The sequence below is a fragment of the Trachemys scripta genome, chromosome 2 (genome assembly GCF_013100865.1).
Source record: "Trachemys scripta elegans isolate TJP31775 chromosome 2, CAS_Tse_1.0, whole genome shotgun sequence".
Classification (NCBI taxonomy): Eukaryota; Metazoa; Chordata; order Testudines; family Emydidae; genus Trachemys; species Trachemys scripta.
Genome location: NC_048299.1, coordinates 154,786,926 through 154,857,849, shown reverse-complemented (window position 1 = coordinate 154,857,849; position 70,924 = coordinate 154,786,926). Strand labels below are relative to the sequence as shown.

Sequence of the window (70,924 nt, the reverse complement as noted above, 5' to 3'; positions counted from 1 at the left end):
TGCAGCAGTCTGTTATATCTACCTGAGGTTGGAGTAGGAGGAACTACAAAAAGGGAGAATGTAATGCAAAAGTCTATTTACAGTGCAGGGTCTCTATGTCCCTTTCTGCTCTGGGGGAAAATGGCCCCATGCAGAGGTCCAAAACAAGCCTTATGTACCCACGGGGCTTTAAGTGGTACATAACCCTTGCACTGGTCCTCTGCACATAGGCCATTTTCACCCTTTTTGTAGGTAGAGTCTGACCAACTCCCACCGACTTCAGTGAACACTGCATCAGGCTCATACTGAGCATAAGGGAATTTCCCTCTCCTGCCTAGATTCTCCTCTGGGAGGTTCCTGAAAGTGTCATCATCAGTCTTGTGCTAGCAACATCACAGGCTGTTTCCCTGGAAAAGATTGTGATGTCCCAAATGCAGCATTTTCTGACCAATTTGGTGGGAAAACACTAATGTAAGCAGACAAATGCAAAAATACCTGCACAGATTTGTAGGAGGTTATAAAGGGGAGCATAAGGTGGAAGCCAGGTCCACTGGTGGAAGTCAGCAATGCGCCACCTCTGCAGGAGAAGAAACAAAGAAGAATGGTACACAGTTTATTCCCAAGTATCCGCAGACACTTTGACTATAGGAAGGCACGGAAGCATTAAAGATTAGATGCACTGTCAGTTTATTTATCTTTTCAATCTTGTCACTTCCAAACACAGACAAATATCTGCAAATATATGTGTATTTGTCATCTGTGCTTGGACACTTTTCTCCTTTAATTTAAGTCCTTGATACAGTTTGTGTACCCTGAATTCACAACATACTGAAGACATTTTAGATAATGAGCAAATATTAGGTTTACGCCACAGCTCAAAGAGCCGAGAAGCGCTAAAACCATACAAGCTCTTCCTGTCTTTTATAAGAAAGGAAAAGTTGTTCTCTGTGGTTGTGGGGGGTTGGTTTTGCTCTGTCACAAGTCACATTCAATTGCCAGTTAGGATATGAAAAGTCACCAGCTAGCGAAGAGTCAGACACACAGCATTATGATTCTGGATTTCAAAACCTTTTCAAAGTTATGATCAAAACATGAGAAAAGCACCATAGCAATTAACAAACCCTAATGACACAAATAACCCAAAGCAGCTGGAGAGCCTGCTAGTCTCAGAAAACAAATGGAGACGGACTAAATATATTTTAAGACTAAACAGTTGAAAATCAGTGCCATGGGATTTGGACCTTTCACCTCCAGGTCACCAGTTCAAATCCAGCCTAGGTTGATAGTAATCAAAAGTTGTTACCATCCAACAGCTGTTCAGTAGCCTATGTGGAATGGGTTGGTGGGAGGTCCCTCAATCCAGTCCCCAATGGACCGGTGTCCACATCACAAAAACATGCCAGTACATTTGTCACTAATCGGCCCCCTTGTTGGCAGGTTCAGCAGTGGTGCAAAGGGTTGAATAAGCCATGGTGGCTGAATTACTTTTTGTCACATATAGAGATGGTCCCTTTAGGTCAGGGCACGTCTATTAGCAGGGAAGTTGGCGCTGCCAATGCTGTATCTTATCTGAGGATGAACAGAGGACTTAAATCCTCATGGCTGTCAGGTCTGCACCTTTCACCAACATCACTCACTCCATAGTCAGTCCCTCCTTCACCTGCCAGCCAGCCAAGACCATAACTTGAACTTCTGTTTCTCTCCTAACACAGCTGATATCATCACAAGCACCTGAAGCAGAGCAGAGAGCTGCAATCCTTATTTCAATATCTGGGTTATGGGGTGTCATCAACTCTTCTGGGGAAAACACAGAAGCTCTAACTCAGACTTTACATCCAGGTGAAGGAGGATGAGTCACAAGATATTTCGTACTAAAGTGGAATTACTGATAATTTTTAAGACTGCCTCAGTGTCTTCTGTTATCAATCTGGGACCACAAACTACGTCTTTCCCCAACTCCACCCCCCTTTGACAGAATATTGGCATCTGATGGGGAAGCCATTGGATAGTGGTTTCAAAATACTGTGAACCCAAACAATATTCCAGATGCATGTCTTACCTATAATAAACGCCAATATGTCCTTCTTCAATTTTGTGTACTGCAGAGAAGAGAGTTGCAGCCAGAAAACTAACAGACAGCGCTGCTATCGCACCTAGTTGGGCCATCCCTGAGAGCTCAGCCTGGGGAAAGGGAACGTAGAGCACATGAGATCAGAGACTGAGGCAAACTGAGAAATATTTAATTAAATGTACTTAGCCTAATACTAACACTGGATCTAATAATAACTATCCTTCCAGCAGAGGATCTCAAAGTGCGTCACAAAAATTAAGCCCCTCAGGTATTCCCGGGAGGTTGGTTTTACTACCATTTTATAAATAGGGAAACTGAGGCAGCGAACTCACATACCTGTTGTCACAGAGTGAATCTGTAGTAGAGCTGGGAACTGAACTCAGAAGTCCTGACTCCAACTCTCCTGCTCTAGCCACTGGACAACATCTCAGCTCTCTCTCTCTTTTTGTTTAGATTTACTAAAATATTAGTTTTAAGATATCCCCTACCAGTGCACTTGGGGTATAGTTAAAGGAACCAGAAAGCCAAGAGTCTAGTACAACCTCCACCTCACATTATTAGTGTAGGTATCTGATTCTCCAGTCTCCACAGAGTTTACAGCTGTTTTGCTATAGTAACAACATGCACAAGTGGACTAGAAGATTCTTGGTGCACACAGTTTGTTTGATGTGAGCACATTAACTCCAGGAGTTACACATGCCCCTCAACAGGAGAGGTGGCCTCTTGCCTCAAATTACACAGGCTGCCGAATGAAGCAGCGAGTGCAGCTCTGCCACTATCATTGTGACCTGCACCCACAGAATGGTAATTGCATGTTATTTCCCAACAAACCATTCTTTACTATTTGTAAATGTCAGGAAGAGCACACATGGAAGTGCATATGATCTTAAGGAAAGGTTCTTTAGACAGAACCGTAAATCCTTAGATGTCATACAAAAAGCACCACGACTCTTTCCTTTCCTGGGGAAGGCTTTGAGCCATGCTATAGACATGGGGCATAATTCATAACCACAAACACAAGGACAAAGGTATTGGCCTATTAAGTAGCTCATACCCTCAGGCATTAAAAGGAACCCTAATACCCAATCCAAGCTGCTGTCACCTCCTTCCCTCCCCTCCCAGCCGCACTGTTCCCTACCTACTCAGTCTTTGGTCTTGGGCTAGATTATAAATTACACTGGGGAAGGGACCTTCCCTTCTCTGCCTTTTCACCTGTGCGGTGCCTGCCTGACAGGGGGCTGTACAATTTCTAAGACTGCCTGAGTGTCTTCTGTTACCAATCTGGGACCACAAACCACTGCCTGCCCCTGGGGATGGAGCAGCCACAAGGGAAACCTCAGACAGCGAACTCCAGGAGGAGCTGTGCTCACATGAGCCTTCCCCCGTGGGGGCTGAGACCCCGGGGGCAGTGAGCCCTGAGGAGAAAGTGGGCACCGGTCCCAGCCTTGGGGGCAGCGGCGGGGGGCTGGAGAGAGAGAGTCCAGCCAGGTGTGGAGGGGCGCTGCAAAGGGAGGGGGTCCGTGGGGCCGGAGGGGTCCCCTAAGAATGAGTGGGAGCCGGGCTGGGTTGGCGGGTGGCGCTGTGGGACAGGGAGCCGGGATCCCAAGGGTGGGTGGGGGCCGGGGTAGGCCCTGGGGCGGGAGGGGGACGGGACAGCCCCTCGGGGAGCAAGGGGGGGTTGGCCCGGCGGGGCGGGGGCCGGAACCTCGCCCGGAGGAGGTGGGAGGGAGGGAGGGAGGGTTCCCGCACTCACCGCCTGCTGCAGCAACTTCCAGGTGTCGCCGCGGTGACACTGCTACATACCATCATCACTGCGCGCCGCCCCCGGCCCCGCGAGCCTGCAGTTCCAGCGGCGGCTCCGCCAGGGGGAGCCAGAGACTCACTCCCGCCTGCGTGGAGTCCGTGCCTGCCTGCCAATGCTGGGGAGGGCGCCTGGGTCCTGTTCCTGGCTCCCACACCGACCCTCCGTGCAGCCCCCGGACTCCTGGGTCCTATTCCTGGCTCCCACACCGACCCACCGTGCAGCTCTGGACTCCTGGGTCCTTTTCCTGGCTCCCACACTGACCCACCGTGTAGCCCAGACTCCTGGGCCCTATTCTGTGCTCCCACACCGATTCACTATGTAGCCCCAGACTCCTGTGTCCTTTTCCTGGCTCTGATGCTTACTTGCTGTGTGGCCATCAGTTTGCCATGATCTAGGGTTACCAGACAGCAACTGTGAAAAATCGGGACATGGGTGTGTGTGGGGGTGGTGGTAATAGGAGCCTATATAAGAAAAAGACCTCAAAATCGGGACTGTCCCTATAAAATCGGGACATCTGGTCACTCTTCCATGGTCCTATGCCAGGGGGTTCAAAATGTCAGGGAGGGAGGGATGGGCAGGAGCAGACTAAAGAGACCTTTGCCCTGCAAAGGGGCTAGCAGCAATGGGGGGGAGTTAGATAGTTGGACAGGGGGCAGTGCCGGAGAAGCCTTTATCCCACAGTGAGGCTGAGACGGATACATTTCTATTCTACCTGCCTTAATTTTCCCTCTGCATGGGAAAGATTTCAGCAAGTTTCTTTGGAAATCAAAAACTCCTGAACTCCACCTGACTGACACTAATCCAATGTCAATCTCAAGCTGCGAAGTGGCTGTTAGATCATGTCACAAATTCTTTGCCTCTCTGATTCCTGGTTTGACAAATCTGTAGGTGATTTAAAAAATCTGTTCCCTATTCAGATGCACGTTTGGCCAGACTGAGGCGTAATAATAAGAAAAGTGACAGACCATGCAAAAATATATTAAGTCTTCAGCATCCATAATTGTTGAAGGGGATTTAAGAAATATAGAAAAGACATATAAAATGTCAATAAAGGAGAATAATTTGATCTTTACACTTGATAGATCTCCCAGGATATATATAACAAACCTGTCAGAAGAATTCAGCACCATTTAGAAATAAGGAATGAAATATCTGCAATATTTGTCAATTCACATTTTACAGCTCTTAAATAAGTGCAAAGGGGCACCTGGGATGAAATATGCCCTGGATTAGATTTTTTAAACGCTTGCGCAGATTTAAGGCCTTGATAAAATGTATTAAATCTTTAAAGGTTTTAATGAATCTAGTATGTGTTTCATAAATCAAGAACTGCTGTCTAGCCGCCTCTTGGTTTAATAAGAGTAAACTAGGAAATTGCTCTGAGCTGAAACAAAATACATATAATATTTAGAAGTAATAGATTTTTAAACGCAGGGTGTTTTTTGGCTCACCAATGGGGTTTTGCTTCATAACGCTCAAGCTATATGGTTACTCTAAATGGGAAACCATCTGTGGCCACGTGTTTAACAGTATCAAGATGTGAACTAGCACAAAGGTAAATATTACTTGTAATAATCCTGGGGGGAAAAAAAGCCAAGAAATCATTATTTTTAGACCCGGGGCCAGGAACATGAGGTGCTGTCTGTGCTGCCGCTCTCTCTGGTTTTTAACAGCAGAGGCTTTTTTATATTAACAAATGGTTTACTACATCCACTTCTCTCTAGTGCTTGAAAACCTTTTTTTCCTCTCCTCCTCCACCCATCTTCCCTGGCCTGGTGAAGGGGAGCCCATATACAAATATTTTGCAGGTTTTACTGCAAAGTTAATTGAGACATGTTTGAAAGTCTTTGAAATATTCTTGTTAACGCCATTGTCTCCAGCCTGTCTGCAGTAGGAAGACCAGGAAAGTCTCTCCCCTTTTAATAAAGGTGCAATATTTTATTTCATTACCTTCCTCCTGGCCCTTTACAAGCCCTGGCTACAAAAGCATAAAAGGGAAAGACTGATAATGGATTAGAACAGGTGGACAAACATCGTGTTAAAAGTGAGCTGGCTCTTTGTCCATTGTCTTCAAGGAAACCAAACATTCTTTGCTCTTTGTGTACAAAAGCTTGTGGTGTTGTTAAGCTCTGCAGGAGACAAATCTGTGGCCCCCATAAAGTGCTGTGTAAAAGTCTGTCTAACCTCATTAACTGTCACAAGTAACAATACTGAGCTGGCAATAAAGGCAATTTCGGGCTTGTTGGTCATTAATCACTGCTTGACAGTTGTGAATAGAGGTGGAAAAACTATGTCCCCATGGCTCCTGCTTTGCAGTTTAAGGTTAGCCCAGTGTGTACCACATTCCTGGGAGATGTGGGGCTTTGGGTTAATAATAACACCAGAGTCACGGGGCAGGAATCTCGCACTATCAAGTGGGCCCTTAACGGGGTTTGTATGTTACCTCTCAGTTGTCATGTTTGTGCTGAAAGGATGTAGCCCAGATATGACTGACATGGTGCCCATCACTGCACCCTGTCCCACGGAATACACTCTACCTTTGCAAGGAAGGGCTGCAGCCAATGGGTGTTCCAGGGGCCATAGCATACCTGGTAACAAGGGGGAGCTGGAGGACCCTCTTTTGGGGCTCGGAGGTGAGTGGCACAACTCCCATTGACTTCAGTGTGAGAGCGTCACAATATGTAAGCTATATAACTGGCTGGAGAGTTTTCTGTCTCTTGATGAAGGGAATTGGGACAGGTGATGTAGCTGTTGCGTGACTGCAGGTGCTGACTAGCTAGATCCAATAGAAATGCAGGATCCTGGGGACTGGATGATGTCAGGGACTGTTAATGGGATGAGGAAGGCTTTAGCTCCATTTCACCTGTTTAAATCCAATGATGAGTACTCATCGAGAGTTCTTAGGATCCGACACCAGTTGTTCCATGGCTGGTGTAAAGGTCTCATCCAAGTTCCCGGTGGAGAAGCGTCCCTGTTAAAAAGCAAAGAGGAGACCACCTCCAAAGCTGGTCCTGACTCCCTTGCTGATAGTCCCAGGAGGGAGGGCCGGGATTGCAGGGAGCATGGAGACTGAGCTGCCCTCTCTCATCTACAGGTGGTCTGCACTGAACTGGAAAGGGAGCTTGAGGGAAGTTTGGGTTGTACCTCTTCTGTGCAGAAGAGACTTCAGACTCCAGAAGCCCCTGGTCCCATTATAGGGAACTACTGCTGTGTTTCTCTGCTGCACACAGTGGCACGGAGCAAGGCACTACTGATACATGGCCGTCTAGCCCTATGTCTGAATCCTTGACTGTCTCCACTAATGATGATTCCACAGCTTACCTTATCACTGCTTGCTGCATTGCCTCAGGTCGCCTTAGAAGAGTTATGAGGCTTGTTTGCAGCCTTATCCCCCCCTCAGACTGTGATCTCATCATCAACTGAACAGGGCTGGCCCTGGTCAGGATTTGCATGAGAGACCTCAGAAAAGCTTCAGAAAGGGCTGTTAATGTCTGCGTAGATGGTGCTCTCCTCTGGTCTGGACTCAACCCATACCCCACCATGATGTGAAGGGGGTGCTGGGCTGATGGGGGAGTCATCCTTAAGATGGGCCATAAAACTCAGGCCTTAATTGTTCATGATCTTTAATGATCCCCTGGCATTTTTATTATTTGTACTATGGCAGCACCTGAAATGAACTAGACACTGTACACCGCTATCGAGAGACCCTGCCTCAATAGCCCTCTAGTGCGAACCCCGCTGCCCTAGCCAAATTCCACATGAGTTCTGTCTCCTTAAATTCTACATCCCTCTATTTCTCCCTGCCCATGCACTGCCCACTGCAGCTACTCCTGCCTGCAGGACCTTTCCCCATGTCTTATGCTACGCTGTTGGGAAGTGTTGCCAATACCATTACAATGATTGCCAAACTCCCTACAAAAGACATTGGTTATTTTCGGAGTGGTACTGAGTCGGTGCCCTCAGCTCCCTGCGGCGACACACACGCTGGGGCCTGGATGTAAAACCGAACTGTCTGCTGGAGGTCAGACCAATTAATGTACCCTCTCCTCTATTGCTCTGGAGGAGGAGATGGGGCCAGAACGCAGCCAGACCGCCAAGGAAAGTGCATTGCTTAGTTCTGGGGAACGGGAACACCTTGAGAGCCCTGGAGACTAATGTCCTCTACCCCTAGATAAGTACAGCAAAGGCAAGGGCAGTGCCCCTTTCTCCCACACTTCTCCACCCGCCATTGTGTGGGCCAGTCAGAACCAACCTCTGAGTGTAAGAAGGGAGTTCAGTCTCCCTGGCCCAGCCATTCCTTGGCCCTTCTGCTGACACTGCCAATATGGCTGGGTATTAACAGCCCCCAGCTCCAGCTCCTGCTTTCTTGCCAGGCCGTTCTTCGGTTCCAACTTGTTTGGGCAAAATTGCTGGGGAAAAGAAACGAGGCATTTCTCTAATAATGATGCCTAATAATTATTTAATAAGTTGTTTGTAAGGCGCCTTGAAGATGAAAAGCACCATGTAAGCACTATTATTATTTACAGACGGCTCCGCTAGCACTTTTACCCTGGAGACGTGATCAACCGGAGTTGAAAGGTGGCTCTTTTCACATAAGTAGTTTGCTTAGATCTGAACATCTTTTATTGTAATAATAATTACTATTATTATTGCTATTATTATTGTCATGGCTTCCCTAGAGCTCAATCCTGCAACACAGGAGCAGTCTTGCAATTGAACTACTGGCTTCACATGCGTTAGGGATGCAGGATCAGAGCACCAGACTGCAAGCAATTTGGGGCAAAGACCATGTCTATTCATTCTGGGTGAAATTCACGCATATGCGGAGGGCTAGCACAGGGCTACACGTCAGTCAAATCCTAGGATTTAAGAGTGCACTGGCCTTAGGGTGAATTTCAGTGCTGAGGACCCTTTTGGCATTATACACAAAGGCTAAATCCAATAATAACCATGCAGTGCCATAGATGCAAGAAAAGGCAAATTAACACTTAGAAGGATGAGGTACCGCTGGCTACACTGAGCCGGATTTTCAATGGGGAGAGGATTCATGAGAAGATAAATGGTTCATTGTTAAAATGAGGCTAGAGAAAGTAGTCTCTTCTATTCAGGAGGCTGTTCCTGTGATACCAGGCCAAGGGAAACAAAGTCAGTGGAAGTAAGGGGTGCTGGAACTACGGGTACGGGCGGGTGCTGCCACATTCCCTGGCTGGAAGTGGTTCCCATCACATACAGGGTTTATAGTTTGGTTCAATGGTTCTCAGCACCCCCACTATACAAACTGTTCCCGCAGCCCTGGCGGAAGGAGATGGCAGGAAAAGGAGCTTTCTGCAAGGAATGTGTGAACCCTCACCGACAGCATTACAGTAACAGCCCATGTCCAGAAATGCAAAAAGGAAATGTACCCCTTCATTATTCCTTCCCAGAGCTGTCACCCGCACAGCTGCAAAAGGCTAAACTTGGTAAGCAGGACAGCCTGGTATTTCAGGGCTTGGAGGTAATTACAAAACAGCTCTGTAATATGTTACAGCCCCCGAGACACAGAGTCGTGAGCAGACCTGCCATTGGAAACAAAGAATGACCATCTCGTTGTGTTTGGGTCAGATGAATGTGTGCATGGCCATCTATTGTGTTATTTTGATTGTATTCATGTGTGTGTAAGGTTTCTGTCACCCGGAGTTCACATGCGTGTGTGTATGACCATTATGCCATGGTCATATGCCTAGTCATGATTTTGGGAAGGAGTGAAGTGAATTGGAAACATTTCCAGATGTCGAGAAATCACTTAGCTGAGTTGAGACTGGCTAAGACAGAGCAACTCTGGAGGGACCTGAGAAAGCTTAGCTGGGCAGGGTGATGACAGATGAAATTCAGAGTTGACAAGAGCAAGGTAATTCACATTGGAAGGAACAGTTTGAACTACTCATTCCCATTACTGGGTTCTAAATTGCCTGTAATCACGTGCACCCTTAACTCTGACCATAAATATACACCAGTACTCACAGATTGTAATTGTAAAGATACTGATTTGGCGTGGCAGTTCCCACCAGATGTTCTTAGATCACATATATATGTGTAAGACCATCTCATCACACTTAGGTTATATGTATGTGTATGTCTGCTGCTATTTAAAGCAAGTAACCACACCAACAAAATCCCCCTTCATTGAAGGGCTTGTTTCATAAACTGGATCCAGGAGGCTTGCATGATTTTGCAGCCTGCCTGTAGCTTCAGGAGCTGGCAGAGATAAAAAAAACACCTGGTTTAAAAAGCAAAGTTTTGCAACGAAGAATTGCATACGGCTGGGGCTTGCAAACAGCTATGTAAAAATAGTCCTATTCAATTGTAGAGTAGGTAAAATACTTTCATTTCCCAGATTATATGATAGCTTCTGAGCCTGAGCCTGCATTCCCAGTACAGCCAAAATGCCCACTGAAGCCAATGGGAGCAGTATACATAGAGTCCTCTGCTACATGAAAGCTGGCTAAGGCTTCTGCATTTTGCACCAACCTGCTTCCTCAGCAGAAGCCAAGGACTTTGCAATACAAAGATCAAGTTTATGGGCAGCTGGTACCACTGGGACAACAGAACACTATGCAAAACAGCACAGGCATGAATACAGCAATCAATGGGTCTTGCTTCACAACACTTTAAATCAGTTCTGCATAACAACATTAACTGGTTTGCTATCTGGGTACATATATGTTCCCCATCACCATGGTATCTGAGTGCCTTGCAGTCATTATTCATCCTTGCAGCAGTTCTATGAAACAGTGCTATTATCCCAATTGTACAGATGGGAGCCAAGGTACAGAGAGACTAAGTGACTTGGCCAGGATCACACAGGGAATCTGTAGCAGAGCAAGGAACTGACTGCTGGTCTCCCGGGTTGCAGGCCAGTGCCTAAACCTGTAGACCATCATCTTGGCCAAAGATGGCTAGGCAATTGTGTTGACTGGCCCCTGGAGGAGGCAAGCTCTCTTCTGCTGTCCCCTCCAACCGACTGTTAACCGGCCAGTGAAGGATCATTATCCCGCATGACAATACAGTGCCTCTTAGCTCGGTCCCTGGCAATTTTGTGACACAATTTTGAAAAACAAGGTGGGAGGGAGGGGGAGAAAAAAATACATAACAAATTGAGTCTATTGAACATTATTTGCAGATTATGGTGCAGAATTGTGTTAAAGTATGTCTGAGCTCATTAAATGTCAGCATTAACAATACAGCACTTGGCAATCAAGGCAGTTCTCTGGCTGTTAGTCATTAATCACTCTCTGACAATCCTGAATTGGAAACTAGGAAACTGTTCTCATGTGTTTGATGTACCTATTTTCCTTCCCTGCAATCACGGCATGAAAAGTTTTCTTTGACTTTCTGCCTGCCAGAGCCTCAGTCATGGTGATAAGGAGAAAGGGTCCTTATTTCATTTAATAAGTATTTATTGGGAGCTTAGGGCATGTAAAGAACAGGGTTTATATGTAAACTTTTCTAGCCATCATTATAAAATATTTTACAACACAGACAAATTTTACAAACCCAAGAAAACTTTCAAGGGGGCATCACAACTGTGTAGATGTTTTCAACACAAAAGGATTTAAAAAAGAATTAAAATATTTTACATTTCAAGAGCACCTTTTATATCTGTCTATTGCTGCCCCCATTTGTTTTTAAGTGTATTTATCCTTACAGACTCTTGTGGCAGTGGGATTATCTGCACTTTACAGATGAGGAACTGAGGCACAGGTCACATAGAAAATTGATAGAAAAGAACTAAGTTAGCACCCAAAGCACCAGGACATCCATCCTACTACTAGAGAAAGACTGAAAGAAGATTGAAAAAAATGGGTTTGTTTAGTCTGGAGAAGAGAAGACTGAGGGGGGACACGATAACAGTTTTCAAGTACATAAAAGGTTGTTACAAGGAGAAGGAAGAAAAATTGTTCTTCTTAACCTCTGAGGATAGGACAAGAAGCAATGGGCTTAAATTGCAGCAAGGGAGGTTTAGGTTGGACATTAGAAAAACTTCCTGTCAGGGTGGTTAAGCACTGGAATAAATTTCCTAGGGAGATTATGGAATCTCCATCATTGGAGATTTTTAAGAGTACCTGTCAGGGATGGTCTAGACAATATTTAGCCCTGCTCTGAGTGCAGGAGACTGGACTAGATGATCTCTAGAGGTCTCTTCCAGTCCTACGGTTCTATGATATCACATCCAGTACTACTGAAATGCAGCCATCTCTGAGATGGGAGGATGCTGCCAAAGATGGTCCGGAACAATAGGGTAAATGATATTTTGGCTGGCACATTAAGACAAGTCACCCCCAAAGGTCGTTGTGAACTGTGTGGAACAGTGTTCATCTTCCTGGGAAGTTCACTCAGATATTATGGTGTGGGTAAGAACCTGAACAGCAAGATAGCTAGACGTATGAAAGACTGCGTTGACTCCACTGGGATTGGAGGCAGTGGTTGCATGGGCCTATCTACAAAGACAAGTTGCCTTTGTATCTAGTCTTATAACACAATAGTCCCCCATAGGCTTATACCTAGAGGACAAGGAGAGGGCATGTTAATAAATGCTGAATTACCATAGAAAACATCCCCTGCTCATTGCAAAGGGATGCAAAAGGATCCGTAACCTGATTGGATCTGATGCATTTTCACATCAAACATTCCTGTTTTCCATAAGCAAAAAAGCTCTCTCCCGGCACCCAGTCTTTCATGGCGTGTTTGCAGTTACAACAGCATTGCTGGCTATCCAGCACGGCTAGTGGCCTCTGATGTCAGCCTTCTTGCCACAGGCCATCTCGCAAAGTGAGCAAGCCTCTGAGCGCAGACCTTGGGCTGTTCCAGACCAGAAGGAAGTCCTCATCGAGAGACGTGCCAAAGCCCCTCAGAGGCAGCCTGTGAGAGTGAGAGCCAGGTGGCAGGGAACGGGCTAGGAGAGCGTGGTCCCTGGGAATGGGAATGTGGATGTGGCATGTGATCCTGGAGGAACCTGGATGTGATTTAATTGATGTCTGCTCATTGTCAGACACCCCTGACTTCCTATTTGTTTTTGCCCCTTGCAGCCTGATCTCATTTTGCACTGTTTGCATTCCCCTCACCTCTGACAGCCAGTTCGCAGCTGCCAGAATGGGGAGGGAAGCTGCTTTCAATGCAATGAGACATACCGTCACTACTGGGGCTGGGATGTCATAGATCCCGGCCTCAAGTCATGGGCTCCTTCGGGAAGGGACGGAGCTCTATTGCTTAACCTCACCTCCCACCTTGAGAAGCACCAGGGGACACCTGGAGCAGCACTGGAGGTGAGCACTGGCAGGTCTATGGAATTGTCCCAGCCCTGGAATTGCAGCATTTGGGGAGCTTGCTGACACTCCCTGTTCTGGTGGAAGCCATCACGGCTCAGCCCAGTAGTTCGAGAGGGAGGGGAAATGCAGAGAGCTCGACCCTTACTATGGGGAACTTGCCCAGAGGCTTTTCCTTCACTTAATCTTCCAGACGCCAACCCAGAGCCAGCTGCCAGGATGCCAGGTCATCTTCTCAGTAAATAAAGGAGCAATGTTCCCAGCCCCCGCTCCCGTTTTTAAGAGAAAATGATTAATGGCTCCTAGAAACCACAATTCATCCAGGGGCAGAAAGTAGATTTACCCAGAACATGCATGAGAATTAGTGCTCAGATCAGCTCCTAGGGGCGGGCGAGGGGAAGCTAATGGCAAACAGAACCCATCTGTGCAAAGAGCGAGAGAGAGAAATGCCCTTGCTAAAAATACTTGCTAGAGAAGTTCAGATAAAACAGGCATGGGGGAAACTTCCACAAATCTGGAGCCGCTTCGGGCGAAAGTCTCCTGGCAACAGGCTGCCTAGTGAGATTCCAGTCATCAATCACGCTAGCTATCTAGACTGTTAAGATGGCTGTCATGAGACAAGAGGGATTGTTTTTAAGGCACTGGTTTAGGACTCAGGATTTCTATGTTTAGTTCCCAGCATTGCCACAGACTCCATGTGTCATCTTTGGCAATTCACTTCATCTCTCTGTGCCTCAGTTTCCCACCTGTAAAATGGGGATATCAATCCTTCCTTTGTCTGTCTTGTCTATGTAGACTGTGAGCTCTCTGTTGCAGGGAATGTCTCACTCTGTGTCTGTAGAATGCCTGACACAACGGGGCCCTCATCTCAGTTGGGGCCCCTCACTATCAAGCAAAGGGATGGAGTCAAACTAGTTCCTTTCAGGGGAAAGGCACAGTGGCCTACAGTTTATTTACAGTGGTGAAAATATCTCACCTTCCACCATAATGGCAGGATGAAAAACTAACACTTAATCTGCTCACCTTCCTCCAAAGCCTTGCTGTGCTCAGCAAACCTCACCGACACCGCTGTATACAAAGTGCAGCTGTCAGCATGTTTGAAGACTCTTCATTTCAATGCACTGTATGGAAAATTAAGACGTGGAAAGGGCTTTAACAAGCTCCGAGGCGAGACATGGTATAGTGAGTGACGGGACAATGTAATTTGGACAGAGTAAGAACTGGCCCAAACCTGCAACAGAAACTTGAATCAACCCTTTTTGGAGAAAGTTTGTAGTGCTTGGTGCAAAATTATTTTTAATTTTTGCTGCTGCCTCTGCATTTCTAGGACTACAAAGGGGAATCTCCAGAATGCCATGGGATGTCCACCCGGGCTGGGAACAGAAGATCCTAGGGATCCCACCTGAAAGCTTTTTCTTGAGAGATTTGTTATCTGGAGAGGTTCCAAGACAGTTCCTTTATCCAAAGTGAATGCTTTAACATAAGCTCCCTCCAGTGCTAGCTTGGGTAACATTGATCAACTCCAACTTAGATTCATAGACCTTAAGGTCAGAAGGGACCATTGTGATCATCTAGTCTGACCTCCAGCCCATTTCAGGCCACAGAACCTCACCCACCCACTCCTGAAATAGACCCCTAACCTCTGCTGAGTTACAAAGTCCTCGAGTCATGGTTTAAAGACTTTAAGTTACAGAAAATTCACCATTTACGCTAGTTTAAAAAACTTGTTTGCTTCTACCCCAGTTAGTTAAAGAACAGTCTATGGCATCAGCATACTCCTGCCCTCTACTGGATAGAATCCGAACTGCTTAACTGTGTATCTTTTGCCCGATATTGCTAACAACTAATAGAGAGTTTTCTGTAGCTCAGGTGGCTTTTGGAGCAGACGGATCTGAGTTCTAAGCCCCAGGCTGCTGGAAAGTTCCAGACCTCCATGGCATGCAGCATAGTGACAACTGTGAAGTTGCTAGGCAAGCTTTGGATCTATGACACTATGTCACTCTGCTGGAACTGAAATAGTCCCTGGTTCCTCTTGTCCAGGAAGCACTGGCTGTGCTGCAGGAACACTGTCGTTTATGAGCTCTCGTCCATGCTGCTATCTCAGTTTAATGTGTGTTGGCCATTGCTTTACCAGGGAAACGACCTTTCCGAGCAAAGGGAGGCTGCCCTGCTTCAGTCATTTCAGCCCAGCAGAGCTTGGAGGATTAGAGAAGCTGGCCGTATCAGTGACAAAAATGAATTTCACTTCTGATCAGATGCGAATAAAGGAATGATTCAGCGCCAGCCGCAATAAGAGCCACCCCGCCCGATCAGTGCTTTGTTATACGACACTTGCATTCATGTTGCCGTCATTCCGATTGACGAGCTCAATCACATAATCCTCTCTTGTCAGAGGGTTAGGCTGGGGAACTGGAACAGGCAATGGACTGGTTAGTTTGGAAATGCATGGAAAAAAGGTTTTGAGCATGAACCCTGACTTTAATCCAAGCAGCCGTACTCTCTCTCCTGTGCGGCTGTGTAAATGCAGGGCTGGGAGGGAGCTTCCTGGAAAGGAAAGGACGACTGGTGGCATGGATTTAAACCCAGGTCTCTGCTCTTAATCAAGCCCCCAAGTGACACAAAGCGACTTAACACAATTCTGTGCAGCGCGGTCAGGAAAGGAAGTAGTGCTGGTAACTGATGTAGAGATGAAGACCACAGCCAAGGGCGCATGCAGTTCTCCCATCGTGGTGAGTTGCTTTTCGATGCTAAGAAAAACCTCCCAGGATGCTGGTTTATTTCTGGAATTCCAAGAAGGGCGAGGGAAGCCTCGCAGAGGTGCTGAAGCCGAGGTCAGAGATCAGCAGCATCTGTGTGCTATATTTAGAATATGATAATACAGGATGCACACACAGCTACAGTCCGTTGGCTGGGGAGTTACTGGACGATGTGACCCAGGCAGCGGATAGTTGGATTTCCCTAGTTTTTTCCCTGCAAATAAATTATAGCTCCAGAGTCCTTTAAACTCTGCAATATGATCTGTTCCATAAGGAAGGGAATGAAAGGCCATGTCCCTCTGGAAGCCTCCAGAGCAATAAATCTACCATGTACAAACACATACCAGATTTCCAAACGCATTTATTTTATTGTATTGTTTTAACAGAAAAATCAAACAGCAATAAACTTGGCCCTCATTAGATGCCTCTGTGACGATCCAAAATGCTGCTAATGAATCAGTCTAGGACAGAGGAATGTTGCTGGAAGTAAAATCCCAGTGAGAATCTGACCCAGTGGAACTGCTGCTTGCCGTTGAGTTCTGCATGGAGAAGCCTGGCTGACAAGGCCAGGGGCCTCATTTGCAGTTACTCTGTCCCTGCACTTGTCAGTAAAGTGGCTTTAAATCAACTTTGCACTCCTTGTAGTCCATGGCCTTTCAGGGCCTGCCTGCCACTTGGTGTAAGTGAGAGCAGCCTCAGGGCAGCTCAAACTTACACCCTGCTTCTCATGACCTTGGAAAGCAGGAACGGCCATAATGCAATACATTCTGGTCATGCCCTCTCCTTATCCATGACATGGTACCAACATATCTTGTACACCACGGGGCTGGGAACAAGGCTACTGCAGAGCCCTTACACCAGCTGAATGCCAGCCAGGAAGGCCCCAGCACAAGCACTAGTCTCTGGGGGGGGCCACGTCCACCCACTTAAAGGCCCCTCTATGCTGCCAGCGTGAGGCACAGAGGCTTTCGCATAACTGAGAACTGGGCCTAAGGAATTCAGAGTTACCCTCTTTCGGCTCCCTTGCTGCTGCCAGGGAAGTGGCAGCTGCAGCAAGAGGAGTAAAAGTTTCAAACCATTCAGTGAAATTCTGCATCACCACTTGCACCGAGGAACACAGGAATGGATGCACCAGGACACATCATTGCTCCTTTGAATCTTGCCTCCATCAGCAGCCAACACCTTCTGCTTCAGTGGAAGGCAAAACTGCCCTACAATGCAGCTGGTTATTCAATGCTCTATGGGGGGCAAAGGGGAGGGGTGGGAATGTCTTCCTGTCCCTGCAATAATTGGTTTACTTATGCCCTGAAGCACAGGGTTTGATTACCTCTGTTTCAGCACATACATATAAACGTAGGGGAAGATTCGATCATCCTTGCTCCCCTGCAAGTAGCTCGCCACTGACTGGAGTTTATGGTGGAACTGACCACTGTTTAGCAAGAGCTGGTGTCCGCACTCCGGAGCCCCTGTGTGATCAACCTTCCAAGTCCTTCCTGGGGCAGGCTCAGGTGGAGGGGTGTGTGTGTGTGTCCCTCTTTCCCACCTCACTCCGCTAGAATCTGAAGCTATGAGACTAAACAGCTGCCCGAGTAAAGTGGTTTGCAAAAGTCTGTCTGAACTCATTAAGCATCAGGCCAACAATACCCAAACTGGCAATCAGGGCAATTTCAAGGTTGTTGGTCATTAATCACTGTGACAATTCTGAAGGGTCCGGTCACTACAAAGAGCTCAGCTGTCTGGGGAAAGTAACTGGAGAGCCCAGGGAAGGGGAATCACATCATGCAAATGGCCTTTGAGAAGGGGATTACTGCGCAGAACACACACTGCTGGACATGCGTGCTGGTGGCCTGAGGCCACCTGGGAGCGGTAGGCTAAATGGGAAGTTGCAGGGATAATGGGTTTTTACTAGAGATGGGATCTCTGTCTGGTGGAGGTTGGAGCCAGATCCAAATCTCCATCTGTAATAGGCCAAACCACAACCCTGGATCAAAGCAGCCCTGCGAGAGTTTGGGTCAGGATCCACACGGCAATTTGGGCTCATCTCTTACTTGTTCTCCTCACTCTGCTAGGGACTTAGGTAAGGAGGTTTTCACCCCAAGGGCAGCACAAATGCATCTGCTTTGACTTTGGACCTTCTGTGAGCACTTTAAGATGCTCCCGTCATAATAGTTACCAACAATGCGGTAGCAGGGGACAGCCTGTCTCCCTGCAGGGCTATCCCTGCACCCTGGCATAGGGGGCATTCCCATCTTGCACTGCGTGGGGCTGCTCCTGCTCCCAGAAAGCTCCATCCTAGAAACTCAGGTGACAGGAAGCCTAATGGATCAAATGCTCACCAGGGCTTGGCCCCACTCCCCCTTTGCAGCGGTGCCCTCAGCCCAATCCTCTTTTGGGGTGGTGTCCTGCTGATGTCCGGGCTGTCTTTGTCCTGTGAGTAAACAAGGCCTTCAGTCTGCAGAGCTGTTGAACTTGCACTGCTCATGGGCACCAAGCCAATTTAAAAATGGTCTCAAACACACACACACACACCCCATATCTTTGATGCTCCTCCTCATCCTGCAGCAAGCAGCAGGCACTGCTCCATTTGGTTGGGGAGGCTCAAGGAGAAACACCGACGTGGATGCATCAGCAGTGCTCCACTGGGATCGGCAACGGAGTCACAAGAAGGAGAGAGGGAGGGAGGCTTGGTTCCCCCCCACAGCTTTGAAGCTCCTGGCTGAAGATGTCCTGAGGATGACGAATAGGTCCTGGACTCAGATCAGAGGCAAACAAGGACCAGCGTTCTGCATCTATACACGTATCCGAACAGAGGAAACATTTCTGTGGATGTTTCCACTGGGAAGGGGCCGTGGAAGGTCTCTCCTGCAGGCACGGCAGCTCTGAGAGCTCAGGCTGCTTCAGAGCCAGCTTGGCGGGCGATGCAGAGCCCATACAGGCAGCCACCTATGCTAGAGATCAGTCCTGCTACCCAAGTCACATCAGCAAAGCCTCTGAAGGGAAGAAGGGGACCAGGCAGCCACTCTCCAGTGCCAGCACTGGTAGGAGCAAGCCCCTCAGCTGAGCCATCTGAATGGAATTTAGGGCACTGCAGCATTGCTGACCCCAGACATGCCAAAACTATGCCTCAGGCCTAAAGAGAGTCAGGAGATTAAAAAAAACCCTCATGATTTTTAAGTCAAACAAATAGGTTTTGAGCTCTTCCTGTTTGCTTTCTGGATTTTGAGCTTTAAGATTACTCTTGAGTCACATTTTCAAGCTTTACTCGGCAACTCTGAGGGCTAGAAACTTTTTTTTGGTAATGAAAGCGGCGATTCCACATAATCTCATGCCGCCAGGGGCTGGAGCACTACGAGACATACCACGTATTGTGAGGCTCACACTGCACTTGCAAGAGCTGGCGGCACTGGTACTGGTTTATGCCATATGCTCTGCTAATGTCCTGATTATGGTGCATGCAGCAGGTTTGCCCCCAGGATTAGCATCCGTCTCATTCGGGCATGATCCTGAAAGCTGCTGAGAACCTTCTCGCCCCACCCACGCCGCTGGGAATTGAGGGTGCTCAGCACCCAGACAGGATCTGGCCTTGGTACTTTAATATTTAAAAGCAAAGTACAATTAAATGAGTCGGAGTTAAGAAACAGCAAGAAATAAAGACTCATATGTGCACAGAGACGCACTCCCACTAAAAGAGTCGGAAACAGAAGCAGAAGGGGAGAGAGAAAGGCAGACAGCAAGTCAGATGGATGACAACACAGGCGCACAAGGAGAGAGAGAGAGAGAGAGAGAGACAGGCGCAGAGCGCGGCTGCGCTCCTGCGGGCTGAGGACGGGGAGCCGGAACCCTTCTCTCGATGAAGTTATTTTGTTTGGCACTGAAGTAAATAAATAAATAAACCCAGCCCTACCTAAAAGGGGAAGGAAAAAATAAACCCAGCCTGTCTCCCAGATTTATGGAGCTGCAGTGGCAGAGTCAGCCAGAGAGACCTAACCAGCGCCTGAGCCGCCCCGGGTTCTGCCTGAGCCCACAGAGAAATTCTTTACTTATTGAATCACATTTATCATCTCTAAATACATATGCAGGCCCGTGTTTCTGAATCCATAAACATCTTTAACTAACGCGGCTCAGCGAGGCCTCTTTCAGCAGTAATTTATATTTAACTTTTTCCATATGCGGGGCCTGTCGCTTTAGTGTCATTTCCGGGAAAACAAGGGGGGCGTTGTGTGCAGGGAGGGGGGCTGCACCATGTTTTGGCCTGTTGGAAGAGGGCCTGCTGCTGGCACGGAGAGAGAAATCCACCCAGCAGAGCCAGTGCTCATTAATCATTCGAACTACTAAACTGCCAGCTCCTTTCAAGATCTTTCAAGAAGTGTTTTCACCCAAAATAGAGTTGAAAACGCACCGGGCCTTACTTTCAGAGTCTCATCAATCTGGCCATTATGCGGCGTGTCAGGCAGCTCTGACAGACAAGCCCGCTCTGTTCGAGGGGCCCTGACTCCCACAACCTGTCATATCAAGGGCCTGATCACATTTGACAGCTTCATTTGTACCTACAGAATAGATAAAAGGGCTGTTCATTGAAACAAAGGGAGGGTCGGGGAAGGTGGGGGGAATAGGATACACCTCTCGAGCTCAGGGGCAGTGCAGGGAGAGGGGCCTGCGTGGAGAGTGATTGGCAGGGGAGTCCGGCTGAGCAGACCAATGCGAGACATGAGGAATGATCTTCATAAAGGGATAATGGAGCGAGATGGCTTCCTTCTCTGTTCTCTCCAGCAGGGGTGGCTCCCGTTTTAGATACTAATGACAAAAATCAAGGGGCCAGGGAGATAGCAGCTGGCACATCACCTTGCACGGTTGTGCGTGAACAGGAGCTGGCTGGGTCACCATTACAACACGGCCATGCTAGCCCCAGCTGCACAGGGAATCTGGGGAACCTGGTGGTGAGACAACTGACCCCACCATGGGGCCTGATTCTCCTCTCGCTCACGCTGGTTTTGCACCAGTAATAAGTCTCTTATGGGTTGTTCATATTGGGGGGGCCCCCCACCGGGAGGCCCCAGCCACAGTGTTCTAGGCACTGTACATGTGTGTAACAAAGAGATGGCCCTTGAGCTTAGAGACTTGCAGACTCGCTCCACTGACATCAGCGTTCATACTGCCAATTTAAACTGGTGTCAGCAGAGAGTGGGGCTCCCGGCTCCAATGCATTGCTCAGACCAGTCCTGTGTTTGCTAACCGGGCTAACGCCTTCCATAACAGACTGACATGGGAACAAACATGCAGGGGGGTCAGGTGTTTCCACTCCTACTGTCCAAGCTCCCCTGTAGTTGCTTCTCCATATCCAGCCCTACCCACTCCGAGTGTTTTCATTCGCTGGTTACAGCGTGGCATGACCCTCCATTAATCTGGCTGCATTTTGTTAGCTCATCCCCTGCCTCTCCCTGCTGCCACCATTCACATCTTCACCCAGGTCCATGCCCTGTGCCATTCATCTGACATGTACAATGGTAAACAAAACCTGGCCGATGCAGGGCTGAGCAGGGCAAGGAGGGATACGGAAGGGGAGAGAACGTGAGGGATGAGCTGCTTGGATAGGGAGTGGATGAGCACTTATCAAATCTCCATTAAAACAATTCTTCTTGTTGAAGTATTGCCCAACCCAAGCATTCAAAAATCATTAGTCTGCCCCTTCTCCCCTCCTCCCAATCAGGAGATTTAAAAGAATAATGCAGGTTTTCAAGCTTGTCTCTGCAACCACAGGGGTTAGAGATGTCCTTTACCAAAAAAGGAGCTAAGATTCTTGGGAAATAACATAGCTCTCCGAGCCAGAGCTTTAAGAAAAACACCAAACATCACACAAATTGGCAACATGGTACATCTCCTATTTTAAGTATTACCTTCTGCAAAACTAAAAACATATATGTATTACTGCTTTTCCCTTCTACCAACAGAAGATGGGCCAGTACAAGATATCACCTCACCTATCTTCTCTCTCTCATATTACTCCAATAGAGGGTTAGAGAGGGAGGTGAAAATAAGGCTTATAACAGAAATGTGGATGCAGCCTGAATTACTGAGTCACAACTGATTGCCCCCAGAATGAATTTGAAAGGACAGCAGGATCTTTTTCTCTCTCTGTGCCACTAACCTTCAGGCATTATGAACGCAGAAGAAGACTAGTAGCATTCTGATGCTATGGCGTGAGCACACAATACGTTTGTACAGCTGGAAGAAAACATTTCCAATATACAATTCAGTCATCACCTAAAAAAAGGATCTGCAGCCCAAAGGGGGTTGAAGTTCTTTTCAAGTCACTTTCCCAAAGGGCTGCTGTGATAAAAACTTTCCAATCCCACCCCTGTAAGGCCAGGGCTTCACTCTCTAGGGTGGGCCAGAACACTCTTACAGCATTAGATCAGCTTGTGTCTGGGACAAATCAGCAGTTTACTCATGACTCTTTCCACCTGGGGGGGGGAGGGAAGAGAAGAGGAAACCTGGATTCTTTTCTTTTCCAGACCAACAGACGTCACTGAAACTGTGCAGATAATTGGAACGAGAAGCTACAAAGGTAACAATCACTTCAGCAAAAACAATTAGTCACTTTTATGAGCACTAGTAAAGACATGGTTCCCATCAGCATGGCTGGCGCTGCACCCAGCAGTCTGATATTTGTAGGCACGATGGACAGCCTATAGCCCTCTACCTACCACTGACCCATTAATTATTACCCATGCTGGCCTTTCCATTGCATGCATTTCAGCCACTCATAGAACAGGTGCTGTCAGATATCAGGAAAGCCCTGGCAGTAAATAAATAGCTGGATTCGCCCATTCTCCCTCAACAAACTACCAGCTCCTATAAGAAAGTTTGTTCCCTTCTCTTGTCCCCCCAAAAAATTAAAACCATAGGCTGTGGGTGCTTTAGGGAAAGAGATAAAGCAAGCAGGAGGAGCAGACTCAGCAGGTGTAGCTCACAAAAGAAGCCAAGAGTTTTGCTCTTAGAAAATAAAAACAAAACAAAAAAACAAGGAAAAGCAAATAAAAGCTATGAAGGCTCCACTTCCTACCTTCCTCCACACTCAGCACTGCCTTCCCAGGTTCCCTCCCCTAGTCCCTCACCAGCAGAACCTACCCAGAAGAGAGCTGCTGGCAGAAAGCAGGCCTTATATCTACCACCGGGATCCCACCAGGCTTTGCTTCTTTAAAGCTACAGCCTTGCATTCTCACTGGGAATCCCTGGCTCTTGAAGGAGCAGGCGTGAAATCTCTGTAGTGAGTGATTCATAGCTGATAAGGCCAACAGGGACCATCTAGCCTGACCCCTGCAGGCAGCATGTGCAGCGGGTGAGTTGCTGGCCTAGGAACCAGGACACCTCGCTTCCATTCCCGACTCTCCTGCTGCCCTGCTCTGTGTCCTCGACTCTCCTGCTGCCCTGCTCTGTGTCCTCGGGAAAGTCCCTTCCCCTCTTCAGGCCCATTTACCCTCCCTGCCATTGTTCATCACCTCCAATGAGACACCAGGCTCCTTGCAGCAGGGGCTTACTCACTCTGGCCTGACCTCCTGTGGCTCCAGTCTCTGTTGGGGCCGAGGGGCGCTGCGGTAAGATAAATAATAATGATTAGGCGGTGTGTGCTTTGTAGCTTGTCAGCCAGGCTCTTTGTGCCCAGCAGGGGCTCCTGGCATCTCTCCATCCCCCAGGCTGCCTGTGCACCACCTGTCCTGCTACCCCACCAGGAGCTCCCTGTGCCCACACGTGAACTTCATTCCCCAAGCAGGGGCTCTGTGTGCCCCCTCCCATTTCCATCTATGCCACATGGCAGGGACTCTGCAACCCCCATCCGCTCCTCCACCATATGCCAGGGGCTCTGTGTGTCCCCCATATCCCCTTTCCCTCCATACCAGGGTCCCCCATTCTCCCTACCCCCACCAAGGGGTCTGTGTGCCCCCATTTTCCCCTTCTCCTTTTCTGGGGTTCCTCATTCTCCTCCCCCACTTCCATTATTGTTTCTTTTCTTTCTTTCTGGGAGATAAGTCATTCAGGGTGTCAGCATGTTAAACTGTATTGGGAGAATGGGCATTACTGAGATGGGGCTGTTGTTTACTCTTTAGGTGTTAATGGCACCAGCAGCCGGGCCTTTGACCTATACGCAATTATAGACCTGTTTGAAGCTGCTGACTGCTAACCAGATGCCAAGGGCTCTGTGTGTCTTCCATTTCCTCCTTCCAGTTCTCCGATTTTCACCAAAATCAAAACCACTGATGCCTCGAACATTCTCTGAAATTTTGGATTCGATTGGGTGCGGCATTCAAACGTTATTGCATTACATCCCAATATCCAAACAGAGACATGCCATCAAATTGAGTGTAGGACCTTGCTTTGCTTGGCTGATAATGCTCTGTCTGGCTGTCAGCGGGTGCAACGTCAGTAGAGTTCTGTCTTGGGCCCCACCACCAGGGCCTCTAACAGCCTGTGACACAATGGTGTCTTTGAGGTTAGTGCATCTTTGCAGAGGCCAGATCTGCCAGATTTATGTAGCCTGCAAGCCCTGGTTTAGCTTCTGCGATCCCATGCTCTAAGGTGGTATGAAGTCATGGCGAAGCTTCTCTGGGTAGTTTTCATAATTGCCATGTTAGAAAATATTATGGTCTGTGGAAATCTGTTTGTTATTGTGAATCAAGCTAAAGAACTATACAGTACTTTGTAAACCAAGCTGTCAGCTGAATGTCTCCCCCAGAGATCTCCAGTGAGTATTTAGCTGAGACATTTGTATATATGGAATTACATCTCTTCAGTTATTTGTCATGATAGTAAACAGAGGGAAAACTATTAACCATGCATCACAATAATGAACAGTATCACTTACAAACGTTGCCGTGTAAAGCTGAATGAAAGCTAACAGGGCCACATTCTGCAGAGAAACAGGGCAGGTAATGCTATCTCCATGGCCTCTTAGCTTAACCCCGGGGTTCTCAAACTGGGGGGTCGTGACCCCTCAAGGGGTCGCAAGGTTATTACTTGGGGGGTTGTGAGCTGTCAGCCTCCACCCCAAACCCTGCTTCACCGCCAGCATTTATAATAGCGTTAAATATAAAAAAGTTTTTTTAATTTACATGGGGGGGGTCTCATTCAGAGGCTTGCTGTGTGAAAGGGGTCACCACTACAAAAGTTTGAGAACCACTGGCTAACACAATGGCATTTTCCAGACTGTCACCAGCTGAATGACTGCATCAAAGGACAGATATCTGTTGTAGGGACTGCCATACCAGGTCAGACCAGTGGCCTGTCTAGTGCAGTCTCCTATCTCCAGGAGGGGACAGTCCCTGATGTTTCAAAGGAAGGTGCAAGTAACCGCAGAGAGGACAATTATGGATTAACCTGCGGGCTGTTTCTCAGTAACCCTGAGATTGATTTATATCCTAACAAAAGCATGTTTATAACAATGCTGTTTTTTCCACATGTAATGTGACTGTGTCTGCAACCTCTAAAGGAACAATGGGCCAGACTCCCCATTGGTGTAAATCAGGATCGCTCTACTGAAGTCAGTGGGCTAGATTCCTAGTTGGTGTAAATCTACAAGGCAGTGTGGCCTAGTGGTACAGCGCCGGACAGGGTTATGTTCTCCTCTCTGCTACTGGCCTGATCGGTGACACTGGCCAAATCACTTCATGGCCTCAGTTTCCCTTTCTGTGCACTGTGGATAATGATGCTGACTTCCTTTGTAAAGCACTGTGAGATCACCTGATGCTAAGTGCTATTATTATCATTATCAAGTCAATGGGCCTAATCCCCAGCTGGTGTCAATTGGTGCAATTCGATTGACTTCAGTGCAGCTATGCTGATTTACACATGCTAAGAATCTGTCGAATAAATCTATTTTAATCAAGGAAATGACAGTAGCCATTCCCCAGTAAGCCTTGGTGAAATCTTTCTTACACGCTCCGTGTTTTCCTCGTCTTCATGGCTCCTTCACTGCCGCCTTCTGGACGCTGTCCCTTCTGGTTTTTTTGTTGCTCTTCCCTGGCTTACTCTTTGCAGTTCCTTCTCCATCCACATGCCGGGTCTGCAGCTGGAATGGGCTGCGCCCAAACCCTTGGGCATTGAATAATTCACTGACTGCTTTCCAGTTCTCCTCTGTGCCCGCACTTAGCACATGCAGCTTCACTCAGCCCCAGCCCTGCCTACAGTCTCCCCATGTTTGCTCTGCACGGATCCAGGCCTGCAGGGGTTTGTGCATATTTGAACCCTATTTTACTCCAAATTACAGACTCAAGTAGGACACAGGCATGTGTCCCACCCCACCCCCAGACCTTTGAACCCCTAAACACCTAGGAACATAGCAAATCCTTTACCAGACCAGATGAATGATCCATTTAGTCCAGAATCCTGTCTCTGACAGTGGTTGGTGCTTTGGTTGACGATGAGCCCAGCTAGCCATATCAGCAATGCTGTGGGCTCGGGTGAGGATTTCCTCTAGTCTCCTGTAGCCCTGAAGCATGAGATGCAATTGCCTTGATCTTAGCACATGTATTATTGGCCACAGAATTATCTAACCTTTTATAACATCCACTGTGGGTATGGCACTGTCAGGAATACGCTCCCAGCTTAGTCCCCTCTCCCCATGGCACGCACAGCTCCCATTAAGGGTAATGAGGGGTACACACCCCCTTGATGGAGGAACGGAATTCTCTGTCCTTTAAGCAAGTCCCAATTTACATGGTGGCAGTTACAACCCCCTCTCCCTATTTGTCTGTTGCAGCCAGGGCTCCCTTGAGTGTTGCCACTTTACCCGCTTTGCTCCCTGTAACCAGGGGTCCTGGGAGCCCAACTCCTTCTGGTACCTCCCTGCTTTTCATGAACTGCTCCAGTGCAGCTCGGCAAAGGACACAGGCTCACTACAGCAGCTATGCCATGCTGACCTTCCGGGTACTTGCACAGAACACTGCCACTTTGCACCACTGCAGACAAGAGGTCTTATTTCCCTCTTGGGCCACCTACAGGACATCCCTCCTGTCTGTGTTATCTCCAGGGTGCTTCGTTTTGTTACATGTGGAGCTTCTTCGCATCAGCTCCAGGCCACCAGGTTGAATATGGGCCTGTGAGTCTAGCAGCCAAAAAGTCAGCACAATGGGCAGATGTTTGCTGGCCTATAAAGACACCATGATGCCTAGCATTAGTGTCCTCTCTGCTGGCAGCATCAGTAGAGGGCTGAATGGGCCCTGGAGACTGATCTCCTTCTGCTCCCTAGAAATAGCCCTTCTAGGTCAGCACTGGGGGTACCCTGGCATGGGGCTGGCATTGTCCACTCTGTCCCACTTCTGGGGATAAATGCAGGACTTTTAGTCTCCAGGGCTGCTGCTTCCATCAGGACTAATGTGTGTGTGGGGGGGGGGGGGGGGGGGGGGGAGAAAAGCTTCTTTCTGTGGCTAAGAGAACTCCTAGTCTTCCCCTGTTCGCCTCTGCCCAGCATGCTCGTGTGACCTTTGCTTGGCATGTGTGTGTCGGACGCTCTTGAGGAGCACATAACTTTGTGCCCCACTCTGTCCTTTGAAATGCTGTGTGTGTTTGTGGGCAGACATCGCTGCCTCACCTGAAAAACACCAGGAATCCATGTGCAGAAGGGAGAAAAAAAAATACGCCTTCCGCTTTCATTCACATATTTATTAGGTGGGCAGATCATTCTGCAGTCAGCTTGACTTCAGCCTTTACCAATGGGGATATTTATAAGGAGCCCAGCATGCAGGAACTGCTCTGCATGTGCATCCAAGTCACTCCTTTTCCAGCACAAGGTATAATGTTGCCTTTGTTCGCTTCGGGTCGGAGGCAGAGTCAAAGTAAAAGCGCACCATGCCTTTCATTTGATCCTCCTCCCCCCACCCCGGCAACAAAATCTTGCATGTTTTCTGTTTAAATAGCACACAGTTGTGAAGTGTCCTGGCTCTTTCCACACACACACTGTGGCCTCAGCAACTGCTGCAATAAATCAATAGGAAAATAGAGGCTGCCAGTTAGACTAAACAAGTGCATTTGCAAGGATTGCTAACCCTCATTAATCACTCTGACAGTCCTAAAAACACATTTCCCCTTTAATGACTGTATTTGGATAATCAGTGCTTTTTCCTCCTCAGTCAGAGTTTGAGTAACGGACAGCTGGTGTTATTATAGCCATTCATGGGAGAGAGCTGGGAGCAGGGTCAACTGAGAGTCAACCACTGGAGGTCTCCTGCAATTCAGGGCGAGCTGGAAAATTTGTTGTTATGCAATAATGAGGCGAGCTGCTTGCTGCCAATACAGATCCAAACATGCATTTACCAATGTCCTAACACCCACCTGTGTTATCTGAGCAACATTCTCCCCCCTTTCCCCTCCAACAAAACCCACTGCCATCTGGGGTTGAAAGGCTCATTTTTGGTTCACTGTGTTGCCTTTAGGTGGTTTTTGCTTTCAGAATAAGTTTGAAACCAGGCACATTTTTCTGTGTAAATGATGTCACACATTAATGCACACACATTATGAAAATGGTAATTCAAACCCATGCAACTCTAAATTAAGCCATACGTTATCCGATGCACTCAGCCATATATTTTGCAGAAAGACAGGATGAAATCAAATCAAACTGAAACTGTGGAGTGCAGATTGTTAGAATAATTAATAAAGTGCATCCCAGAGCTCTTATTAGAAGATGAATTCTGCAGTAACCAGGGCGTACATTAGATGGGGAGTTGGCAACACAATCGTTTCCTAGCAGAGAAAGTCACAGCGTGTTGACTGGCATCAGAGGAGACTTTGCAGTGTTTACACAGTCTGGGCCAGTACTGCAGTCTTTAGGAAACAACTGCCATAGGGAATTTTCCTGCATGAAGACCAAGGAATTTAGCAAGTTGCAACCCTGGTGTATGGACGTTTTGGAACTGTGCCCCAGTGGTTGAATTGCATGGGGAGTCCAAACTCGGGAAGGATCTCTTCAAGTCAGCTACATTTTCAAGTGGGGGCTTAATGTCCCCCAAAGGGCAGATCTCCAAGGGAACCAGGAAAAATGGCAACTTCATTGTAGAGGGCTAATACATCTCGCCCCACTCTCTCCGTCCCATTAACCTGGGAAATGATTCCTAAAGGAATGGACTGCTCTGGCAGGGAGCTAAAGTAGCTCTGCTTGTTCTTTCTACAGGACGGATCTTTCAAACCTCCCAGCCGCCAGCCCTGATGCACCCCCATTGATCTCAGTAAGACAACTCACCTGTTTAGAGTTAGTTAGGTGCTGGCTTGCATCCCTTTCTGAATCGGGGCCCCGTTCAGTTCAGCCTTTCCCTTGTCCTGCTGTGAACTCTCCTGCTAGTTGTGCTAGTCATGGAGATCATTTGGGCTTTGCTCCTTCTAGGTCCTCTCATTGCCCCACTCCCTCCTGCCATGATGAGATGCTGCTACAAATGGGATGGTGCCTTCACTTGCAGCCTCTGGCGATAATTAAAGCACCTTATTACTGTGGGGAGAGTCAATTGAATAAAACGCCTGTGGTAACAGCTTGTGATGGCTCCAGCCCTGGATTCTGAAGCCCCTTTGTGCAAGCCCCCATCCGTGGGGTACCCCAGCGGCTCGACACAGAAAGGGTGTAGCAAGATCATGGGATCTTCAACTTTTGCTGGCTCCTGGCAGAGGAGAATCTGGGGCAGGAGGGAGAGGCACATGGTCAGACACCACTACCGTGTGCCATGCCCGAGATGATGGTGCAAATGCTCAGACAAAGCACTTTGTTCCTCCTTCGCGCCCTTTCCCGCTCAGCCCCCGCTCCTCCCACATCTCGCAGATATTCACAGCTTCCTTAGTATTTAACCATATATCACATGCCATTGCTGGGGCATCAGGGCATGATGATTAGACGGCATTGACAAATCATTAGCAACATGGCTCACCCTGCACAGCCCCAGAAGCTCCTCCCACTGGATCCAGGGAAAACCGCCATAGTCGGACCAAGCTCAGGCGACCGCTCTGCTGAAAAGATGAGCCCTGCATCATGGTCAGCAAACAGAGGCCTTGATCCTGCAAATGCCTTACCCCCAAAGGAGCAGCTCTGGTGTGTAAAGGTCAGCATATGCAGGATCGGGGCTGTAGGCTCTTACACCCACCCACACACACAGCTGCACAGATGGGGACGTGCTGCTGCACTACTCTCAAGAAGGCAACTTTGTTTGTCCAGCTGCAGGCCATGCCTAGCACAAAGCACTGGTCTCCTTCCAGCCATCAGCGTAGTCTCTCTCCAGTGCCTTACAGGCACACCATGGAATTTACTAATCTGAAATCAAAACTCGGATAAACCATTCACCCTTCCCCGTAGTTCCCATCCGCTTCCCCGACTGCAGCAAGAGATGACAAAAAACAATCAGGAAAAGTGGCCACGCTGTAAATCTCAGCACCTGGGCCACATCACTGAAAACTGACCCAGGCTGGAATGCCACCCACCCTCATGACGCACCTTCTCTCTGCCCAGCCATCTGGGCAATGACAGTCTCCTCTTTAAGGGTCCCCTTTATTTCCAGTGACTTGTGACCTCCTCTGTGCCATCAGCTGGGGAAGGCAAGGAAGCAGAACCAGCAGGCAGTTTATTCACCTGTAGTCAGGGCTCAAGTTGAGGGAAGGCGGGTGTAAGTGAAAAAGTGAGCAGAAGAAAAGGGAAGAGAAGCCACCCTCCCGTTAAAACTGTTACCATCCTGGCCCTGTGCAAAGCAGCTGCAGCGGGAAATCCTTTGGGGAAAGGACTGTGGTGAATGGGGCAGGCTGGAAAGACCCACTCTGTCCTGCAGCCTGGGTGCATACACCTAATCCCCATTGATGGTAACAGCATACACATTGCACAGGACTGCAGAACCAAGTGCCGACTTGGGGTCATTGTTCCCTGATCAATTCTACCTGCAGCACTGGTGGTTGGCAAGTTACAGCTTCCTCTCACCTGGGCAGTTCCCCAGCTCCTTAGGCAAAGCCTTAGCAAGACAATGTAGCTCAAAAGATGTGAGGGAACTGGGCCAGTTTTACAGATGGGGAGCCCCTGAGATTGTAGTTACTCAGCTATCTCCTACCCCTGAATTCTCGTAAGCACATTTAAAACTTCCTGCAGTAAGGAAGGGATCTTCTAAGCCCCAAAGGTACCATGATGTCCCTGAACAGCCTTGGGGTGGTGGTGTTCCCCAGAGTGAGGCCATGGGAAACTGCCCGGAGTCTCTTATGGCCAGGGATCTTATGGCCAGGGATCGGGGAGCAGGGGGAACGAAAGCTTGGCCACACCCCAGCGTATCTCAAGTACTTCTGTGTGCTCTCTCACTCACCTGCTGCCTGCCCACAGCACAATTTGGATGAATAGTGGAATTCAAAAAAAAAAAAAGATTGTGTTTGGCGAGCAGCCCGTTTAAGCATGTTCTCTTCAGCTGGAGGAACACCCAGAAATTTAAATACCGGGCACAAGACACATATTACAGAGAGTAATTAACTAAAATTAATTCCATGATTCACCCCTATGCAACAGGATTAAAGCTCTCAGCGGGAGTGCATTGCAGGTGAGAGACACACATTAGGTGCAGCAAGATAGATATTTCTATGGAGATCCCACTACTGCTAAAACCTGAAGAGATCAGCTAAGAAACAGGCCTCTCTCCCTGGAAGGGCAGAACATCCCCCCACCACAGGAAGAGGGGGCAGCGGTAGGTACTGCCTTCCCATCCCAGCCGACTAGCCAGGGCAAGGTGGTTCACCTTGTCCCTTTCCTTCCCAAACAACCCAGGTTTCCATTTCGCAAACTGCTCCGACTTGGCGGCGGCAAGCTCAGTGCACTGTGGAGACAGACGCTGTTGGGTGGCTTGTAATCTTTTCTGCCAAGCGGGATGGGAATGGGAAGGATACGGATTTCAGACTCATTTATCAAACCTATTCTCATTCGCTCTGCCTGCACAGTGAAAAATCGCTCTCTGCAGCACCCACATTTACGTTAGGGGAGACACTGAGCTAGGTATAGGAACAGATATGGGAACCCGTTTAAGTTGCTTTTCCATCCAGATATAAATTCCTTCTCATCCGTCCAGAGATGATCTGGAATTGAATAGCTAGAGAAACTCTGAAGGGCTTTGGATCTTTGTACAGCTGCTCCTGGTTCTTAAAAGCATTCCCACCCCTTCTTTCTATAACCATGCCTGGTATGACATGAGCAAAACCTCCACACAAGCATATATATTAATAATAATGAACCAAGGTACCAGCCATCCCTTTCTGCACGGTTAGCTCCATACTGTCCAGTGGTGACTGTTATAATTGGGCCAGGAATGGTGACAATGGGATCCTTAACACCCTAATGCTCTAGGAATTGTTCTGGAAAAGTTCAATGGCCTGTGTTGGATCACAATGATCCCTTCTGGCCTGGGACTCCATGACTCGATAATTCGATTCAGTTATCTAGTCCCTACCCAATTTAGGACTAAGCACTCTCACCCCTGACCTCCCCCAGCCCAACATCTGCAAAGTGGGGATAATTTTCTAACTCGGAGTGCTGCTGAGATGATCAAAAAAATTTGTAAAATGCTGTATAGGGCCATAGAACTTGTACTCAGGAGCTGCTAGGTACCGATATAATACCCAGTGCCTGGCGTTACTCAGATGAGCAAACAGGCAGTGCCAGCAGGATTCATCTGCTGCACTTGCTCTTTTCCAGGTGCATCATTGCGGTGCAGGTAGAATAGGTGTAAGTAGGGCAAGGGGTAGAGAAATAAAATTCGCTACTGGGCTTCTCTCTGCCACTAGGTGGTGCTGTAACCCTTCAAGCCTTCACCAACTCTTTCCCCCCCCCCCCCGCCCCATCCTCAAAAAACCTTTCACCAGCTGCTTCTGCAGCTCTTATTCCTCTTCAGTTACAATCTCTTGCCCTTCATTTTTCGTATTGCCTGTATAAAAACTGCACCCAACACCATTTCATTTGTTACAGGGAACAAAAGCTGCAGCACTCAGGAGTGACATTCACAATAACATTATGGGCTTTCCCCTTCTTCCCCCAAATCATTTGTGGCCACAGTTAGTGGCTCACTTTTCATGGAAAACCTTCCGGCTGCTGCAAAGGAAGTGCCTGGCTAATGGAGGCGATTTGTATAAAGACAAGAGGGTGGGGGAAATGGGCGAGAAAATGCAAGAGAGAACACACCACAGGGTGAATATAACCAAGTATTCATTTATTAACAAAATAAGACTTACCAAGATGGAGCTCTATTCACCCAAAATGATCCGCAGCCTTCCCTGCTGCGTTAGATTGGGGATGGGAGGGGGGCAGGCTCTGCACCCCATTCATGGTTCATTCCTGTAGGTCAAGAAAAGCTGGGGTTTGGGGATGGGGGTTTTTGGTATGTAGACTGGGCCTGTAGAAATCAGATCAAGATGGATTTGGCCCTGGGCGCTGGATTAAATGACCCAGTTTGTACCAGGCTGGGCGGCTCTCTCCTAGCTATTTCTGCGGCTGTGAAGGGTCTCTTCTCCCCTGCCCCCATCAGCGAGTCACGGACACCAAATTCATAATCCACATCTTTTAATTTTGATCAGGTGCCCTGTGATGGATCAGCGAGCGAAAGCAAGTCATCTGCAGTGGCACAGCCATTACACCTATCCCAGGACATCAGTGGACTCCTTCAGTATTATCAGGGGAGTCCAGAGACCAGGCTGACTGGTAGACTAGTTCTAGGTCTGTACAGGAGCCCACTGGTGCTGGAAGGCAAGGCAGATTTTCCAACCACGGGAGAGCAGGAGACAGGATACCAGACTAGATGGAGGACCACTGGTCTGAATCAGTATGGCACTTCCTATGTCCTTTTCCAAACTATAGAAAGAAGCAGGGAGCGTCCACCCACTGTCCCGATCAGTAGGTCTCCGTGGCTTTTGCAGACAGTGCCACATTTTGGGATGAAGAGAGCTCTGGGGTAGCACTGCCATAGACGTTCTCCCAGCTGCCCTTCCTCCCTCCCCACCGCCGTTGCCCCTTCCCCAAAATACATTACAAAAAAAAAATTACATCTCTGTTAACTGTACAAACAAAGAGAAACGGAATTTCAAAATGATAAAACGAGGGAGGGGAAATGTATTTGTTAAAAGAGGCCATGCAAGGACTTCCTGGGGAGGGGACACAATAAAATAGAATTTCAAAAGAAGAAAGAAAAGGGAAAATAAAGGAAAAAGAAAAGCCCCACACCTGCAAAGGAAAGGATTTTTTTTTTTTTTTTAGACACAGACTTTTTGCCTACCATTGATTCATTGGTATATTAATGCACTTAATATTCCCAGCTTTAAGCTAACATACAGTAAATAAATACACAGTCCAAGGAAGGGAAGGAGAGCGGGGGAGGGCAAGGAGACGGGGTGCTTTAGTTACTGATATCCAAGCGCAGAAGCTGAAGTTAGTCTTTGGCCATACAGCGCATATGGAGAGTAGTAGGGTCCAGCTGCTGGCAAGGAGGGCACTGGCAGAGCACCAGCTGTGGGCAAGTGGCTCTTGCCATAAGGGTGGTACCTGTTTAGTCCCAAAGTGTGTGGGCTCCTCAAAGACAGGGATCCCGGTAAAGTGTTGGGGCTCCCTGGGGCGGTGGGTGGGAGGTGGAGGTGGCAGGATGCCGCAGAGCCAAGACCAGAGGTAGGGTAGCCAGCCAAGAGTTTCTCCGCCCCGGGCAGAGCCGTGTGGGTCCTTAGGTGGGTGAGCAATTCCTCCGAGGTGGCAAACCTCTTGTCGCAGGGTCCACTGGCAGACACCCAGTTGCATATGTGGGGCAAGGGGTCGTTCTGGAGCATGAAGCCGTAGGTGTAGAGGGGGTGGCTGGGCAGGCTCGGGGTGGCGCTGGAGGATAGGGTGGTGTGGACGGAGTGCAGGGGGTGCGTGGGATACACCAGGGGGTATCCGCTTTTCAGGCTGCCGGGGTCGTGCACGCAGCTGGAGCAGTTGCTGGTGCCCAGGTGCGAGGCGCTGTGGTAGCTCAAGCAATAGGGGTCTCTGCATAATCCCTGCATGAAGGAGGGCGGGGAGGCCCCGGTCAGTGGGCTAGAGCTGGGCGGCTTGCCGGGCAAGCCCAAGGTCCCCGGCAGCTGGCTGCTCACCAGGCCGGCTTTAGTAGGATCCAGGCCGGGCACGAACTGGGACGGGTAGCCGGCGTAAGCCCCAACGATGGACCCGTGGTAGCCGATGCTGGAAGGGGGCAGGGGGAAGACAGAGTGGCCCGGCTTGTAGGGGGACACCGGGGCCACGTGGCCGGCGGGCGCCAGGGCCGGAGGCTCCGATTTGCGCCCCGAGGCGGCCTCGCCATGCGCCCCGGTGTCTGCGCTCCCTGCGCCCCCGCCGGCCCGGCTCAAGCCGCTGCCCCCGGGCCCCGGCGCCGCTTCGGGGCTGGGCTTGGCCACCGCCTCGGGTTCTTTCTTGTCCTCCTGGCCCTTGCAGTCTCCGTGCTGCGGGGAGCTGCCCCGGGAGCCGCCCGGGGAGGAGGCGGCGGCCGCATGCGGCGGGAAGGGCGGGCAGGTGGCGCTGGGCACCCGGAACCCTGCCTTGTCCGCGCCGGGGCCCGCGCCCGCCGAGCCGCCCTCCTTGCGGGGGTCCCCGCCGCCTTTGGAGTAGGGCTTGAAGCTGGACTTGTCCTCGGCCGGGGAATCGCCGCCGCCGCCGCCGCCCAGCTGCTTGAGGGCGGAGGAGGAGGAGCGGGCACCCGGCTCCTTGTCCGCGCCGGGCAGCCCGTTGGCGGTCACCGCGTTGAGCTTGGAGGAAGGCGGCGGGTCCGGCTTGCCAATCTGGGAGCAGGTCTGTGCCAGGAGCGCCAGCGGGCTCTTCTTAGCGTCCAGCTGCGGGGAGAGAGGTCAGAGCGCGGATGAGCCGGGGTGCAGTGATGCTGCTCCGGTGAGCCGGGGCTCGGACCCTGGGGCTCACTCCGAGCCGCGCACACAGCCCCCCAAAGCCGGGGGAATCTAGGGGCCCCCGCAGCTCCCAAGCGCAAGGCTGGGGACAGAGAAAGGCTCAGCCCCGGGGCGCTCTCAGATCCCCACAGCTCCAGGGAGACACTGGCGGTAACAGCCCCACTGGCACCCTGCAGCTGGGTACAGACTGGGGTGGGAAGCGAAGCCCTTTTCCACCCCCCCTTCGGGTGGTCTCGGGGTTCTCAGCCCCTGCGGGTCCCCAGCAGGAGGAGCCCCAGCCCCGTCTCTCTCCTTTGGACCCTCGCCAAGGGAAGGCTCGCCCTGCTGCTCTACCCCCCGGCAGGGTAAAGAGGGTTTGCTCCTTCCACCCGCCCCGCTCCGGAACTTCGCTTGGAAACCTGGCAGCTAAATCAAAGAGAGGGACCCCGGTGCCGTGTGAGTCGCCCGGACTCCTTAGACTCTCCCAGAGAGGCGCAGGGCGGGGCGACCCACCCCAGCATGCCCCCAGGAGGGCGCAGGAGCCGGGAGCTTCCTAGCGCCGAGAGAGGGAGAGAAAGAAGGGAAGCGAAGGGGCATGGTGCCATCCCCTGCTGCGGGGTGTGCGCGCAAAGGCGCACCGCACTTCGGGGAGGCACTGTGCGCCCTGCCCCAGGGTAGCGCTCCGGGGCACCGGCCAGCTCGCACCGAGGGACCGGGGAAGGGACGAGGAGCGGCTCCGATTAGCAGAGCGGACCGGGGCGATCCTGGGCAAGGTGGATCGGGGACCGGTCCGGGTGCGATCCCTGCCCGGGGCAGGAGGATAAAGGCGCGGCTCCTGGGCAGCGCGCTGCGCCCTCCCGGGTAGGCAGAATGGCTGGGGGCCCCGGCCGGGACTGACCTCGATGGGGCTGACGGGCGTGGAGGAGAGAGGCTGCAGGTATTCCGGGTGCAGGAGGTGGCCGGTGTGGGCGCTGAGCATCTTCAGGACCCTGATGGGGAGCCGGTTCGCCTGGCGCAGGGGGTCCGCTGGGGGCAGGTGAGAGAGCGCCGGACAGGCTGCTGCTGCTGCTGGGGACGGTGCGCTCTCCCCTCCGCTGCTCTGCGATGTCCTTGGGTTAGATCCAGCGGGCGAACCGCTCATTTGGAGAAGGCTGCAGGGGGAGAGAGCCGGGCGGGGTGGGGTAGGGTAAGGGGGGAGGGGAAAGGGAGGGAGGCGAGCTCCGGGGGCTGCGGGGCGAGCTCCGCAGCGCTGCCGAGCTGAGCAGGGCGGTGGCGGCAGTAGCAGCACCGGCCCCGGTAAGACAAAAACCTTCCCCTTCCCCTATCAACACGTCAAATAGCCCAGATCAGCAGCCACACTTCAAAGGGACCAACCCTCCCCACCAATCCGGGACCTGCCAGGGACCCCGGGGCGGGATCAGACGCCGTGGGGGGAGCTTAGCTTGGTAGGAGGGGAGATGCTTAAAGGGCCCTGGGCGGCCCTCCTCTCCCTGGCTCTAACAATGCCAGATCCCAGGCTGAACCAGACCTATTTCCACTCATAGAAGGGACGAGACACGCCCCCCTTTAAAAGCACATCCCATCCCAGCCAAGCAAGATCATGACAGCGCTAAAAGGAAAAGTGGAGGGGGGGCACTGCTTTTTGGCTTAGAGAGGCCCCGGTCCCATGCCTGAGACAGGTGGTGAAATAAAATCCACCGAAAAGGTATAGAGCAGGTGACTGCAACAGGGCATACCCCAGACAATGTCTAGTTTTAAGAGTTTGCGCCCTGAGTTAGTAACCAGAGCAGTGACAGTCACCTCGATGGGCTGCTAGGCTGTTCTCTGGAATGTTGTGAGGTTTCTCACTCCAAGCCAAGCTTTATTTATTTATGTACAGTTTCCAATTTTGTTTGCCAAGTTAACTCCCCAATTGCAAATGGGTGCAGTAATTAGGTTTATTGGATTTAGTGTAGTGTTGTGCAATTTTGTATGGGAGTTTACGTTTTATAATGTGTAAAATAAAGTATGCAATTGCTGCATTTAAAGTATACTTCATAATAATAATACTTGGTGGTTATATAGCATTTTGTTTTCAGAGTGTTGACAAACATTCACTAATTAATTACATTTATGTAATCATTAAATGTGAAATCATCAGGGTGTGTGCTCTGAATGCATAGCCCAGTGAACCAGGGCAAAGTAAGTCTCTCATCCTCCCAACCCTTAAAGTTTTTAGTAAATTTGTATTACTTTGAGTACTCCAGTTGAAATCAAGAGAACTAGTGGGAGCAGTAAAATTAAGCACGTTAGTCTGCAGGACTGGGGCCTTTCTCAATCCTGCAAAGATTTATGCAGGTGCTTACTTTTAAATAGTCCAGACTTCTCACCTACATAAAGTTATGCACATATGTAAGGTTTTTTAGGATTGGCATTTAAGCTACACACCTGTATGAGAGTTTGTAGGATTTGAGTGAGGTCTGTGTTGAGAGGCCTGCCTTGGCCAATAGAACAAAAATGTGATTTCTTTAGAATTAACTGGAAGTCACATTCCAATTATCTATCTAATTATTTTTGGCAGCCATTATTTGTTTAGGCAATGAAACAATCACCAAACCCACTAAAGGCTGTGTGTTCTCTGCACAGACAGGTCATGTGCTGAAAAGCCAAGGAACAACTACTCAGTACAGTGGTTTTCAACCTTTTTCAATATGTGGACTCCTAAAAAATTTCAAATGAAGGTGTGGGCCCCTGTGGAAACCTTAGACAGTCTGCAGCCCCTCAGTGGTCTGTGGACCACAGGTTGAAAACCACTCACTTAGTACATTTTGGGTGATGTCATTGCTGCAGTATTAAAAACAAAGTTTATCTGGAACAAATTACCTATTGAAAAACCAGTAACCCTGCCTCTCTGGTTGGCATAGTATATCACTACCATATTTATAACTCTGAATGTTTGACATTTTCATGTTTTCTTTCATGTACTTCTAGCTGAAGGCATATAATTTGCCAATAGTACATTGCATGGCAATTGTTTGCTGCATAGTTGTGGAGAATGGAAATGAACAACCTTTCAGCAGTGTGTTTCTTAACTGTGTATACACTTTATTGGCCAGGGGAATTCACTGTTGGGAACTAGAGTTCTGCAGTACAGTTACAATTTTACATTTGCAGAGCGTTTTTCGAATTCCAGCTACCTGGAGGGAAAAAAAAAAAGAGAGAGAGAGTGCAAGAGAGAGACGTATAATTAATCATATTAGGTCCTGGCAGATGCTTTATGTTACAACAATGTTGCTATTATTAAGTTCATACGGCCACCCATTATAAAGTCTGTGTGCTCAGTGTTCTGGGAAAAAAAGCTTTGCTGGATTTCCCCCAGTGGAGTGAAGGCATCTCTCTGTTACATGCCTCACTTCAAGGACCACTTTCCCAACCACAATCAATCACTCTGTTTGTCAGACCTGTCAATTCCGCCTCATTGTGAGACTTTTTTTCCGAAGCTGACCGCAAGATTGATTCAATCCGAACAACAAAAAATGCAAAAAGAGAGGTCTGCCTTTCAAAGGAGCCATTCAAGTAAGAAGGAAATAAAAAACCTTTCCGCCAAGTAATTCAAGTTGTATGCCAACAACAACACCACGTTTACACCCACGTCCCACCTTATTTTATTTTAGTTTGTTATGTGGCTGGAATTCAGCAGCCATTACAATGGGCACTTGCAAGAACGTCTCTCCAAACAAACAAACAAATAAAGTTAGGGAGCAGATGGTATCTTGAGGACTGTATATGTTGGAACCCAGAAATATTATAGGGATTAGTTTGCCCCTGTTTCAACTCTGCTTGGATGCTGATGCAGCCTGCTGAAGTCAATGGAGTTATGCCATTGTAAAATTAGAGTAAATGAAGTGGTGAATCAGCCCCACAGAATGAAATACACAAGGTTTTCCCTTATTTTTTTTTTTTAAATCCCAACCAGTCAAGTTAGTAGAGAAAATAAATTCTCCCCTTCCCAAAGTGAGGGTTTATTATATAGATTGCATTTGAGTCTCTAATGGTAATTAAGGTGCGGCATTCTGACGCTTGAATTGTACTGACAGTTTTCAGGCTCAAGCAGGGGCTATTTTTCTTTCTAAATGTTCTAAGCCAGCGAACAAGTGCAGAGCAAGGGGAGCATTAGCAGGAACAGCGTGTGGCAGTTATCAGTACATTGGAAACAAAATTGCCAGATCAAACTTGTATCTGCGGGAATAAAAACGTCATCAAAAGATCATCACAGATAATGATGAGTCCTGTTTAACATTCTAATATTATAGGGACTTATTATCTCTGATTATACTCCTGGTTTTTAAATCTGTCTGGGTGCTATTTTCCCTAAACAGAACATTAACGGGGGGTGGGGGGTGAGATGGGAAATAAGATCTTATTTCATATTCATTTCAGCTCTCTAAAAAGTCACCTTGTGCCACAAAAAAATGCCTTTCAAGAAATATATATTTTATATTTTTAAAGTGGAAACAAGAACACTTGCTAAGAAAAAGGAAAAAAAGAATCACACAGCATTAAATTAAGAGAAAAAATGTTTTGAATAAAGAACAGGAGTACTTGTGGCACCTTAGAGACTAACAAATTTAATAAATTTGTTAGTCTCTAAGGTGCCACAAGTACTCCTGTTCTTTTTGCAGATACAGACTAACACCGCTGCTACTCTGAAACCAATGTTTTGAATAACAGTGAAAAAAACAAACAAACAAAAAAGGCTTTCTTGGGAACTTAGGGCAAGATTTTCAAAAGGGATTTTGATAATGATTTTTGGGTGCCATGATTTTGGTTGCCCAAACTGCCTTTAAAGGGGCCTGCATCTGGCCACCCAAAAATGGAGTCACCTAAAACCTCTAGAAAATGTAGGCCGTAAAGATTTAGGTGTTTGTAATAGTTTAAATAAAGTTTCTCACCCAGGAAATCTGCTCCAACAGATATTGTTCTATGATGAATTGTTTTAGCTCAGGCCTCAGTTCTGAGAACACTTAATCTATAGTGCTTAACTTTATGGACTTGAGTGGTTCCATTTATGTCCTTTAGCGGAACCACTCATGTCCATAAAGTTAAGAATGTGCATAAGTATTTGCAGGACCAGGGCTTTAATGTATATTAGCCAAAGTATTCCCCTCTGTATTGTTTGATCTCTTCTTTGCAAATCCACAACAACACACACATTCTAATAGCAACAACATGTAATAATATCTCCCTGTGTGCAGCTATTTATATATTTACAAACTGCAAAGTATGTATGTCAAACAGGGAATTTTGTTTTCCTCTTGTGTTTAAGATCTTTCAGCAACTTGTAATTACCCTTTGGCAAGGCTTCCTTGTTAAACACATAGATTAGAGCGTCCATCATTCCTTGTACTTGTTTCCGGCCTCGTCCCAGCAGTTTAAGACACTACAAAAAAAAACCACACACACAAAAAACCCCAACATGCTTTCTAAAGGAAAGAAAAACATAATACATCGGGGGGAGGGGAGCAAAAATCAAAAAATGCAGACTGGGAAGTGAGTGATGTACAGAGACTACTGGAAAAACTCCTTGAATACCAGACCTGTCTGCAGAGTTACTAACACAGGAAGCACGTCATTTATGATGGATAGGACAGTAATCCTGACTTCCAGAAATTACTGTTTGAGGTGGTCACTGGCCCCTTCTCTGTAGCAGTAATAAATAACTGAACTGACAGTTTCTTACTGTCTTAACAATATTCACTTACCTACCTGCTTTTGTAGCCAATAAGGTTGCATAGCTTCAGTCAACAGATTGCAGAGTTTTCAAACTGGACGTTTTCGTTCTGTATGTCTGCCCTGTCGTTCAACAAGGAACCCCTGACTTTTACAGCATATTCCTGTGTTGCTGATTTGCAGAATGTTGCCCTGAGCTTCAAGACTTGCATCTACTGCAGTTTGGATTTGTGCTAGCTAATGATGTAAGCATTTTTCTCTGAAACCCATGGGTGGAGTTGTGTAAAGTTAACAAGTTAGCTAAATAACAAATCCCAGATTTGGAACCAGGGAAAGAGGTATTTGAATGTTAGGGCTTGTCCACATAGGAAGTTATAGTGGTATAAAGGGTAGCGTGTATTTAAACATCTATAGTTATACTGGTGTAACTCCCCATGGAGATACTCTTATTCCGGTATGAGTGTTTTTTTCCAATTTAATGTGTCGCTTTGGAAGCTGCTTAAGCTAAACTGGAAAAATCCACTCTCATTGCTGAATAAGAGTCCACAGGGGAGTTATATTGCTCAGTTTACATTCACACCCTACATTTATATCAGGAGACCCTCTCATGGAGCCAGTCCCCTAGTGGTTAGAAGAACGGCCAAAAGAGGAGAACTGTATTTGCCCAGGGGACTGCAAAGAAAGGAGAGGGTAAAGAGTATAGCGCACACCCAGGAAGATACATTGTAGTTGTCACAAAGGCCCTGATTCAGGAAAGCGTTCTGTATCCGGGGAAACACCTGCTTAGCTCTGAGTACATTGTTCAATGGAACTTAGCACATTTCAATTTAAGCACATGCCTAAGAGGCTTTCCTGACTCAGGATGGACTTCAGTAGGAGAACTCTCACATGCTGACTTCGATGGGCTTTGGCTCATGCCCTAAATGTCATCCTAATCAGGGGCTAAAGTACTAGAAATATGGGGAAATGGAACTTGTAGCTTTAGGGCTAAGGCAGCCATACTGGGGCTTTGTGTGTGTCATCTATTTTCACTCCCTCATGGGAACAGAGGCTACTTATAGAGAAGGCCCAGAAGAGAAAGTGGGAAATGCTGCACCCCCATATTCCACCTTTTTGTTTTGAAGATGAAATAGTCCGATCGTGGAGAAGATCGGAGACGCGGCAGCCCATGCCCTAGTTGCACTGGCAGCACGCCTGGATGAAAGGAGAGGCTCGGGGACATTGCCAAGAAAATGGGTGAACCTCCATTCTCCCTGCTAGAAATGCTGGCTTGCACTGGAGTAAATCAGGAGTAGTGGCCCCGTGGTCCATGGACTGATGCTAGTGTAAGTAAGATCTGCATCAGGCCCAATGGAGAAGAAAGCAAGCAAAGGAGGGAATACCAGTATCTTCACTTGAATGAGTGTTGCAGGATAAGATCTAGACTAGGAGGAGGAGAAGGCGGCAGTGTGTGTATATGTGGGGGCAGGGACAGTGGAGGCAAGAAGTGATCCATTGCGGCTTTCTGACATAACAGAGTGAAGAAAAGGTTTGTTATGCACCTGCTATTTTATAGGTAAATCTATTAGCCCCCCTGTAAATGAGATGATGGGAGCCTGTACTCAAACTGTAACAGTCCCTTTCAGCTGACTCCGTGGAAGAAAATTTGTACCAGTCAGCAATTTCTCCCCACAGTTTTCAAAGTCCCACCTTACTGCTAGCATTACACAATCTAAAGGCCTCCTTTGTAACTGCAGAACAAGTGCCTAGAAATGATCTTATTTATTACAGGAGACATGTTTTAAAACAACTGACAAAATTGCAAGATGTAAAACGACAAGCAAGTGCTTTCTTTTTTTTTTCTTTTTTTAAAACCGTATAGACTTCTGGCAATGATAAAAATAGGGTTTTCTTTTTTAAAGTTGGAATTGATCTTTATTTCTAAAGCAATCATGTAGCAGGAAAAACAGCAAGACACTTAGATATTAACTGATACACACTTGAATCATGGTTACTTTTTGAATAGCCTGGTAGCTTGCTTCCCTCAGAGTGATTAACATTAAAGAACTGTGTGAACATTAAAAAAAAAAAAAAAGGTAAGTGCCCATTCCCCCACCCTCTCCATTCCCTTGATGTGTGACTAACAGCTGTTTTACTTTGTGACAAATCAGTGGGGTCTTCCTGTTGTTGATATAATGAAGTTGTTTCCTGGTGTGAAGTTCTACAGGATAAATTGCACAAGGGGAGGAGAACTTCACACACTTATCAAAGTGCTGGGGGACACCACTCCTTTGTTCTGCAGGGATGGCCAGCAGATCAAAATACACTCTGAATGGCTGACATGGGGTCACAGTGATATTAGTTAATACTACTTTTTCTCACTTATTTTAAAGGGTTTTTTATGAGCAAAATGATGTTCTTCATTGAAAAATGGTTTGTGTTGTGTTGGATGACCGTAATTCAGATTTGTTTCCCCCAGATGATCCAATTGTATTATTACTTATATGTATTTAGGTGCTGTCCATATGTTAGTCACGTCACCACCCTGTGACTCAGTTTCCCCCTCTATAAAATAGGTATAATGACGCTGACATCCTTTGTAAAGTGTGTTGAGCTGGCCTGATGAAAGTGCTCTCTAAGAGCTTGGCATTATTATTTATTGAAAAGGCAGTCCCTGCCCAAAAGAGTTTACAGTTTTACATCTTAGTCTCACAGGGCTTGAATTGAGTAGGATTTAAAGGTGTGGTGTTAGCAGGTGGTAGCCAATGCATTATAAACTCTAGTAGAGACAGGGCAAATTGTCTCTCTCCCCACTCAACCCAACCACCTTCACATGTTGTAAACGCTACACTGCCTTGTGTGTTCAGCAGTTTAAGAACACATTCACTTTCTCACTGTAAAATTTGAGTGAAGAAAAGGCACAGGTAATTTTTACTGCAATGTGGTGAGGGGAGGTCAAACCCAGGTAAGGGGTATCGTGCTGATCTCACCTTTTCTGGGCAGTGACAACATAGCCTCCATGTGACCACTTTTCTTGGACTTCACAACAAACCCCAAACTCTGTATATTTCATATAGGCCTTATACAACTCCAATGAAGTCAATGGAAAGTCTCCTATGGACATCCGTGGGAGCCGGATCCGGCTGTATGGGCCCGTGCAGGACTTTAGCTCGAATACATTTCTAGCAATGTTCGGAGAAACCTTTCAGAACGTGCACCAAGGAAGTGTGAAAAAACAAAACAAAAATACCCCTCGCCTGATCAGTGGTAATTTGTAAATCTCTTTAATTCACGGGAAGGCCAGGGATTTCAAGAGGGTGATAATGGTAGGCTGCTGGGCTTTTTAGAACGGAAACAAGTTGGCAGGGGTGGAGAGGATGGGGGGAGGGAAGGAACATGAGGGATTTCCACTGAGGATCTCAGAGTTCAGATTTCAAAGCTCAATCAAGTGAGCTAAAGAGCTGAAAGGTTAACAGGCTGTGTGAACAGGCAGGGACACTGGGCCCCTTCCCGTCTACCGCTAAGCTGATCTGCACTAGAAAACTAGATCAACCCAGCTACATCGCTCGTGAGTGTAAAAAATCCACACCCTGAGTGGCATAGTTAAGCCAACCTAAATCCCCATGTAGACAGCGCTAGGTGGACAGAAGAATTCTTCCATTGACCTTGCTACCGCCTCTGGGGGAGGTGGATGACCTACACCAACGGGAAAACCCCTCCCAGTGGCGTAGGTAGTGTCTACACAGAAGCACTCCAGTGGCCCAGCTGCAGCACTCCAGGTGTACCATTGTAAATGTAGATAAGCCCTGAGTATTGAACACGTTAGAAGACAACAGCAATTGCCATCCTTGGGCCAGGTCTATGCTATAAAATTACGTCGACCTACATTACATCAGCAAACAGTCACCGCAGGTATTCCATGGTTTGTGCCTCTGGACACTCCGCTCCCGCAGTGCGCGTCCTCACCAGGAGCGCTTGTACTGGTGCTGCAGAGGTCCGGGTAGGGCAGTCCTGGAGGCCAGTAACAGCTGACGTAAATAACGCAGCGTCCACACTGACACTGCGTCGACCTAACTACATCGACCATGACTCTACACCGCTCGGGGAGGTGGTATTATTCATAGAATCATAGACTTTAAGGTCAGAAGGGATCATTATAATCATCTAGTCTGATCTGCACAACGCAGGCCACAGAATCTCACCCACCCACTCCTGTAACCAACCCCTAACCTATATCTGAGCCATTGAAGCCCTCAAATCATGGTTTATTATGTTGGCGGGAGCAAAATGTAAGTGTAGACACTCCACAGCTAGGGGGATGTCAGCTGCCTTGCGTCAACTTAACCATGGACTGTAGACCGGGCTCAGTTGAAATTGTCAGACAGGCGGCGTGGAGTAGGTGGGGGTAAGAGGAAGTGCCCCTGGGCTCGTGCTCCACAAGGAATGACAAAGGAGGAGAAGCTCAAAGGGCCATCTTAGCCTCTCAGCTAGAAAGCCTGCTGCTGCCTGAGTATTTACAGCTTTCCATATACCTGATACATCCACAAAACGGTTTCAACTCATTTGGTTTCCAGAGTTAATGGAACCATGCAGTACAAGCCCCCAGCTACACACACACACACACACACACACACACACACACACACACACACACAGAGCTGAGCTAATACTGATTTTTGTTTTGCTGGCAGTTACAAAAAATAAAAAACGTCACCAAAATAAAATTGTCTGGAGTCAGCCTGAAATCAAAATGTGCTGTTGGGCACAAAGGAGGCATCACCATTGCAGTTTTATGAATGGCACCTAAGTCCACTTGGGAATCTAACCCAAATAATCAAAAAGGTTTGGGTTTTTTTCAAAAATGTGGAAATGACCCATTTTGACGTTTCTGATTACACCCCTTTCTTCCCCCCAACCAACACAATTTGCTGAAATGGGAACAAATGCATGAACTGTTTTGATCAACGCTAATCAGCAATTTTTGGCAAAAAAAAGTTTCCGATGAAAAATTTCACCGAGCACTAATTGTGCAGCATTGAGCCCTTAGAAGTTTAATTGAATGTCTCACTTTTTGGCTCCAATTCATTTCCAAATGGCCTATGCTGGTGGTTCTCCACATTCCTTGTCTAATGAAAGAGCTCTCCTCACATGGATCAGTTCCCCTCCCAACCCATTGTGCTTAGGAACATTGGATCCCACCAGTCCCATCTAGCCCAGTATCCTGTCTCTCACAGTGGCCAGCACCAGCCGCTTCAGAGGATGGTGCTAAGAACCCCTGTAATGGACAATTATGGAATAACTTGCCTCAAAAATAACTTTCTTCCTAACCCCCAGCAGTTAGGGACCGGTTATGCTTGAAGCATGAGGTTTTATATCCCTTATATATTCCCCCCATTCACCCACACATCTAACCTAATTGTGGATACGTTTGTTATCTGTGTATGTCCGATCTTTTTTGGAATCCCAATGAGCTCTCAATCTCAATGACATTTAGTGGCCGTGAGTTCCACAGGCCAATTATGCATTACGTAACGAGAATGTTTTCTGTTTGATTTTCAAATCCTTCATTCTGAGGGCCAGCAGATAGTAGTAGTTTGAGGACCCTGGCCTATACCAACTAAAAATGTAACCGCTTGGTTAGAAATCCTCCGTTTTCATAATGTGGACAATCTCTGATAATCCCAGGCATGAAACCGCAATAATTTTAACATCCAAGTCTCAGTGTCATGCACAAACTACAGCACTGAGCGGATGGCATGCTTTGGAAGGTGTGTGGTTATTCTTTTACTGTTCATACCATTGGAATGAGTAAAAAATTGTTTCAGTTTAGTTACAGTTTTACTGTTGCTCTTGAAAAACAAGGAGTGATCCTGTTCTCCCAATTAGGGCAAAACTCTCAGGCTACAGCCACGAGGCAGCCTGCTGAGTTGTATCTCACAGTTTAAACTAATTATGGCCCCGATCATGCACTCAGCTCCACATGAGTGCCTGGGGTCCTTGTCTGTGTGGAGTTCAGTGTCTGATGGGGGGGTGTAAGTCAGAGGATGGTAGAATATTCCTCCTCAAACCACATCTGCTCTAGAACTGCTCTCTGATCAGAGGTGGAATTCGTCAGCTGGAAAGCCTGAGTAGTAAATCTTGTGACATCTTGGATGCCTATTTAGGAAAATGTTGACATTTTAGATCACTCACTGAAATGCAAGCAGGGCTCAAGCTTGCAAGGCACACCGGCCCTGATCCAGCGAGGGACGTGTAGTCCTATTGAAGTCAGTGGGAGTTGACTTCAGGTCCTCAGCACCTCTTGGTAATTAGTCCAAAAGGCCTAGTGCAAAGCCCACTGAAGTGAATGGAAAAGATTCTGTTGTCTGCAACGGGTGCTGGATCTGGTCCAAAGTTTGTAACGATACTTTAACAAAGTACAGTGAAAAGAAATGAAAACAGTTGACTGAAGCTGAATGAAATGCTTTTGGGGCTCTCTGATTCAGTGAGTTCCTCTAGTCTTCAAATGCAAAGAGGCAGTTACCTCTGGTTTTCTTTTTTTTTTTCCTTGCCAGGACTAGTTAATTGAACTATGCAAATTAATTTATACAATATCAATACCAGAGCCTTAAACCATTTGGCATAGCTCATCTGGCATGTTCGTTACATAAAATGTTTGGAGCAGTGCTAATAAAAATGAAAAAGGCTGTAAATCAAGTTTAATTTATTCATTTTCTGTATGGTAGGAAAGCATGCCAAAATCAGATTATTTATGAGCCCTTCATAACAATAGGCATTTTTATTGGTTGCCAATGACAAAAGAGGCTCTCAGTTGTTTTTTTGAATGCCTTTTCAGAAACATTTGTTTTTTTGGACTCTGTGATCTCAAAGAAAAATATTTAATCATTGATACAGTAAAAATAATTTATATTTAGATACTGAAAAACACATCAGACTTTAAAGCATAAATATACATAGCTAATCCTACCCCAAAGACTCAGGCATATACTGTACCGTAGGTTAGATAAAAGAGCAGTGATTTATATCAAGTTTCTTAAATTTCCCAATAAGAGTATAATCTCCCTTCAGTGTCACATAAAGTATCTGGGTTTTTTAGACCACATTCAGTATTTTATGAAAATGTACACATAGACACATTACACATGAACACACAAAGTATACATGCACTATACTCCTACACTTTTCTCACTTACAGATACAGTATTACTTTCTTTGTCTTTACCTATCTCTAGCTAATTCACAATATTTATTTTTCAGCAGAGTAACCAAATCCCAACAAATACTATACACCAGATAAAAAAGATTAAAGTAACTGATACATAACAAATCAGCTATAAAACAACTGCATATTGGCTCCTGCTCTCCCCTCCCCCCCTTCTCACATCCTTTAAACCATCTTTTGTTCATGATCTAATACAGATGGAACCACAAGCTTAGCCATGTTTAGTGGGCGACTGGGTTTGTGTCAAATATTTAATACATCAGTGAAGGACGAGAAAGACTCAGGCATCTGGCTCAATTTGGTGGGCGGGGTATGTGTGGAGGGAAGAGTCAGATTACTGAGCTCTAGAAGTTCTTGGCTAATTGCATTTTACACAATATTTCTATGGGACATTTTTAAAGTCCCTCCGTGGGCTGAGTTGAAGTATTCAGAGTGATCTCACAAATGTTGCCAACTCTCGTGAGTCTCATGATATTTGGCATTTTTTTAAAACTCCAGCTCATGGAATCATGATATGCAAAATTCGAGTTATGCAAGGCTTTCCTTGCGTAAGTCGGAAACGTATACTTGTACATTGCACAAAAATTTCCGCAACTCGAAAATCCTATTTCTGGCTTTTTCCGTAAGTGTGAATTTGCGTAAATTGGGTCTTGCATAACCAGGGGAGAGTCTGTACTACATGGGAATCTCGGCTTGCATTGTTGTTTAAAAAGAGTAAGTATCTAGCCCTCATGGTTGTGAAGAAAAGCTCGAAAATGTGACCCTCTAAAGGCTCAAAGACAGGAAGACTAATAAAAAGTACACTTTCATGAGTTTTTTAAGCCAATCTCATGATTTTTGAATGTTTGGGATTGGCAATACTGGCTAGTATACACTTTTCAGGTACCTACTGTGTCCTACTGCATGAACTCTGGTTCTAAACATTAATATGGCCCCTCATGCTAAAGGATACAAACTTCTTTCAGAACAGAGCCAGGCCTCTGATTTGGCTGCAGGGCTCTGGTGTGCTCTTGGATTAAATATCTCCAGAGCCACAGTGAAATTGTCTGACGGGCATAAGGAAAACACATATTTACATACTGTGCCACTGTTACTCAGCTTGAGAAGAGTCTTCAATGGGACTACTCTGGCTGCATAAGGATAGCAAAACTGGGCTCATCATAAACCCAAACCGGCAATCCCTACCCAGGCAAAGCACCATCGCTGTCAGTCAGAGGTGTGATTTATTCCCATCCCTGACCATCAGCCCTGCCCTCAAAAGCCCCAGTGTAGGCTCAATAACGACACAGCATGAATCCATTTGTTGGTGTAGCTTACTCTATTTGGGCAACTGGTATAAACTATACTGGGAAAAAAGGTCTTTCAGATGCATCTCAACCAGGGGGGTTTGCTGCTGGCATCTTCCAGTGCAGATAAGACCTACCTGTACTGAAGGAAAACATTGCCCCATCATATCAAAGGAAGAATTAAGTGACCACCAAATAGTACAAAACTGAATCCTCTTTTAAAAACAAAATCAAAGAGCTGTTGGAGACAGCAAATAACAAGACACAAGGGCCTGACTGTTGGGTGGTGTAAGCTCCCTGGTCGCTAGTGGAAGTGGCGGGTGCTTCGGCCCTTTACTTTTAAACCAAAAGTGACAACCAATACTCAGATCTTGTACATAGTTCATGGGTAAAACTTCCGATTGGCCTCTTGTCCCCCTATCCGAACTCTCATGTGTATTATTTTAGTTGCAACCAAGTGGCAGCTGCCACTCCTGCTTGTGTCAAAATAAACTCACCATCCCTGGGTTTACAGCACAGCACTGCTTCTGAACATGTCATGCCACTCCCTGTCCACACATCCGTCTTGCTCTCTTAGCAGCAGGAAAGAGACACTGGGGCTTTAAAAAGCCCTCTTGGAAGCTGACAAAAGGCTATTGCTGAGTTACACAGAGAATGTGTTACTTTGCTAGAGGGCACTGGATAATGCAGGGAGAGACACACCCTCTGCAAGAAAAGGGGCTTTTTCTCAATATGGCCAATCCTGAGAACCCCCGAATAATTAGCATACAGGATCTGTCAGTCATTGAGAGCTTTCAGTAAAAGGGGCCTCTTGTCAACTTCTCTGCCTTTGATGTGACTGGGATGGAGGTGCTCAATTAAAAGCCTATCAGTCTGTAAGTAAATCAACGCCTATCAGGCTTGTCACATCAAACAAACGATTATTACACTAACCCGCCCACCCCATTAATCTGGCTGTTCCCTCTTGACAGCTCAGGGTCAGGGCAATGTAAATCATGCACTGGATTGCAGCCACCTGGATCAGGATTAAAGCAGCCATACAACATGTGCTGCTGCACCCAATTATTTTCCACCACCGTCAGGGCACAGGGAGAAGAGCATGCTGCATTGCCAGGCAGCTGGGAGAGCAGGCAAAATAACTGCGGGGGGGAAGGAGGAGAAAGAATCAGTATAGCAAGCAGCTACTCTTTTCAAGGTCTTTATAATCGATGCCTAAGAGTCGCATCCTAGGTGTTTCTTTTTCATGCCCGTCTGGTCCTCAGTGGGAGTGTCAGTTGTGTAGGATCGGGTACTTGACTCACTGGCCTAGCTCTGCTGAAGGCAATGGAGCTCTGGCAGCTGAGGATCAAGCCTTACTGTTTATATTCAGCACAACTTAATGTGAGCAGAGGGGTTTGGAAACTTACATTTCAGTGAAAAACGGCAATGACATTTTGTGAACATTTCTGCAGATTTTAGTTTTTGGAGGGGAACATTTTTGTAATTTCCTTCTTCCCCTCCGCCCATTTCCCAACCAGCAACACAGGCTTCCACAATGAGCCAGGAATTCCTCAGGTCTACGCCCAGTGTTGCCCTGACATGCTGTGTCCCCTTTGGCAAGACACATGCTAACCTCTCTGCCTTGATTTCCCCATTTGTAAAATGGGGATAATAATTATTTCTTACCTACCCCACAGGGCTGCTTGGAGGATTAATGATATAATGCTTGTCGAGAGATCTGAATGTTTAAAGCATGATAAAGTGCTGAGTATTATGAACAACACAGGGCCCTATCCTGCTTGCCTTCGTCCCAGGAACAATGCTAAAAAGAAAGTGAGAGCCATGCAGTGATCAGGAGCTGGCAGCTTAAAATTGATAAGATGTCCTATTTAATGAGAATTGACTTTCTTAACAAGGACAATGTTACATTTGCCCTAAAGCAACCCAAAGTGAATGGTATCAAGAGCTCTGCAGTGCAGAGGGCAGGGTGAGCTTTGTCTTGTTTTATGAGTGTTGGGGAGAGATGAGGGAATAGGGCTCTGTCTAGGTTATAAATTGCACTGTTTTCACTAATGGTGGTTTTTTATTGATTATGTGCTTGTCTACACTAGAAAGTTAATTCGGATTAAGGTGGAGTGTGAATTTAAGGTGCAATAGCTATTCCAGAGTAACTCTATGGCCTTGGCTACACTGGCGCTGTAGAGTGCTGCAACTTGCTGCGCTCAGGGGTGTGAAAACGCCCCCGCTCCCCGAGCGCAGCGAGTACAGCGCTGTAAAGTGCCAGTGTAATCAGAGCCTGCAGCGCTGCACGCTCGCTCACAGCGCTGCAAGCTATTCCCCTCGGAGAGGTGGAGTACATACAGCGCTGCGAGAGAGCTCTCGCAGCGCTGGTGGCGCAACTACACTCGCGCTTCACAGCGCTGCCACAGCAGTGCTGTGAATTCCCGAGTGTAGCCAAGGCCTATGTGTGGAATCTCTCATTCTGGATTAAGAGTGCTTTGATCTGGTTTAGTTTAATCCACTTTCACAAAACTATTCTGGAATAATTCCATGTGTAGAGAAGCCCTTGGTTAAACTAGCGAAGCTGTCTGTGTGGGCCGTGCTGAAATTAGTTTAAACCTAAAATACTCCAGATTTAAGTGTACCTACAGATTTAGCTAAAATCAATAACAAAACATGCCATTAGTGAAACTGGTGTAATTTGTAATCTAGACAAGACATCGGTATGTGATTCAGGAAAGGAATGAAGAAAAGGATTCCGGCGTTCCTCAGTCTGGCCAGGAAACAGCAACTGCCCAAACTCAGCTCTCCCTTCCACTGGTGCAAATTCAGAGTAAGCCCACTGAGCTTAATAGAGTCCGAATCCGTGATGCCAGAGCAAATGGGTGTGAAATGCTACCAGATCAGAACGTTGGTGTTTAACACCCCATTTGCACTGGTGCAAATGAGCGTGCACAGTACAGCAGATCTTCTGGAGTCACGCTGGTGGAAGTGACACAGAATATGGCCCAGACCTGCATCATTCCGCTTCTGATATGGAGAAATGAAATCTTGATATTTCCCCAGCCACCAGCATTCCCCTTCAGACCACCTGTCCCACTTCAGCCATGCCTGTCACTTTCCTACGGGCTACCACTCCGCTCTGCCACACCATCAAGCAACACCCTCCAAGCAGATAAGCTGCCAGCCCTCTGCAAAGGCCTCTACAGGCTCTGTTTGGATTATGGATATGAGTAATACTGTGTATATGTCCCACTCCAGACACTGCGTTGTGATACACTCCAAACTTTGTTCTATGTTGTCTGGCAAAGCAGATAAAACAACCTACCCTAGAACGATGAGAATAGTGGTCTCAAATCATGATACCGGTTGCTGGGTAAAGTATTGCAAGCGATAAGAGCTTTTAAAGTTCCAAAGATGTATTTTCATGCTGATTAGAACCTATATAAACGTCCCAGTAGAGGTAAGGTGCAGTCTGTGAACAAAAGCTTGTTTGGCAGGTGACCGACATTCCAGCCAAGGAATAACCAAAGCACTTGGGAGATGCCTCTGTTTGCTTTGGAGGTGGAGGTTATCAAATGGATTGATTTATACTTTCCTGTAGTAAAGCGTTCTGTCCTATTCAGGTGTGTGGGTATTTACAGGTATTTGTTATTTACTCTGGTTTATTACTGTCCCTCTCAAGTTCTTCCAGCACTTACGCAGTTTTAAAAACCCAATCACAGAGCAACAGCAACATTTGAAAAGGGATTCCTGTGAAATGCCTTTTGAGAGTCAGGAGCCTGGGCACTCCCAGAACCATCTGACACCCCCAGCTCTCTGAGCACAAGGGAATTATTATTAATTATTGCTATTTATTATAGCTATTGTGGTAGTGTCTAGCAGCTCCAGTTATTAACCAGCACCCCATTGTGCTAGGTGTGTACACACAGAACAAAAAGACAGTCCCTACCCCAAAGAGATTACAATCAAGAGACAGATGGAGATAGACGCGGGAGCACAAGGAAATAGTGAGGCCTTGGCTACACTTGCAGATGTACAGCGCTGTGAGTTAAACCTGTCTTCGTACAGCTGAGTAGGTAGAGCGCTGCAGTCTGTCCACGCTGACAGCTGCCCAGCGCACTGTCGTGGCTACATTTGCGGCAATTGCAGCGCTATTGGGAGCGGTGCATTACGGACAGCTATCCCACAGAGCACCTCTTCCCATTCTGGCGCCGTGGGTTGTGGGAAGGGGGCGTAGGTGCGGAGCATTCTGGGTCCTGTCCCAACGCCCATCGCTTTGCATCCCAGAAATCCCTTTGTTTCCGTTCACCTTTGGCGCCATCTTTCAACGGTTTCTGTGCAGCGCGATCTGTCTGCAGGAAATGGAACCCGAACTGCTGAGGTGTATGCTGACTTATCTTGCCAGCACGTCACGTTTGGCTGTCGAACTATTCCTTAAGATCCAAAGTGACAGTAAGAGTGAGGAATCTGACGATGCTATCGAGCCGTGTAACGCGTACGACACAAAATTGCTTGTGGCATTCACGGACATGCTCAGCACCGTGGAACGCTGCTTTTGGGCTCGGGAAACAAGCACCGAGTGGTGGGATCACATCGTCATGTAAGTCTGAGATGACGAGTAGTGGCTGCAGAACTTTCGGATGAGAAAAGCCACTTTCATGGAACTGTGTGAGGAGCTCGCCCCCACCCTGCGGCGCAAGGACACAAGATTGAGAGCTGCGGTGGAGAAGCAGATGGCTATTGCAATCTGGAAGCTGGCAACTCCAGACAGCTATCGGTCGGTCGCAAACCAGTTTGGAGTGGGAAAGTCGACCGTTGGAATCATGTTGATGTAAGTTTGCAAGGCCATTAATCGCATCCTACTCAGAAGAACCGTGACTCTAGGTAACGTGCAGGAAATAGTGGATGGCTTTGCACAAATGGGATTCCCTAACTGTGGAGGGGCGATAGATGGGACGCACATTCCTATTCTGGCACTACCCCACCTAGGATCTGAGTACGTTAATCGGAAGGGGTATTTCTCTATGGTTCTCCAGGCGCTTGTGGATCACTGTGGGCATTTCATTGACATTAACACAGGCTGGCCTGGAAAGGTGCATGATGCACGCATCTTTCGGAACACTTGGCTGTTCAGGAAGATGCAGGCCGGGACTTTTTTCCCAGAGTGGAAGATCATGGTAGGGGAAGTTGAAATGCCCATTGTGATCCTTGGAGATCCCGCTTACCCGTTAATGCCGTGGCTCATGAAACCCTACACAGGGAGCGTTGACAGCAGCAAAGAACGGTTCAACTACAGGCTGAGCCGGTGCTGAATGACTGTGGAGTGTGCCTTTGGCCGTTTAAAGGGCCGCTGGCGATCTCTGTATGGGAAGCTGGACTTGGCCGAAAACAGCATCCCTGCGGTTATATCCGTGTGCTGTGCCCTCCATAATATTTGTGAAGGGAAGGGTGAAAGCTTCACTCAGGCATGGACCTCCGAAGTTCAACACCTGGAGGCTGAATTTGCACAGCCAGAGAGCAGGGCTATTACAAGGGCCCAGCGCGGGGCTGCAAGGATTAGGGATGCCTTGAGGGAGCAATTTGAGGCTGAAAACCAGCAGTGATATCTGGTGCCCTGCATGGGAGTGAAGTGCAGTAGTTCCAATCTTTAGGAATCAGTGTCTGCTAAGCAGACTTGCAGTGCCTGTTTATTTCCTGGGCTAAGGAGTCTTTTACTTTATGCAATAATAAAGAATGTTTTCAAAGCCAAAAAATCCATTTATTGAAAAGAAAAAAAAATTATTTATTGAAAAGAAACAAGGGGGTGGAGTGGGGAACGGTACAATCACAGATTCGCATATGTCCTGTCTGGTGTGCTGTGCAGTGAGTGCTGCACTTCAGGATAGCTATACTGCATGGTGATGGGGGTTGAGTGCAGAGGGTAAGGGTCGTGGTTTTCAGGACTGGGTGGTGAAGATACTGGTGTTGGAGGCAGCTGGTGGCGTGAAGAACCGGGAAGTTGGGGAAAGTGGGTTGGAGGTAACAGTGGGGCACAAGGGAAAGAGTTTTGGGACAAGGGCTGTGTGTGTGGGGGTGGCGTTTGAGTTTGCGGTACTGCTCCTCTTTCTGCATGGCTACGAGCTCCTGGATAGCGTCTGCTTGGCGCTCCAGGATGCTTATGAGCCGATCCGTGCTTTGCTGCTGGTGCTCTGTGCTTTGCCACCGGTGTGCTGCGTTTTCCTGGCGGATCCTGCTTTCTCTCTCCCTCCAGTTCTGTGCTTTCTCATTCTTTTTAATAGATTGCTGCATCACTTCTTGCAGCATGTCTTCTTTGCTTTTTCGCGGTCTCTTCCTGAGTCTTTGCAGTCTCTGAGCAGGCGATAAGAGGGACGGCTGAGGTCTCAAGGTTGATGCTGCTGTATAGGCAAAATGCAACATTTAACAGAGGCAGTATTGTTTATACCAGACAGATTAATGATTTCCCCCGCACTTAAGGAGTAGAAAACACACAGGGTCTACACACTAGCATAATTTTCCTGTCCGAAACAGAGCACACATATCCCACGGGATCCTCAAAATGGTGAGTAAGGGGGACTGATTGTTTCAGGGCTGCACTGTCCTCTGGGTTTCTGTGCCTTGGGGAGAGCCAACAGCTTCAGGGGGCACCTGCACTGAACACTGTCCCAACATTTTCCACAGGAGTTCGTCCTGGACGATATCTCGCTGCTGAGGCTGACCTGGGAAGCAAGGGAGGGTCTTCTACTGCAATGCGGATTCCGCCCTGGCCCATATGCAGCTTGCCTGCGTGCAGCAATGGTCTCCCTGCCTCTCGTGGCACAGTGGCGCGGACACGTTAGCCTGGCTGGGACGAGGACCACGGTGGCTCTCCCGATAAACCTGCGCAAGCGCATTGCACACGTTCTGGATGAGACATTCGAGGAGATTACTGAGGCCGATTACCGCGATGTGATAAACCACATCAATGCACTATTCCGCATCTAGGCATGCATGCTTAACCCTCCTCTCCCAAAGAGCCTGCCCCGAAAAAATTCCTTCCCGAAAAAAAACCCCTGCTTACTGGGAACCTGCTCTTCTGTTTGTCCTTCACCAAGTACCGGCCGCTGCGACTGGCTACCTTCCTCCTGGATCGAGAAGAGCTCCTGGCTGCATGGCTCCAGGGATTCCGGGGTGTCTCCATCCGGCCCACCATCATCACTCCTCCTCCTCCCCTGTCCACACCGGCTCTGAAGTGTCCATGGTGGTGCTTGGAGTGGAGGTGGGGTTAACCCCAAGTATCGCATCCAGCTCTTTGTAGAATCAGCAGGACGCAGGGGGAGCACCCGAGCGGCCGTTTGCGTCACGGGCTTTGCGGTAGGCACTCCGCAGCTCCTTCACTTTAATCCTGCACTGCAGGGTGTCCCAGTCATAGCCCCTTTCCATCATGTCCTTTGATACCTTCCTGAAGGTATCGTAATTCCTACGGCTGGAGCGCAGCTGGGACTGTACAGCTTCCTCCCCCCAAACACTGATGAGGTCCAGCAACTCGCCATTGCTCCATGCTGGGGCTCGCTTGGCGCGTGGAGGCATGGTCACCTGGAAAGATTTGCTGATAGCACTCCACGCCACGCCGGGCTGAGCAAACAGGAAGGGGATTTTTAAAATTCCCGGGGAATGTAAAGGGTGGGTCACATGGTTGGTTACCTGAGGCCGGGGCAGTAGAGTTTGAACTGATGACCAGAGTGGCTAGAACAGGCATTGTGGGACACTTCTGAAAAATTCTGGAGGCCATTCACAGCGAATTGGGCGGCCACACTGGTGCTGCAGCGCTGCAGCGGCAGCGCAATACTCGCTATTCCTCTTGGGGAGGTGGAGTACATGCAGCACTGCAACCACGGAGATACAGCGCTGTAAGTCCCTTGCCAGTGTGGACGGGGAGTGACTTACAGTGCTGGGGGCAGCTTTACAGCGCTGTAACTCGCAAGTGTAGCCAAGGCCTGAGACAATAATTAACTAATGCCTTCAATAAACATCAAGGGTATAATTGAAATCAGTCCCAGGGCAAGTCTCGATAGCATAAATTCCTTCCAAAATCTCCACCCCAGAACCCCAGTAATCCTATTCAGCCCCACCCAACCAGGAAAAGCCTGGGAGAAAAGACTGGATTTGTAGGATTGTCAACAGAGCTCAGCACACAGCACACAGCAGAAGTGCTGAGCATTGCTGGAAAACGGGCCACTTATTTAAGTGCCTAAATGGGAACTGAGCTCTTCTGAAATCCAGCCCCAAGTGTGGGTTGCTGAGTACTGGTGAAAATGTTGGCCAAAGGGTCCAAATCACCACTGACTTGCACATTGTGTTGTCATGCAAGGGAGTGCAAAGACCTACCAAATCTGAATGGTACAGCATTTTATGCCCAATTTACACTGTGTAAACGATGACGCAAGGGGCAAAGCGAAAGTGATTTGGGTTCACATGAGGCCCTGAAGGTCACCACGCGCACATTCTGGTGGCCCAAGGTAAGAAGCAAAGTATCAAAGCAAAGGAACCTCAAACCCTGACAACCAGTTGTGTGGATATTTACCCCAGCGCTCAGAGATTTTGAAATGCTACCTCTGATTTGATGCCCATTCTGCACAGATGGAAATACCTATGTAGGGAGTGGGACAATGGAAAATCTGGCCCGTATCCTTTATCTACCATGTATGAGTTTCAATAAGGTTTATTGGTATCTGTAATTTAATATGACATATTTCTAGCACCAATTACTCTGAGATCATCGCGTTCATAAAATGTGACAGGAATCTTTTAAGTGCAAGCGTAAGTTCTCAGTTAATATAATAACTGAGATGGAAAATGGAATAGCATTACATTTAAATATTATACATAATGCTCCTTCATTTCCTTCACCTGCTTCTGGCATCGCTGGGTTTCCCTCCTTCCCCATTTACAAACCTCTCAGCCCCAATTGTTACGATGGATGCCTGCTTTCTGGCTAGAGCAGGTTGGACGTGGGTTCCCTTCAGAAAGTGTGAAGACTGCTCCCAATTCATCCTGGAGGAATGCTCTGGGTATGCTCCTTCATCTGCAGCAGCAGCATCCCCCTCCTGGGACCTGGGAAGTGAAATGAGCCCAGCTGTGAGGCAGAGCTGTGTGACTGTATTATCCCCATTTTACTAAAGGGGAAACTGAGGCACAAGCAGGGCAAGTGATTTGCCCAAAGTGACACAGTGAGTCAGAACCAGATCTGGGAATGAACACAGGAATCCTGCCTCCCTGGCTCTAACCACTCAATCACATAGCTTCCTGGAAGCCTGGAACGTGAATCACCAGGCAACCAGGCCACACCAGGAGGCGTTCTCCTTTACACTGATAATCTCACCCCTGAGCTGATCAGTAGCAGATGGGGTGGCCTTACAGGTCGGTTTTCTGGTGGAAGAGAAATCAGTGATATGGAATCTGGGAATTTCCATAAGAACGGCCATACTGGGTCTGACCCAGGGTCCATTAGCCCAGTATCCTGACAGTGGCCAGATGCTTCAGAGGAAATAAACAGCACAGGGCACTTATTCAGTGATCCATCCCCTGTCATCCACTTCCAGCATCTGGCAGTTGGAGATTTAGGGACACCCAGAGCATGGGGTTGCATCCCTGACGATCTTGGCTAAAAGCCATTGATGGACTTATCCTCCATGAATTTATCTAATTCTTTTTTGAACCAACTTATACTTTTGGCCTTCATAGCATCCCCTGGCAACGAGTTCCACAGGCTGACTGTGCATTGTGTGAAGTAGTATTTCCTTGTGTTTGTTTTAAACCTGCTGCCTATTAATTTAGTCGGTTGACCCCCTAGTTCTTATGTTATGTGAAGTGATAAATAACACTTCCTTACTCACTTTCTCCATACCATTAGTGATTTTATAAATCTCTATCATATCCCCCTTAGCCATCCCTTTTCTAAGCTGAACAATCTCAGTCTTTTTAATGTCTCCTCTTATGGAAGCTGTTCCATACCTTGTATTTTTGTTGCCCTTCTCTGTGCTTTTTCTAATTCTAATATATCTTTTTTGAGATGGGATGACCAGAACTGCACGCAGTATTCAAGGTGTGGGCGTACCATGGATTTATATAGTGGCATTATGATATTTTCTGTTTTGCTATCTATCCCTTTCTTAAAGATTCCTAACGTTCTGCTTGCTTTTTCAACTGCCGCTGCACACTGAGTGGATGTTTTCAGAGAACTATCCACAATGACTCCAAGATCTCTTTCTTGAGCGCTAACAACTAATTTAGATCCCATCATTTTGTATGTACAGTTGTGATTGTTTTCCAGTATGCATTACTTTGCACTTATCAACACTGAATTTCATCTGCCACGTTGTTGCCCAGTTACCCAGTTTTGTGAGCTCCCTTTGTAATGCTTTGCAGTCAGCTTTGGACTTAAATACTTTGAGTGGTTTTGTATTGTCTGAAAATTTTGTAACCTTACTGTTCACCCCCTTTTCCAGATCATATAGGAATATGTTGAACAGCACAGATGCGAGGACAGATCTTTGGGGGACCCCACTATTTACTTCTCTCCATTGTGAAAACTGATGATTTAGTCCTATCCTTTATTTCCTATCTTTTAACCAGGTCCTGATCCATGAGACGACCTTCCTCTTATCCCATGACTGCCTACTTTGCACAAGAGTGTTTGGTGGGGATCCTTATCAAAGGCTTTCTGAAAGCCCAAGAACAATATATCCACTGAATCACCATTGTCCATTTACTTGTTGACATCCTCACAGAATTCTAACAGATTGGTGAGGCATGATTTCCCTCTTACAAAAGCTGTGTTGACCCTTCCCCAACTTATCATGTTTATCTGTGTGTCTGATAATTCTGTTCTTTCTTAGTGTAACTTGTTTATTTACACTATATACACCAGTCCTGGAACAGATGTGGTCACAAATGACACCCAAGCAATCCCCTCTCTCAGGAATCTCAGGCAAAACACCAATGCCTGGCACCCAGGAAGCAACTCTGCCCCAGGAACTTAACAGTTGGAGAATTAAGGCAGAGAGCAAACTCTCCTGCTCTTTGCAATGGCACCTTCCAATTGATGCTGTAAAAACAAAACTAAAACTGTTCCTTGTCAGGTCCACCCATTATGTAGGAGCCATGGCCGTAGACTTATAGGAAAGATCAGGACCCTGTGTAGGAGGACTCAGTGATAAGTTGCTGCCTGCTTCTGGGCAGGGTGGAACCGTACAGTGGGAGGCCTCCCCAGAGGTAAGGATTGGATTATGTGGGATCCCCAAACAGGCTGCTCCCCAAACAACCTCTCGTCTTGCAGGTGCTGAAGGCTGCCTGTGAGGCAAAGGCAGATGAAGGGTTCATTCAAATCACGCACCCTAATTTACCCTTCTTCTCAAAACGCTACCTCGAGAGAAGGATGGAATATAATTGCCAGGCAAGCAAAGGCTACTTGACCTCACAAGCCTGTCCCCTGTAAGTGTCTTGCTCTTGCTGTTCCCTTTAGCCCCTGCTCTCTCAGCATGTCTGGTAAAGCGGTTCTCAGTGTAATTAGTGAAAGAGCCAAACGTCAAACCCGCAACACATATAATGACTCTGAAACAGCAGGTGGAAAACTGAAACTGACCTACTTTTGTGGGAAAATAGCCCATTGGCCTTGCTGCCCAAAACTATTCACAGGCTCGGAGTCAAACCCTGACCTGCCATGGCTTCAGATACATGTCCATTCCACCACCACTATGAAAGTCCTCGGTACATCGAAAGGGCAGGGCCAGAGCCTAGCACTCACTGCAGCAGCTGCTCTTGACAAAGCATGAAGTATTTGACTTCTACCCGCCCAAGATTTTCTACAGTGATTTGAATTTTTGGGTTCCCAATTTGAGACACCTTAAAGAGGCTTGATTTTCAGAGGGTCAGGGCTCAGCACTGTCTGCAAATCAGTCCCCTTTAAGCTGCTTCATTTTGGGTGCTCCAAACCACCAGACACCTTGTTACACAAATGTTAGCGTTGATCTCCAGGGGATAAGAAAATACCCTCAGTGGGATGGAGTTAGTATCTTTACATCACGGTGGGGTCCTGAGGACATCTCCTGTAGGACTGTGGAAGAGCCAAAGAGACCATCCCTGCCAGGACTGGGCACAGGATTTTAGAGATTAGACGCTGGTGCATGAATGCCCATGGAAAAACTCATAGCCTTGTATCTTACTATGGAGTCTTCGTGCCCTGATTTAAGCAGCTGCCAGTAGCTTAATCAATCTCTCCCAGCTCTAACTTCTGTGAGTCTGTGTTATCACCTTTGTGTGCAAGGTGTTGTTTAAGTCCCATCTCCGCCAGTGCCGGATTGCGTCAGGACTCTGGTCTCAAATCCAGGCCCGCTGGACTTTCGGAAAGCAGGCTTAGCCTCTGTGCCACACCAAGATATTAGATTACCAGGGAATTCAAGATGTGGGTGGTCCAACTTCTGGGGTTCCGTGACCCGCTTCCTGATTGGCCACATGGTCTTGGCCTTCATTGGCTGGTGACTATACATAAAACTTCCTGCTTCTCTTCTGCCCTTGTCTGAGCAACAAGCTATTGCCTACCAGTTGCTCTGTGGACCCCTTGACCCTGCCAGCTGCCCTGCTGTACCTTCCCCTTGGATTGGATCTCCTGGCGATCAGACCCCTTGCATGAACTCTGACCACTGAGCCCGACTGCCCTGCAACCGCCTGACTCCCAAAGTAGTCCCTACAGTCCACATCTAGTCTAGTTCAAAGTGTTCCTCTGGTTGTTATAAAAGAAATGTCGTTAGCGAGATTGTAATTGGGGGCTAATGTTGCTAGGAACTAAAGCAGCTCTTTATCAGAGAGTAGCCAAGCCTGACAGCATTGTAACTCTGTTCTTCTTAAAGAGATGAGCTTGCACTAAACCAAGCAGCACATTAGAAGTAACTAGACAAAATGGCAGGGTTTTGAAAGGCTAGCAAAAGCAATAATACAGCCTCTAACAGAGAGAGCGCTCAGCTTACCTCTGGCTTTTGGAAGCCGTACAATGTTTTTGCAGTGCTGCCAGAACAGTTCTTTACTGAACTTGGAAAGTCTCGCATGCAGGTTTCAACACCTCCGTCTCGCACCACATAATGCAAAAGCTAATTCTACTTTCAGGCTGATGTCAACATCCCCCTTTACTGCCCCAGCGAAATGTGAAGACGATGTTAATTTGCATTTGTTGTGTGCAAGTAACACATTCCAGATAATCGTGGTAAGTCCTCCAAGGTATAGAGGAGAATTTCCTGGCTAATGTGCTGGATGGAAAAAGCCGCCGGGATCCAGGCATTGTGTGTTTTCATAACGCCACCTGGAATAGGCGCAGCTTAGAAATACATACTGCAGTGCTGCAAATACAATGGCATACCAGTAGCAGCAGCAACAGTGAAGAGGCTGCTGTGCTCCATATTAAACCTTAGGGTTGAGGCAGTACTAATGGGGACAATGGGGTGGCGCAGATCCTCTGATCAGTGAGCAGGTTTGATGGGCTGGATCTATACATGGCTTTGCATCCCACAATGGCCAAAGGCCCCTCCCCCACCTTCGTGCACCCTACTTTGAATTCTGGCATGGAATGGGATTCAGTCACAGCCCAACACACAAGCTGCAGTTGGCCAGAAGAAGAATCCCTATGGGGAGAGGGCTGGATTTTGAAACTTTGAGACACACCTATTCTTAAGAGCCAATAACTTTATGGGAAAACTGGCCTTTAGCCACCAGCTATAACCATTGTGAACGGAAAGTGCTTTGAACCATTACTATAGGGTACAGGAGTGTTTCTTTAAATAAGTGAAGGGAGAGATTTCCCCCCCCCCCCATTTAAATAATTTTCTTGTGCCCTGGATCCATCAGCAGAAATGCCCAGCTCACTCATTTGGCTGTGATGCAATATTATTTCTTTATTAGTATCACCCTGACAGGCCCAGCTAGAGACCCTGTGACAGGACAGTGTGGTATTTTGCAGGGTGTATATGTGATGTGATGTGGGGTGGGGTGGGGTGACAACCAACCCAGTTGGGGCCTCATTGTGCTATGTGTTGTATGTACATGGAGCAAGGGGCAGTTCCTGCTCTGATACATTATTAATTATTATGCAGATGAGGAAGGATGTGAGTTCAATCCTTGAGGGGGCCATTTAGGGATCTGAGGCAAAAATCTCTCTGGGGATTGGTCCTGCTTTGAGCAGGGGGTTGGACTAGATGACCTCCTGAGGCCCCTTCCAACCCTGATATTCTATGAACGTCTATGAACTGAGGCACAGAATAATTAAGTAACTGTCCAAGGGTCATACAGGAAATCTGTGGTAGAGCCAGGAACTGAAATGCAGATTTTCCGATTCCCAGTCCAGTCCTTTAACTAGAAGATCATCCTTTCTCTGTTACACCAATATAGCTATATGAATCCATGATAGCTATATAAATGCAACACATCAAATAAGGCTTCTAATGGAACATTTTGTGGTTAGAACATGTGTGTCTATAGAAATAGAAGCTATAGATCCTATGGAGATGGGCAGGATTAGATTAGCAAGTTTGCTTTCTGGTGACATGTGTATGCGCTCGGTGTCTGGAATATCTCCTGGTGCCCAAAGGAATCAGAGTTTAAGAAACAAAGATTCAAAAGCTTCTGGAAGAAGTACAGTTGTATCAATAAACTTCTAATACTCAGTTACAGCATGCAGCCTCTTCTCCATAAAACAAATAGCTCATCACTAACAAGCCATTACTGCAGAAGTGAAACAATTATTACTGTAAGCAACATGCTGAAAATATAGACACTTAAGATGGGGATAATAATGACCATTTGTCTATGAATTGGAAAAATGTGCTAGTTTTTTGTTTGTATGCAATGAACACAGAAATTTGGCTTATAGTCTGGAGTAGATTAACCAGTTTGAACTCAGAACTGTCCAAATGCAATAGACTCCTCTATCAGGGTATATGGGCTGTTGGAATGGATTTTCCATCTTTACTCCTGTATTGTACACTCCTTGTAATGACAATGATCTTACATTTCTATAGAGTCTTTCATCCTGAAGGGTCTCAAAGAGCTTTTCAAACATCACAGTCTGATAGACCAAGTCTACACAGGATCACCTTGCAATGCAGCTATGTGTGGGATGGAATGAGGCAGCTGTTTGATGGCTCACAGGGGTTTAGGATAGTAAATGAAGGAGAATACCTTATTCAGCTGAAACTTCTGAGCTAAGATAAGCAGAGAGAAAGAAAGTTGGTCAAGACATGGGGCTGGCAACCTTGTTCTTCACAAACTTTAATGACCACAAGTGTCCAAATCCTTTGTTTTACATTCCATCCAAAAGACGTTGCCTCCAGCAGCACAGTATCCGCCAAACTTGCTGGGTGTCTGTGTCCATCCATTTCAGTTAAAACTGTGTTCAGGGATCCTGCAGTGGCATGTGAAGGCAATGAATTCATTTCCATTTACGATCTGTTATGATGATACCCCTGAAGGATAAAAGTCTATACATAATAATCTCTCTCTTCAGCTTTGTTAACAACTTCAATTAACAGAGAGCTGTGTAATGCTTCATCAGCCATTTGGATTACAGATGAAATTAAGCCATCATATTTATGAACTACTCAGTGAGTTCTAGGAGAACTCCACATATTTTAGATTTAATAACTTGCCCTCTCATTTTATTTATAATGTTAATAATGATTTGGTGGCTGCTGTGGGGGGAGAACATAAATGACAAAGAGACCAATTCACAAAGGGACAGTAACCGGAGTTATGCTTTATGGGAGCAGTGTACTGTCAATACGTGGCTACATTCTTCCTCAGTTCATTTTGTATTCTCTTTTATGTTTGATTGACTAGCTCTGCGAACCAGGCGACTTCTGCCTTATAATTGCTTTCCACTCAGCACTTTGAAAACCTGTAAGTGTCTCATGTTAATAATTAAACCTGGTAAAGTGGATCTGTTATGTCTACAAACTAGTGGGTCTGTGAGTGGACCTAGCTTAGCAGCAGAATTCCACCAGGCCAAGATTTTCAAAAGAGGCTAGTGATTTTGGGTGCCCAGCATGAGACGCCTTAAATAGCTTGATTTTCAAAGTGTGGGTGCTCAGGCCTATCTCTAGAGAAATGAGAGTCTGGAAAAATATGCTGTATCTTAACATAATTGATCCCACTTCACTAAGCGATTTCTGCCAGGTGTTCATTTTGTGCTACTTGACTTGGGATTTTGTCTCATGGCCATTATTATTTATTATTTGTATACTAGTAGAATCTAAAGGCCTCAACTGAGATCAGGCCCCATCATACTAGGAGCTGTACCAAAGACACAGTAGGAGACAGACCCTGCTCCAAAGAGCAGACAGTTTACGTAGCCAAGCGGAGTATTATTATCCCCATTCTACAGATAGGAAGCTGCTGCAGAGGAGATGAAGTGACATGCTCAAAGTCACCCAGCCAGTCTGTGCCAGAGTCAAGAACTGAACCAGGGTCTCCAAAGTCCTACTGCGGTGCCTTATTCACAAGACCTCCCTTTCTGTCAAGGATTTGGGCTTCTGCAATCAAAGGGACTAATCTTGCCCCGTTAAATTCAACAGGAGTTTCACCCTTGACTTTCTGGGCTGGATTCTGTTTTGCACCTCACTGGCAGGGCAGCCCCTGGGGTGGGATGGGGAATCATCCCTGACCAGCAGCATCTATTGCACCCACCCTCCCTTCCTGCCAGAGTAGAGGCATGGCTGGGGAAAAGAGGGGATGCTCAGGGCTCCTTTGCACCCTGCAATGCCATTGCAAGTTAGAATGGCCACTCCCAGTAGAGAACGAGCCTGATTCACAGGTGACCCAGGATTAGTGGAGTGTAAAGGTAACTTGGAACTACCTGATGCTCCTAGGCCGCAGCTGAGACTCTGGGTGTCAGTTTTTACATATTTGGGAGAGGTTGTGATGATAGGGGCCATAAGAACAATGGAAGCAGGGCTCGGGCCATAAGAACAACAGTCCAAATGGAAGTGGTACCTCTGAGTACCACGGCTGAACTGGTCCTAAGTCACTATCTTGGAGCAAACTTCTTGGGGACATAAAACTATTGTTCCCTATGTGCAAAATTATTAGCAGTATTACGGTAATGCCTAGAGCAATGGCTCTCAATCTTTCCAGACTACTGTACCCCTTTCAAGAGTCTGATAGGTCTTGTGTACCCCCAAATTTCACCTCACTTTAAAACTTACAAAATCGGATATAAAAATACAAATGTGTCCCAGCTCACTATTACTGAACAATTGCTGACTTTCTCATGTTTACCATACAATTATAAAATAAATCAATTGGAATATAAATATTGTATTTACATTTCAGTGCATTAGTATACCGAGCAGTGTAAACAAATCATAGTCTATGAAATTTTAGTTTGCACTGACTTCACTTGTGCTTTTTATGTCGCCTGTTGTAAAATTAGGCAAATATCTAGAGGAGTTGACATACCCCTGGAAGACCTCGGAGTACACCAGGGTTGAGAACCACTGGCCTAAGGATCCCAGATGAGATTTGAGCTCCATCGTGCTGGGTGCTGTACAGACACATAGCAAGAGATAGACCCTTCCCCCCAAAACAGCAGTCTAAATAGAGAACACGAACAAAGGTGGGGGAGGGGAAACTGAGGCCCAGAGAGGGGATGTGACTTGCCCAAGGTCAAACAGCAGATTGGTGGCAAAGCTGGAATAGAACCCAACTCTCCTGACTAGTGCCCTATTTGCTGCCTTTCATTAATGATGAATTACTTTTTATTTATTTATTTATTTGGGTTCATTTCCAGCCTGCAAATATGCCATTGCAAACACATTGCATTGCTCCCTGTCTCTGCTGTACTAATGCTGGAGCACAGAGAGCCTCAGCAAGGTTAATTAATTTGAGCGAAGGCTGAAGCCTAAAAGACGGGGAGCAACACACAGAGATGATGGCTGGCAAAAATCATTAGAAGCATCTTTCAACAATCTATATACTGTTATCGATCCTGTTATAGATCATGTTCCTTTCCCCTTTTTTTTTTTTGCAGGATATTCTGGATCGATATGGCAAGTGCATTGAGACTGCAGCAACACATTTAAAACCTTATAAAAGGTTATTTAGTTGCTAACAGTGCAGCAGTTTCTGCAAAGCCTGCCAAAAGGTTACAGCTTTTTGGGCATCATAAATTACAGACGACAGGGGAAAAAAGTAAGTGCGGTTTTCTTTATTGTCTCAATGATGGATGGGCTCCTGAACAAGACACAAAATACATCATATCACCTTTAATGGGTCCACATTTCTGTAGCCATAACTCACAATTTTAAAATAGAAAATGGTGAAATATGGCGTTGTATATTCCACTCCTGACATATTTATGAGTCCTTCCCTTCTTATAAATACAGTGATTGCTATTTCAAAGCACCATGTCAGGTATGAACAGAGCGCAAACAGCTGGTGCGGTTGAAAAATTATAGCCAGAGTTGGACGTTTTCAAAAACTCTCTCTAGCAGCAGTAAATTTACAATGTTTGCACTAACTGTTATTAAAACCAAATCCATAGCTTGGCAACAGGAATCCATTGCTGTGTAACAGCTGGAGTGACAGCGCTGCATGACAGCTGGGGAGAGCTGGAAGGCTGGTGCTACACCCGTGTGAAAACCCATTTCAAGGGGATCAGCGTTCTCCATCCCAGCCTGTGCTGTCCCCAGCAGTCTGTGTGCTGTGAGTTGGACTGTTGGGAGAATGACAGCAGCATAGTTTATTTTCTGCCTGGCCCCATATTTTAATCTTTTCTTTTCAAAAGCCTTTCCTCTGACTGCTGAGACTCGCCTCATCCCAAACTCATGGGCGTGTCTGATTCGGCCTTCATGCAAATACAGCCTGATTAGGTCCCAATCCTGCAAGCTGGGGCCCAGCACCCTGAGACAGCAGTGAAGTCACTTTCAACAGGTTTGGGATCTAACAGCTTCATTTTCCAAAACACCACTGAGCTAGCTTGGTTACCTAAAGCGAGGGACTGCAGTTAGGGCAATGTATATCCTGCAGCTGGAGGTGCGCTTCCCGGCCCACTTAGACAGACGTGTAGGTCTGTGTGAGCTAAAAATAGCAGCATTGTTGTGGCTTGGCCTATCTTCCTGAATACGCACTCAGGGCGCTGGGGCGTGTTTCCACTTGCAGGGCTAGTCCGAGCCCTGACCTGTGCTACCCCACCTCCCCAGCCATTTTTAGCGCAGTAGCTCAAGCAGAGCTAGCCCGTTTCTGTCTACCCGCACTGGGAAGCGCACTCCCAGCTGCAGCATAGACGTAACCCTTAGAGACTTCTACTGACTCTCCTCAGCCACCCAAACTTGAGGCATCCAGTTACAGGCCAAGTATCAGAGGGGTACAGGCCAGTTGCCCTTTATGGGAAGTTAGTGCCCAATCTGCCCCTGGAGGGCAGGTTAGTAAATGAGCACCTGGACTTAATAAAGGTCCCCCAAGCTCAGTTAGAGGGGCACCCCCAAGGGAGACATGAAGCTCCTGTTCAGAGCAGCTCCCAGGAGAAGCTGCTGCTGAAGTGTTTAGAGTGAGAGTTATCTGGGGACCCCACCAGACTGGTGCTGCAGAAGAGGGAAACCTCCTAGATACAGGACTGCAGTCAGCAGGCAGGAGGGCCTGGTCTCAGCCAGGAATGCCCCTGACACCAGCTGGAAGCCCAACCTGGCAAGGATCAGCCACTATTCATGGAGAAGAGCGGCAGTGGACAGACCTCCCTGGACTCCTGACTCCAGAGGCAGGAAGCCTAACACCAGGGGCAGAGACTGGAACTGAGAGATCCCCCAGTGAAGAGCCTGGCTGGAGGCGAGAACTGGACGCAGGTGGGGGACAGATGGATTAAGAATGCCTTGGTCTCCAGCTGAGATGTTGGGGTGAAAGCTTTGTTTGTGTCCTGCGTCGGCTTTTCTGTTAATAAATGAGGCTCTCCGAAAGCGGGTTTAGCATCTAAGGCTAGGTCTACACTACCCGCCTAAATCGGCGGGTAGAAATCGACCTCTCGGGGATCGATTTATCGCATCCCGTCGGGACGCGACAATCGATCCCCGAATCGGCGCTCTTACTCCACCAGCGGAGGTGGGAGTAAGCGCCGCCGACAGAAAGCCGCAGAAGTCGATTTTGCCGCCGTCCTCACAGTGGGGTAAGTCGGCTGCGATACGTCGAATTCAGCTACACTATTCACGTAGCTGAATTTGCGTATCTTAAATCGACTCCCCCCTGTAGTGTAGATGTACCTTAACTGTCTGGAGCAGTTAATACCCTAAGAGGGAAAAATTGAGTAAGTGCTCACCCACAATACCACGCTCACCTGCAAGGGGGTGCACTGGGTCAGCCAGGAATGAAGACACCCCTCACCAAATCAGGGGCTGCTAATGAGAAGGCTGGACAGACGTGGAGCTCCTGCGTGGCTATTTTGTGCACACAATAGTGTCATTGAATGGATTTCCTGTTTCAGTTATCAGCACAGCTCCTATAAAGCCAAAAGGCCAGATCTACAACTGGAGTGAACTGGCATTTCTGAAAAAAGAACAGGAGTACTTGTGGCACCTTAGAGACTAACAAATAAGGTGCCACAAGTACTCCTGTTCTTTTTGCGAATACAGACTAACACGGCTGCTTCTCTGAAACCTGGCATTTCTGAGAATCATTTTCTGAATATTTTCCTAAGGGCAAGGTCTGGAATAATCTCAGAAAGGAAGTGGTGAAAGCCCCATGGCTAGATTCATTTAAAAATGGACTGGTCAAAGCACTGGAGAACGGGGAGGAAGGATGGTCCAGTGCTTAGGGCATTAGCCTAGGAGACTCATGTTCAATTCCCTGCTCTGCCATAGACTCCCTGGGTGACTTTGGGCAAGTCCCTTAGTCTCTTTGGGCCTCAGTTCTCTACCTGTACAATGGGGATGACAAAGCAGTGCTCAGA

At 47.4% G+C, this 70,924-nt stretch overlaps 2 protein-coding genes and 3 long non-coding RNA genes across 6 annotated transcripts in view; 1 reads left to right on the top strand and 4 right to left on the bottom strand.

The window, feature by feature from the left end:
• Positions 1-3,890, bottom strand: part of ERLIN2 (ER lipid raft associated 2) — a 10,534-nt gene extending 6,644 nt beyond the window's left edge. The window contains exons 1-3 of one of the 2 annotated variants that reach the window (XM_034761953.1): positions 3,804-3,890; positions 2,039-2,160; positions 475-556 (exon numbers count right to left, since the gene is read on the bottom strand). In XM_034761953.1, the coding sequence (XP_034617844.1) occupies positions 475-556; positions 2,039-2,145 (189 nt within the window). In that variant the 5' untranslated portion in view covers positions 2,146-2,160; positions 3,804-3,890. Of the gene's footprint in view, positions 1-474; positions 557-2,038; positions 2,161-3,188; positions 3,378-3,803 lie in introns of those variants that run through there. The other variant, XM_034761954.1, reaches the window with a different exon arrangement.
• Positions 3,891-27,463: 23,573 nt separating this feature from the next.
• On the bottom strand, positions 27,464-32,701 carry LOC117873003. The gene is made up of 3 exons (XR_004644621.1): positions 29,817-32,701; positions 29,144-29,567; positions 27,464-27,879 (listed from the first exon to the last, which is right to left on the bottom strand). It is a non-coding gene; the product is annotated as an uncharacterized LOC117873003 (long non-coding RNA).
• Positions 32,702-33,086: 385 nt separating this feature from the next.
• ZNF703 (zinc finger protein 703) lies at positions 33,087-37,293 on the bottom strand. The gene is made up of 2 exons (XM_034761951.1): positions 36,692-37,293; positions 33,087-35,742 (listed from the first exon to the last, which is right to left on the bottom strand). The coding sequence occupies exons 1-2, from the start codon at positions 36,932-36,934 to the stop codon at positions 34,291-34,293; spliced, it is 1,695 nt and encodes a 564-aa protein (XP_034617842.1). The 5' UTR covers positions 36,935-37,293; the 3' UTR covers positions 33,087-34,290.
• Positions 37,294-38,154: 861 nt separating this feature from the next.
• LOC117871606 lies at positions 38,155-41,694 on the bottom strand. Its single transcript, XR_004644298.1, has 3 exons — positions 41,539-41,694; positions 41,122-41,212; positions 38,155-38,969 (listed from the first exon to the last, which is right to left on the bottom strand). It is a non-coding gene; the product is annotated as an uncharacterized LOC117871606 (long non-coding RNA).
• Positions 41,695-68,019: 26,325 nt separating this feature from the next.
• The window catches only part of LOC117873001, a 95,569-nt gene continuing 92,664 nt past the window's right edge, over positions 68,020-70,924 (top strand). The window contains exon 1 of the long non-coding RNA XR_004644620.1: positions 68,020-68,178. This is a non-coding gene — a long non-coding RNA (uncharacterized LOC117873001). The remainder of the gene's footprint in view (positions 68,179-70,924) is intronic.

What these genes read in the sequence shown, in the direction of transcription:
- ZNF703 (XM_034761951.1), bottom strand. Translation starts at nt 36,934, where the DNA reads ATGAGCGGTTCGCCCGCTGGATCTAACCCAAGGACATCGCAGAGCAGC. An exon ending in CGCCCGTCAGCCCCATCGAG is followed by an intron (nt 35,743 to 36,691) that starts GTCAGTCCCGGC and finishes CTCTCCCCGCAG; the next exon opens with CTGGACGCTAAGAAGAGCCC.